The following is a 72,089-nucleotide window of genomic DNA, read 5'->3' as shown; positions in this document are numbered from 1 at the left end:
GAAAGGTAACCTTGTAACACAATTTCAAATACACAGCCATTTTTTGGAACAGCTGTAATCAGAATACAATATTAAGTTTAAAAAATGTATAAACAATTATTGCATATTGTACTAACTATTTAGTGTGTTATCAGGTCCTACAATTTGGAATGTATTTTTAGTTTCGAGTATAATTAAACCCTGTAGCCAATATATGAACAACATCTGGAACTTATCACTTTAACGTGAGCACCGTGGTAATCACATTTATACAAACTTGTCATAAGACCTGACCAGTATCTATCTGTTTTGTGTAATGTGTGTTAACATAATAATATACACATTATTCTGTTCATAGAAAACAAATAAACTAATTATTTATAAATTATAAACTGTACTTACTATTACCCTCAGTTCTGTCTAAACGGCGAATATTTTGATTGCAAATTTTCAACACTGCAGTTAATACTGTTTGTCGGTAGATTTAGTTCCATGTATGGAGACTATAAGTATATACTGAGAATTGCAGTTTTCGAGTATTAATCAATGAGTCATACATGCATGAAAGTATGGACAGAGCCGATTGTAGGTAATTTTAATATATGAAATATTCTTGTTTAGTATTTATAGTTTTTATTTTACTGTTTTGAAAATTTAAAAGCCATGAACAATTGGCGATACATACGCCAATGGGAGTGGCTTTCCGGTTGAGGGAGTTTAGATACTCCAAATCCCCTTTAACCTAATATGCGCCAATGATCACGTGTATTAAACTTATCCTTGACAAGATCCCATAGAAACTCGAGAAGAAATAGAAATGTTGTACGCACATCTTTGCATCGAAAGTAGAAAAATATTTTGTGTCCTTGCAACGACGGATTAGGTACACGGGGGATATGGAGAGGCGAATACGACGCGTTTCGCTTTTCTCATTTCCATGGCTGGGAAAGTATGTTTTTTGTGATCAGTGGTCGTTGTCTGGTCCAGTTTATTCAGCAATAATGGACAAGAAATTACATGGACCTGATGCGGACAGATGGGGCCTGTTGTTCAACACATTACGGGGTGTTTTTGGGTATCATGCCGAAACATGTATACGAACCCAAGTGTTCTTTAGCTAATACTTTAAAAAAACAGAGACATAGTAGTGAACCTAATTCTTTAATTGAAACAATTGAACACGGTGAGATTATTCGTGAAGAACTCATTCAACCACTTTCACATTATATAACACCTTCAGTTTGTCTACTAGCTTTGTTGACTCTAACTGTCCCACTGACTTTAATGTATTAACTAAAGTACTTTGATAAAGCTAAGTTTTCATGCTATTTAAGCAATAGCGAAACAAATTTTTCCATTAATGATCCAGTTATTTTCCAAAATGATCTAGCCTCTTTTATCGACTTCCAAGTCGTTAGGTTAGGGTTTCACGTCGTGACACCCGGTGAGCTTTATGTAAGGATTTACTACCAAGGCCCGACTGCGCTAGATGACATCATGAAGACCCTACAAACGGCTTACGAAGACACAGGTACAAATCGTATGATGTTCACTCCAAAAGTTGGTATGGCGGTAGCCGCCCAACATTCCTCGGACCAAGCGTGGTACAGGGTCGAGATTCTGGAAGTACCCCGATCCGGCACGGTCACCGTCCTCTACGTTGACTTTGGCAATAAAGAAATGCTGTCTTGGCATCGGCTGAGGACATTGGACTTGAGCTTCGAAGAAATTCCGCCACAAGCACAAGGAATTAATCACTTTCATACGCTTTAATAAAAATTTGTTTTTTTTTTAGTTTTTTACGTCCGTTATTCCCACCTATCGGCACATTTGGGCACGGTTTATTGATTTGAAATTGTTGGCACCTAACGGCACCAAACAAGTGGCCCCAGAGAGAGGGCCATTTTGGTGGCTATATGGATTATCGGATGTATAAATTATAATTCGATGTTTAGTTACTAAATTGTCGTCATGGATATGTTGAAATGTTGAAAATATATATATATATATACATATACATGTGCGTATTATTATCTGATATAAATTGAGTTTTTAAACTTTTTGTTTTGCTGTAAATAAAAAAAAAATGTCACTCGAGGTTAAAAACGTATTTGAATACAAACCCGTCGAGACGGCCGACGAAGTGGTTTCTTGCCAAGACGTGGTCGAATGTCGTCAATTGAAAAACTGGAAGAGATGGCTTAAAATGAGAAAACAACAACACGAGCATCTCGGTTTAATGGTGAGACATAAAAAAGGCAAGCTGTTGTTCTCGACAACCGAGCACTAAAGTTGTTGTACTGTAGTATTTATATATTAATTAGGTATGTCGCAGCGCTACATCGTTGTTGATGAATCGTATTCCCGACGAGTATAGATCGAAAATTGAAGTTAAGTGGATGATCGACCAAGCGCAAAAGTTAAAAAAGACATGTATGTACAACAATAACAACGATTCGGATTCGCTGATCAAAGAGACCGAAGGATACACAAATATTTATGTACCGGACGTGGTACGTTTTGAACAAGGAATGCAACAGATCGGGAGAGACGCACGAGCTGACCTCGACGCTCGGTTCTTTCAAGCTGGCCTCTGCGAAGAATTACGCATGCTAAAGGCAATGAGGCCAATGCCGCTGAAAGATCCGCAGTCTTTGGCGATAGTCGGAAAGAAAATCACAAATGCATTACCAAAAGGTAATGCCAAAGTTATACCGTCGATTCGTATCTGTGATGTACCGCCGAATTCCAGTGGAAAACTCGTCGCCGAACGTCCGCGTATTTTGGTTAAAATAAACGAAGACGAATTTACAATAGGTGACAACAATCGTTGTGGCCGGAAAGATGTGCTTAAGTCGATTTTTAATTCTGTGCAAACCACTAGAGTCGGCGAGGACATCATGTTAAACGATATACTTATTGAAAACCGTGGCGAAACCTCTGTGCATTACAAATGGACGAAAGAAGAAATGCCCTCCTCTACAGTACTACAGTGCAATAGTAGTTTATCGAACACGCCGTTATTCGGATCGTTTTACTTTGATAATAGACCTGGCGTCATAGGTCCCGGGCAAACGAAACGAGTGCCCGTTTTGTTCAGACCGAAAAAATCCGGACCTCATAGTGAATATTGGATTTTTCACGTGCACCTTTTGAACGGGATCGATTCTGTACTGCGAGTAAGAATTCCTCTGCAAGGTTGCGCAACCAGTGCTGTAGATTATAAAACCCTGACAAATAAAGTAAGACTATACCTACAAGACGTATGATGGTTTGTAACGGAGTTTTAATGTTTCGAGCAAGCACTTCGAATAAACTCCATTTTTCATATGATTTTCAGTTGGAAAAGTCAATAATTTTGTCTCAGGCCAATTCCACGTGTAAACAATTGACAAACGACATTGTTCGTAACGCTTTTTACGAAGAAATAACTCCTCTGGTGGACAGATGCCAATACAGTGCCTGCAAAATGAACTATCTGTACCGCGCGTTACAGACCACCGAGTCTTTGTGTATCTCGCAGCTCATGTCCAAGTGCATGGGTCTCGACGACAGTTCCCGGGATAAATACATGGATTTGATCGGTGGTACATGCGTGGTGCTGCTCAAGCAAAAAGTCATCCCGGGATATCTCATAATGACCCACCGTGAACTCGATGCGCACAAAACCATGTATTTCGCTTTAAACTGTATCGACTTGATATTGAACACTTACGAATCTGACTACGACGAAGCGTGTCGTCAGGTGGAAAATTCCACACACCCGATGTTTAAAACAACCGGGTCCAGCTATAAGGTAATTACACTATAGCTATACTATAATTTCTACATTTTCACTATTCTACTTATCAATTTTTTGTCGATATACAGCATTCGAGTCTGACGTCAGAGTCTACCGAAAATTCGGACAGCGAAATATTTCCATACGATTCTTCGATTAAACACTATAATACGGACAACCACAGACTTACTGTAAGACAAGAATGGTTGAATGCAGTCGAAAATATTATCTACAAACGGTTAGAATGGGCCATAGACAATATTATTACTGACGACAAAAGATTGGTTCGATGCAATCATCATAACTTCTTGGAAAATCATCCGAAAACCGAGGAGATTAATAATAATTGTCGTAAAATGTCTCTTGTCGATCATTTTTTTGTTAACCGATATATTTAGGTAGGCACTTAATTTAGATACCTAGCGTGAAGTTAATATTTGCACACAGGCACATCAAATATATTTGTATTATATATAAAATAATAACAGCCTACTACAATGACTATACATATGTTGATAGTTCAGGTGGGACACACTATTCACACGCCACGAGGGATTCTTCTTTACGAAGTGACGAATCTTTTCGCAATAAGTACAATAATTAGTGCTATAAAGTTAATTATCTATTACTTGCTTAACCAATAAACATACCAAATATAGTTTGTTTGGACTATATGCATAATGTCTGTTTGGGTGTAGTAAATAAGTTAATTCTGTTATGGGTCAGAGGGAATAAATGCGTTAGATTGTCAGACGATAAGATTAGTGAAATTAGTTGTGAATTAAAGACATTAAGATCGTTTAACTAGATCACTTTATGATATTGAATACCGGAAAGCCTCAGAGCTTCGAACATTTTTTTTTAGTCTGGACCAGTGGTTTTAAAAGGTTTAATCAGCAAGATTACTCTAATAATTTGATGTTATTAGTATATGGTATTCGAATATTAATTTGTCAACATACATTACATGCCTTAAACAATAAGGCATTACTATATCTAAGAAAATTCGTTCGTAACTATTCAGAATTGTATGGTGCTCATTTGGTTAAGTACAATGTACATAGTTTGATACATTTACTAATGTTTTTATTAAGTGGGGTACCTACGTGATAACTACAGTGCTTTTAGATGAAGTATATTAGCACACCGGAGAAAAAAAAGAAAAATCTGTTGTTTGCATTGTAATATGGTGGAATTATGGACAAGCTGCCATAGGTTCCCAAGCCATCTTATAGTATATTTTTTCTTATCAATATTGTATTATCATGTTGTATAGTGAGTAATCATAATAACTATAATTTAATGATAAAAAGTATTAAAATGTTATAGAAATTATATCAAATATGAACTCATGGGTCCCTACATAAACCATTTCTGGCATATTATAGGAAATTCGGATGAACCGGGTAGTTGTTATCATCAATTACTTCACACCACACCCTATGCAATATGCGCTACCATACACATAAAATATGCATTGCACCTAACAGGCAATTTCGTTTATGCTACTGGCGCATCAAATTATGTAAATGAATCCGATAAATTCCTATTAATTGCCCATATCGTGATAGAGCAGCTATCTTGGGAGTCAATATTTATGCTGGTACAGTAAGAGGACATGGTGAAGAAGGTTGTTCGATTATATTTAGTACCCCTGAAGCCAGAAGGTAAAAACCATCATTTTAGAAATTACCTGTGTATTGTATATTAAGATGTACAGTAAAACCGGGTTACTTGGGCCATATTTAAGAAATTTTGAATTATGTCGTCTGGCAGCACTGAATTATCTTTTTGTTATCATTATCAATTTATTTACGCGGGAAACACACTAATGCAAACTACTGGAGTACTTACTGCCGAATAAACCAAGGTAATTATTGTTTAATTGTATAATTAAGTAGCATATTTTAAAAGCTATAAAATATATATGAATTAGGTTTAAGTCCTGAGCGCATCTTAGTTGAATGATGAAATATATTTATATGTTATTTAAGAGGTGAATATATTGTAAATCAAATTTAAATGTGGTTATCACCATAATGTAATTAGTACATGATAAGGTCTAGACGTAATCAAATTTAATCAACTTTGGGGTAACTTGGGACACCTGTCCCATGTTACACTACTGTCCCATGTTAAACCTACTGTCACTTTAAAATTAAAAAAAACTTTAATTGTATTAATATTTTCATTATTAATACCAATTAAATAATATATTTTTAGTTTCAAAATGGTTTTTGAATATAAGAAAAAAATAGGAAGTAGACCTTATAAAAATTTTAGCTGTGAAACTTTAACCCAGGCAGTACAAGATTGTAAGAATGGACTATCTTATCGGAAGGCATCTGAAAAATATGGAATACCCAAATCCACTTTACAAAAAAAAAATTGTTTACCAGTAGGAAGACTGGCAGTACTTAGTATAGATGATGAATGTAAACTCCGAGAAGGAATTATAGTGGCTTGTAAATGGGGTTTCCCATTAGGAGGGTATGATATAAGACTTATTGTCAAGTCATTTTTAGACAAAAAAGGTGTTTGAAAAGAGATTTCAAAATAATATGCCAGGAGTTGACTGGTTTAAAGGGTTTATGTCTCGTAATCGAGAGTATCTTAGTGAACGCATGGCTGAAAATATAAAACGATCACGTGCTGCCATATCTGTTTCAACTATTACTACTTACTTTGATGAATTAAAAGTATCTTTAGAAGGTATAACTCCCGAGTGCATAGTCAACTATGATGAGACTTACATAACAGATGATCCAGGTCGTAAAAAAATTATTGCTAGACGTGGTTACCGTCATCCTGAAAGGCTTATGGACTCATCAAAGTCAAATGCATCGGTAATGTTTGCTGGGACAGCCTCCGGCTGTTTATTACCACCATACATCGTATATAAGGCTGAAAATATGTATAACGCTTGGACGGAAATTGGGCCAAAAGGAGCCAGATATAATCGTTCAAAATCAGGATGGTTTGATGGAAGAATTTTTGAAGATTGGTTTTTGTATATTGTACTTCCATACTTCAAAAAACAAGGTGATAAACCTAAAGCTCTCATTGGTAACAACTTGGCCAGTCACGTGTCTCTCCAAATTATAAAAGAATGTGAGCAGAATAATATAAAATTCATGCTACTTCCACCAAACTCTACTCATTTGTGCCACCCTTTAGATGTCGCCTTTTTCAGGCCACTGAAAATGGCTTGGAGAGATTCATTAACACAATGGAAAGCTAAAAATCGTGGATGCATTCTCAAGACTGAATTTCCAAGAGTTCTTAAGAGAGTCTTGGATAAACTGAATGTAAACCAAACTTCAGCACAAAATTTAAAATCTGGGTTCAAAGCTTCTGGAATTTTTCCTTTAGACCCTAGTAAAGTACTCCAGAAATTGACAGATATTCAATTAACAACTACTGATACTTCTACAAACCCAGAGACAAGTTAGGTGCAAACTTTCGAAGAATACCTTTCTGAAAGTAGAGCAAAAGAAACCACATCAGATAGAAAAAGTAGAAAAAAGAAAATGGATGTTGTTCCTGGCAGGAGTGTTAAAAGTGTTGATGAAGATACATTTGAAGAACCCGAAACATTTATAAATAAACCAAGTACTAGTCGTGTTACTACTGAATATTCAGTTCATGATTCTAGTTCTGACGAAGAACAAGAGATATTTTCTAGTTCCTCAAGTGAAGATGAAGAAAATGTTGAACAAAGTGTAATTGTTATGAACAAAAAAAATGACCAGGCAAATCGGGATTTGAAGAAAACGACTTCGTTAAAGTTTAGTATAACAAACGTTTTAAACAAATAGCTAATATTAGTTTATTTACATATTTTACTCATGAAAATATTAAGATTGCTCAGAGAAAGTCCTAATATTTATATTGACGGTACTTTTGATGCGGCTCCATTATTTGGACAACAGTGTCAGCAAATGCTAGTCATCATGGCAAAATCTTTTTGCTATGTAAGTATAATAATTAATTATTTACTAACATACTGTAATATTACAACTTATACTTTAACTATGAATTATAGTTATGATTATGAAGGGATTTCCAATAGTTTTTGCTCTAATGTCCAGAAAGACAAAATGCAGTTTCTACTACAGTAGAAAAAAGAAAAAAATTACTTATACATTAAAAAAATACTGTTTTTGAACCAGTTAAGTTAAAATTTTTTAATTTATTGTTAAAGGCATCATCGAATGATGCTTTTTGATCAATTGAAGATACACTTGTTAACTCCATCAAAATTACTTGAATTATAATTATCGTACAAATTTATAAGAGCTAATAAAATAAACAAGACTTCAGAGGCACACCAATGTAGTACTTTCATATAAGTCGGCAATAGTTTTCAGTTGTCATCAATATCTGTAAACAAGAATCATTAATTTAAAAAGCTTTATGGAGTGCAACCTTTAATTTTCTTCTAAGCAGCACTTCTACATAAGTACGACGTCTACAACTAGGTATAAATATTTAATGAATACAAATAATACATTTTTGGGTGTTGTTGAAAATTAAGGTGCTAAGCTTCCATATATGTACCAATGATTATATTTATAATGTATTAAATCAAAATATTTAACACGTTGGCTATTACAAGAAGGTGAGGATAATTATGCTCAAATATTATTTTATTATGTTTTTTTTTATGAAATAAAAGAGTTTAGTATATTTAATAAAAATATAAAAATGAGAAATATTTACTAAAAAAAATTAAGTTTTATTTTGTGATGATAACCGTGTGATAACAGTGTGGTAACTTGGGAGCTGCTGACTATCTGGGAACCTATGACTGAATGCCGAATTATGTGATAATACACAATACTGTAGTTTTGGCGCAATTTGTTATCAATAATAATGAAGTTAGAGACATGATGATTTTATTGTCAGCTGATAAAATAAGCAAAAAAATAAAAACCCGTACAATATTTATCTATAGTTAAATGTAATAATAATATAATTTAAAAAAGATTTTATACAAGTTTAAAACCAATGGAAATAGTACGTTATGTATTTAATTCAATTTAATCCCCTATCTTCGTACTACGGGAAATAGTACACTATGGTGTACTTTGGAAATAGTACGTTTTGTAAAAATTTGAAGAATTAGTACGTTTTGCTTCATTTTTTCAAATGGATCAACTATTTAATATGGGAAATAGTACGTTTTGACATAATTTGGAAATAGTAACTTTTGATTAACTTTTGCCTTTGGAAATAGTGCGTTTTGACGTCATTCATGAAATTTAAATTGATTTTAACAAAGGAAATAGTACGTTTAGGTAAAATCTGATGGCAGCATTCGATTTCCCGCATTTTTCCCAGTAAGAATTAATATGAAACTAAATTTTGTTAATTTTGGAAATAGTAGGTTCTGGAATGTCGCCTCACAATTATATTAAGTACAAATGTATATACATTCCATTCCTGTGTCTAATAATTAGGAAAACAATTTATTTGAAGCAGACCTTTAATAAAGTTTTTATATTTAATAATTATTATTAAAAATATTAGAAGTAAACTTAAAAAATGCATATAAATACGCAGCTATTTTTTCCAAATTTCTCATCGGTCTCTCAACTCAGATAGGTAGGAAAGTAGGCGTAGGGAACGATAGGTTACGGGATTAAATCTCGGGTCAGCTATAATAAATACGGAATTATTTTTTTGTCCTATTTTAAGTTACAGATGCACGAAATTAGCAACCTCGGCAACATTACAGGGGAGTTTTGTGAAATATCGTGTAGACGCTTTTATGATGTTATAGTAATGTTACATATACTATTGCGTTGTATTATGTTTTTAATTAGGACATTAACGATCCCTATAAAATCGATTCATCGCAAAAATAATAATTAAAACAATGTTTCATGTTGACATAGGTATAACTTCCTATAAACGTTTATATAACACATTGCACAGTGGGTACCATTACAAAATTTAGCTGTTGTATTACGTATATTTTATAATTCGTATAAACTGTTATTTTAAGTCGGAAAGCAGAACAAATCATTTGCTATGCATTTCTACGTTTGACTGGACACATACCTAAAACAAATTTGTATTAGTACATTAGTAAGCTTTATATAATGACCGTCGTATAATTTCATGCATACTTTTAGGGCTAAAGGGTGATATACTCTTATGTCCCGCACGTGAAGTGAGTATAATTTTGTCAAAGGATTTCATTTTATGGGATTGTTTTTGTTTGATTAATGGTTTTTTATGGTTTCGAATTTTCCAGTTGTTATACGATTTTAGAAGTTTTATTGGCTAGGTTTTACTAGACATTTTATGGATAGTTCATACTAAAGTTTGTATACATTTGTTTTAGGCCGCGAGTATTTGGCTTATGCTGGCGGGCACAGTTATTGGCCTTGACTGTGGAATGGGGTACCCGTAATCATACGGGACAGCGTTTAGCCTACGACGCCTGACTAGAATGTACGGAACTAAAGACGATCAGCCGTACGTTCGATTGACAGTGACCGGCTTGATCTCGCCAACAGATGTCCACAGGAATTTCGCAAAGCCGAATTGCTATCTGTTGGAAATACTTTTCTGTCTGTTCAGTAGACGGACAGATTTCAAAACGGTTTTTAACATTTTAGCGGAACTTATTGGAGATTTCGTTGAGGTCATAACCCGCACTTTTTATCCAGGCCGCCTCACATAAACCATTGTATGTATTTCGGCTTTTTTTGCTATATGTGTATTGTCGGTCGTTTTTATATGTCTTTTTTTAATTTTTGGCTTTTTAGGTCGGATTGGTTCCACGTTGGGGTGTTGCCAGCACGTTGCGAGGCCAGAGTGAATCTGCTGGCGAAAAAGACAAACCTAACCGACAACCTAACCTACCAGTATTAGAACGGGAATAACATTTTTAAAAAAAAAAATTGTTTTCCTTGTTTTAAAATCCTTATTTGGGTTAGGTGGAATAGGCCAAGGTACTAGGTACCATTAGTAGATAAGTAGTCATATTATATTGTAAAAATATTTTTCAGATAATTTCATAAAAATGAAAAATCATATATGTAATTATATATATTGAACCAAATATAAAGTAAAGAAAGAGTTTGAAATTTAAATAGCTTAAAAGTAAAGAATGAATTTTATAACAAAAATTGGTATTATTAAAAAGTGACTTTGATGGGTTTTTCCCTGTACCCTTCAATTTCACATATAATTTTTTTTTAGTAAGTACCGTTTTTTGTTGTTTTCTGAAGTCCATGCACAAACATATTCTTTTCATTATATTTGGTCCGTGTTTTCATCATTGGATAAATTTCCAACACATCTACTACAATTAAAAAAAAATTATATCAAAATAATAATTATAATATACAAATTGAAAGAAATCAAATTTTACCACATTAGGTGAACAACAGGTTCTTTATTAGTTCCGAGAATGAAGTAACTGAAGATGTTTCGAGTTGATGATGCATGCAAACTTACACCAACTCCGAGGCCGTGAAATTCTAAAAAAAAAAAAAATTTATAGATTTTTAGATTTATGAAAATTTGTTTGATACTTGATACAAACGACTTAATTAAAAAATTATCATTTTTGACTTAATACTTTGATCTTGTTACATTTTTTTTTATATAATAGTAAGTTGTATTGATAACGGTTATCTACTAAAATAATCTGATAAAGTAGCAGAATGTTTTAATAGTTGATTAGTGGTTTGGTACAACACGCGAATGTTCACTTATGATAATCTACTGTTTCTGACTTAATATGTCGTTTGTACCAAGCATCAAAGAATTTTTATATTTAAAAAAAAACTTACTTTGTGTCACTGTGGACTTCAATTTTTATTTGCTTATACTGATAATCTAACAGAGTAGCACACATTAGGTTAAGAGTCGAACAAATACTAATTTCATTAAAAAATATAGACAACATCGCGGAGGGAAAAAGAATAATTTGTAATCCATTTCACATACACACTAAAATTTTTAGAACTAACAATAATCTTCGATTATAATACAATATAACATGCATACGTATACATTATACTGTCAAGGCTAACATAAAAAAAATATATATATGTATACAAACAAAATCCGACAACACACAAGGGCTGACGCCGAGACGTAGCGGTCTAATCATTCTGTTGTCGCCTGTGATTATTTTTTGATCAACAGCGCATAAGTTTAATAATAATGATAACATAAAATTGAATACAACCATATTATGATATACGTGAATTTCATTCTTATCGCCACACTCAGTTGATTCAGTTCACTCTTTTGATTAAAACACACATGCGCGCGCGCACGGTTTCAGTGCATGTTATTATGTATATATACTATTCTTGTGAAACAAGTTCTAAATTAAATATACAATGTATAAAACAAAATTTAATATTACTTACATTCTGTCAATGGCCCAATATTATTATTATTATTTGTAATACAAATATGTGATGAATACATACTATACTTCTCACTGATAACTGATTCGGATATCACACATAACGCTTAACACACACACACACACACGGTTCACTTTTTCATCAGTTTTAATCAACTATATATATATATATATATTATTATATACATATGAATACTAGAATTATATTTTTCAATACTATATTATATCTCTTAAATTAAATAAGTAAGCAACCCAATATTTTTTTTTTGCTTTACGCGCCATTTAGGCGCTTCGCAGCTTCTACCAAAGTTCTCCAAACTTCTCGATCCTCTGCATCCTCAATACTTGCTCCATTGCGTAATCTCTTCAGGTCGTCCTTAACTCGGTCCAACCACCGTTGTCTTGGCCTTCCTACAGGTCGTTTTTTATTTGGTTTGTTGATGAGTACCTGTCTTATCAGTCCACCTTCTGCACGCCAAACATGGCCAGCCCACTCTAACCTTTTCGACCTTAGAAATCTTTTAAATTGGCTGTATTAAACAGACTGTTTAAGTCAGCGTTTTTTCTTCGCTCGTATACACCAGTATTGGGGTTTAATATAGGCCCATATATTTTTCTAAGTATTTTCCTTTCGAAAGTCAATAGGTTATTCTCGTCACCCTGCGTCGTGGACCATGTCTCACATCCGTACATGACAATGGGGCGCAAGTAGGCAATGCATAGTTTTTTCTTTGTGTCTCTAGAAAGCAGTTTCGATGTGAACATTTTTCTCATTGCATGGTATCCTCGGTTTGCTGCACTTATCCTGGACTTAATCTCGTAATGCATATTATTTTTATGATTTATATTAGCGCCTAAGTACTTAAAATTTTAAAAGCAACCCAATATACATGTTGTATATGTAGTATTTAAATATACTTAAGGCAATTGATAAATAAAAAATAAAACAAATAAAAATAATTATATTACCTTTAATTAAAATAAGTAAGCAACCCAATATACATGTAGTATGTGTAGTATTTAAATATACTTAAGGCCAATGATAAATACAAAATAAAATATAAATTAATAATAATATACTTATCCTTGCATCAGTCATGTCTACTTCTATTTTAGTACACCGATAATAAATTTCATTTTAAATGGATTTAGGTTTTCTTCATCACAATGATAATTATATTACATTTAAAGGACATTGTATAGTTGTTATCTGTTATGGATTTTATTTTTAAGATTCATTCTGTATAATTATATCTATTTGTTATATATAATATGTGTTTTTGTTTTTTGTTTTTAGATCAATGGACAAATTATTACAACAAATTAACAACCAAAAGACTAAGAAAATCTATTTGAAAATGTCAGATTTACAAGTTGAAAAGGTTTAAGTTGTTGAAAGTTTATCTTCTATTGTCACCCGATACGGAAAGGCACTTTTGGCAACACTCAATAATGATTCGGAGCAACTAATTTTACCAAGACTAAAAATGACTGATCAGGAATGCGAACTATACAATCTCAGTGAAGAAAAGTTTAAATTAATATATCATGGGAAAACGGGAAACGCTTATAATTATGATATACAATAATATTATATAACAAATAATTATTGTATCACAATATTTTACAAAATTAAAAATTTGTTATTACAATTATTTGATTGAATAATAGTTTATTATTTTAAATTTAGAATAGATCAAATATCATTGTATTTTACAATTTAACAAAATAATAATAAATAATTATTACTATAAACGTATACACGGAGATTTGTTTATTTATTATATAAATAGATACTTGTGGTTAGGGAGAAAGAATACTACCAAGGTCTTCGCTCATGTCGTAAAAGGCGACTAACGCGACGTAGAGCCCTTTCGACAAGTGGCATTCTGACAGGTCACTTCTTCTTGTGACACACCTTCTCAGGCCCGCAATTAGCACCCAGTGCTACTAGTCGGTCCGCAGTAGTAGGGGATCCCCTTCGGGGCTAACCACAATATTGAATATATTGAATGAGTTTGCAAATTATCTTACTATTGGATACTTATATAAAATCGAAATAAAATAATGGTATTTAAATATTATAACATGTATACATCAGTTATTTATTGTTTGTTACAGTTGATTTGGAAAATGAGTGAAATTACGTTTCTATGTGGGTGTGGCATTTCATTTAGATCTAAAAATGAATTAGATCAACACTGTTTATTCTTGGATAACCACAGACCATCTGTGATTACTACAACCGAAACTGATTCTTTAAAACGGTCTAACGCAGACGATGGATTTATGAATAGAATTAGGAAAAAAATTACTAAGATGGTATGTATGCAAGTCCAAGGTAATGGATTTGTACAATTGCAGTCTGCACTTAATTCTCACGTTCAGACATTCTTTTACAAAAACCAATCAGATATTGAAGGAATAACTGAATTTATTATCGACATTTGTGATGAAATCATTGAACTATTGCAAAATTCTACATAAAACGGTCTTGTAAAATTAAACGTTGTCCTACATGCTACATATTTTCATCAAACGACAGGTCAATCAAAGAATGTTGGATTTAAAACTACTAATAAAAAGATTGATCAAGGAACAGACTACGTGGAGTTATTGGAAAAAATTATACAAAAATTGGAATTCGAACGAGAAACACTTGACATTAAAGGCTCAGGATGGACACTGCTTTTGCTCGATGGCTTATTAATTCGTATTCACAAATATTCACCACTATCAGGAAGCTCTTTTATAGATCTGCCAAAATGTGTAAAAAATAAAAAAGCTATTATTAATGTGAAAAATTCAGATAATATGTGTTTTAAGTGGGCAATCTTAAGTAAATATATGACCGGATGTCGCGAAGAAGTTTGGAATCCTCGTTATATTGAGTTAGACCGAGAAAAAAATATTAACTTTTCGGGTATAGATTTTCACACGCCTATATTTCAAATAAATAAATTTGAACGAAACACCCTACATTATCAGTTAATGTGTTTGCACTGGACGATAAAAACAATGTTTACCCACTGCGAATCACGAAGAAACGGACAAACATGATTGAACATATTGATTTGTTGCTGATAACTTCAGCCGACAGTAACAATCATTACTGTTTTATATCTAATTTTTCTCGTCTTGTCAGTAAACAAAGGACAAACCATCAACATCAAGACTACTATTGTAAAAGATGTTTAAAATCGTTTCATGATGCACCACTCTTAACTCAGCTTTGGGGTGCGATTGGTCTGGATGAACACTTAAAAGAATGTGAAAAGTTCAAAGAAGCCAGGGCTGTACTTCCGGATCCGGGATCAGAAAAGGCTATTTTAAAATTCAATAACATCCGCAGAGAAGTACCAATAACATTAATAGTGTATGCAGATATGGAATGTTTGTTAAAACCGGTCAATAAACAAATAACAAATAGTTCATGTATACAGAACGAACATATCCCTATAAGCTACTGCTTCTACGTTCGTCCAGACCCAAACATACTGCCCGACAACATATGTGACGTCTTACCAAAAGCTCCAGTGTTGTACCGTGGTCCGGATGCGGCAAAACATCTTGTCAACGCTTTAGTAGCTTTGGGCCGACAAGTATTGGACATATTGAAAACAAATATTGATATGTATCAATTGACTGTATCTGAACAAGACAAGTTCGATAAAACATCCCGGTGTGAATCTTGCTCGGTGCCGTTTGGAGATAAATGTGTAAAAGTACGTGATCACAACCACTGGACGGGAAAGTTTGATTTTTGAAAGATGATTGCGCATGTGCATGGATCATCGATTTGATCCCCTCCCGTGGAATTACAAATACAACTAGAATATTTGTCGTCGTTTTCTGCTGCAGAAAATCCAAGTTGTTGCGCCATGTTTTTCATAATTGAATATTTTCTTGACATTTTCGACACCGATTTGAAAAACGTGCTCCGTTCTGGAAACGTTATAAACAATCTTTCGAGTTGATTGTCGATTTTTTGCAACAAGTCCATTGTAAATCACTACTCACACTAAACTAAAATTTAATTATTGAAAACCCGGAGCCGCAGCCGCAGCCGCCGCCGCATGGTAAAAGGTAAGTTAACACGAGCGCGCAGCTATGATGAAATCGTACGACGTGTGTGAGTCATTAAGGTGGCGCAACCAAGGGGGGTCCCCGGGTCCAGACCCCCCCCCCTGAGTATTTCTAAAGTGAAAAATTGGGAAGGTAATTTTAGTTATTGTCTAATTATATTTTACAGTAAACACTATTTATTTATTTCAGCAATATAATAGTTTAGTATTGCCTGCTTTGCAGCAGATAACAAATCATTATCACATATTGAAACCGTGGTATAAGGTCTATGATATCACGTCATAATCATTGATTAATATAATATAATAAATAACCATGATTGTATACATTGACATAAACGTGTTTACGTTTATGGCAATCGCTTATCGCAATAATATTTAACCTACTATTATCAAACAACAATTTAATTTTCATCTTAACTAAACCCTATAGGCAGTCGGTTAATATAAAATTGTGAATTTTGTATTTTGTATATAATTAATAATTATTTATGTTTTTTTAATTATGAAACGTATAAATGCTTATTTTAAAAAATCAGATTCATCAGAATCAAATCCTAAAAATTCTAAACTTACCACTAGTGATGTTCAAACTTCTAATACAGAAACAAAGGCTGTAGTCGATCATAGCATTTTCGATATTAGCATATATGTTGGTAAAAAATTGACCGATGCTGAAAGAATTAATTATCTAGAAAACATATACATTCCAGGTAAGAATTTTTCATTTCCTTCTACTGAGCATGTCAAAAAACTATTAAAATTTCAGTATAGCTGTCTAGAAAAATGGAATTGGCTTGCCTATAGTAAAGTAAAAAATGGCGCTTATTGTAAATATTGTGTGCTTTTTTCTCAATCAAAAGGTGGTAAGGGTAGTCAGCCGCTAGGTCAGCTTTGCACAGAAGCTTTTAACAAATGGAAACACGCTGTAGAAAGGTTTAATAACCATGAAAAAGAGAATTATCATCAAAATAGTGTAATCGATTTTCAATCAATTACTGCAATCATTACAGGAAAATCTGACTCTGTTTATCATCAACTAAATAAAGCTGAAAAAATTCAAAAAGAAAACAATCGAAAAATTATTGTTCCAGTAATTGAATCGGTACTTCTATGTGGACGACAAGGCATCGCACTTAGAGGTCACCGTGACTCTGGAGTCCTTAAACTTGAAGATCCATTAATAAATGAAGGTACTTTTCGGGCATTATTGAGATTATTCCTTAAGGCAACTGTAAAATCTGGTGGTGAAAGTTTTTTATTAGCTAGAGAAAATTGTAGTAAAAATGCACAATACATAAGTTGGAAAATACAAAATGAAATTGTAAGCATCTGTTATGAAATTATTTCATCAAAAATTGTAAAAAGAATTAATTAACATAATTTTTTTTCAATAATAGCCGATGAAACAGCTGATATATCGGGTATTGAACAGTTTGCTCTATGTACTCGTTATTATGATAGTAAAAACAAAAATATTCGTGAAGATTTTTTGAAGTTTGTTCCGGTATATGATGTAAGTGGAAAAAGTTTAGCAAATCATATAATTACTGAGTTAAAAGAATTAAATATCGAAGTAAAAAATCTACGAGGTCAAGGTTACGATGGGGCGGCAAGTATGAGTGGGAAATTTAATGGAGTTGCAGCTTTAATAAAAAAAGGACATCCAAGAGCATTATATGTGCATTGTAGTGCCCATAATCTTAATCTGTCTGTCTCAAATGCATGTAATATTCAAGGAATAAGGAATACTTTGAATACAATAGAAGCATGTTATAATGTTTTTTAACACTCCGAAGAGACAACAGTTTTTTTCAACACATTTAGACGAATTAAAAAAAAATGAATCTTCATCTTCAAAAGAAAAACTGAAAAGACTATGTCCTACTAGGTGGATTGAGCGTTACAACTCAATTGAAACATTTTATGAATTTTTCCCTGCAATTTTAAATTGCTTAGAAGAAATAATTTTGTGGAACGATAGTGATACATCAAGTAAAGCAAATCATCTTCTATTAGCTATACAAGCATCAGAATTCAACGTAGCCCTAACTATTCTGAATTATATTTTTCAATATACTCATTCGCTTTGTAAATATTTACAGACCAAAAATATTGATCTATCGGAAGCTATGGAACACATAAGTTTAGTAAAAAACCAATTAATGTCTATAAGAGAAAACGTTACTCTTGAATTTAACAAACTATAAAATGATCTTAATATAAGATTAAATGATTTTGAAATTACAATTAAAATTCCTAGATTAGCAAAGCGTCAAAAACACCGCATGAATATCCCAGCAAAAGATGCTGAAGAATATTTTAAAATAACTTTATTTATTCCATTTCTTGATTCGTTCATTCAACAACTCAATGATCGTTTTATGAATCATAAAAACATTATAAGTGGATTCCAAATGTTAATAAAGTGTTCAACATTCAATGAAGAAAGTCTTAAAGATCTTGTTGAATTTTACGGCGATGACGTTGATAATTTTGATCTTGTAAAATCGGAAGCTTTATTGTGGACTCGTTATCTAAGTGATAGTAACATTCAATTAAAAAATGCAATCGACGTATTAAATAAATGCAACCCAGATTTTTTCCCAAACATTTTCAAGCTTTTGCAAATACTCGTTACACTCCCTGTAACATCCTGCGAAGCTGAAAGGTCATTTTCCACACTCAAACGCATCAAAACTTTTTTAAGAAACTCTACAGCAGACAAAAGATTAAATGGACTAGCTGCTCTCAATATCCACTACGATATAAATGTACAATCCGAAGAAATAATAAATCGTTTAGCGACTTCAAAGCGTCGTTTGGACTTAATTTTATAAACTAATATATTTTACTTTTTATTATTTATACATTAACACAAAAAAAAAAATTAAATTAATTATTAACGTGATTATTTATGATTACATTTTTTGTATTATAATTTTGGACCCCCCCAGGGTTTTTTTCTGGTTGCGCTACTGTGTGTGACCGTCACATTTACCTCGGCTATTTTTGCGTGGGGCGTATGATAATTATAATATACCGATTTGACGTCATCACGTAGCTTTATGCTAAAAACGAAGAAAGATTTATTAATTTTATTGAACACCCGTGTTTTCGCCGGCAAAGGTAGGACGATTAAATCGGTTAGATCGAAGATCTCCGAAATAAAAAGGGATTTAGGATTAAAAACTTAATTTTTTTTTTTGTTAATTTATAAATCCACTGTGGCAGTGGCTGTGGCTTGAGTGGCCTCAATGGACACAACGCCTTCCCATCGTCTTGCTGGCACTTGAACACGTACGTTCGCATTCGTCGACATAACCTTTTTGTACCTTTATATTATTTTTGTAATACTTTCTCGAACTTGTTTGCTTTGTAATAAAATATCGCAGTTCTTTCGACTGCCCTACTTTGTACGCCTTCGTGTTGATATTTTATTTTGTTAGCGACACGCTTGGCGTGCCGCTACAATATTTATAGTAAAGAATGACTACCGCCTACGCGAGGACGATGACGAGGTTCTCGAATTTATCGGGCAAATGGAAATGGCGCGATTTAGACAGAGTCAAGAAAACATCCAGTATGTTTTAGCAGATGCCAACATCTTAACACCGCGGCATAATAACATTGGCCAACAACACATATGCCTGTGTTTCGTCTGGCTAAAAGTGCTTGTGACAAGATTGTGTTGATGATGTGAGGGGCAGAGGGCGCTGTCCTATTTCCAATTCTATTATTGTAATATACAATTTTATACAATAACTATAGTATATATACTTGTTATAGAACTTGTTGAATTTTACAGCGATGACATTAATAATTTTAATCTTGTGAAATCAGAAGTTTTATTATGTAGTCGTTTTACAGGCGATAGTAACATTCAACTGAAAAATGCAATTCTGATTTATTCTCAAACGTTTTTAAGCTCCTACAAATACTGGCCACACATCCCGTCACATCTTGTGAAGCTGAAAAGTCATCTACGCTCAAATGCATTTAAAGATATTTAAGAAACTCTACATCCGAGTCAAGATTAAATGGACTAGCTGCAGTAGAAGGGGAATGTATGTACTGGAACAATGGGGTGATTGGGGATTGGGGATTGGTGATTAACTTGGGGATTAGCCTTGGAGATTAGTTTTGGGGATTGGGGATTACGCAGGTGGCGATCGGATAATTCACAGCTGTCTTGTACCCCGCCTCACGTAGTCTTGTAGGTGTCTCGGCCGCCGCCCGGAGAATGGCCGTCGGCCGCCGCAGGGATGAATGGATGACGGTGTAACAATGAACTCCGCCTCGTTGACCCTATCCTTACCTAACCTAACCCAATCGGCAAATTTTAATGTATTATATTTAAAGAAAAAAAATCTTTATTATTTTTATCAAATTATATCAATTTTTATATTATTATTTTTAACAGCTAATTTTTTTTAATTTTCAACCTAACCTAACCTTTTTTTTTTTTATCTGCATCCATAGAAAACTGGGGAGGTACTCGCCTGTTGAGGCATTACTTCCCCCCAGTTTTCCGATGCCATTTATTATTAAATACATTTTACAACTTTGTTGTGGGTGCTCCACACACCCACTAACATTTACCTTAAACCTAAACAATTTAGACTTAAGCTAACACACCCTCTCCGGGTGGGGGCCCAATAACAATATGCACATTGGGCCCCGACGGAATTTTATATACATTTTTTACCTTAAAAACTACTTTATACATAGTATTTTATATATTTTAATTCTATGTACAGATAGGTCTTCTCGGGCCGGTGACGCACGCACCCACCGCCCTGGACATCTCGTTCACCCGTTGGGACGCTGTCTGCCCCGTTCTGCCTCTTCCTTTTCGCGAAGGACGAGTTCCGCAAAACGGGCGACAGCGTTCCAGGCTTCGGCGTTGCCCACCATTTTCTGGACCATGGTTCTCGGGTCGATGTCCCCAATCGCTTCGTAGAGCTCCCGCCTCTGGGTTGCCCAGGCGGGACAGTCTACCAGCGTATGGTTGGCACTGTCCAGCATGTTGCAGTGTGCACATGTTGGACTGGGTGCTTTTCCGATCCTGTGGAGGAAATCGTTGAAGCACCCGTGCCCTGACATCAACTGGGTGAGGCGGTAGCACATAAGACCGTGCCTACGGCCCACCCAGCCCTTGAGGTCCGTGATGAGTGTTCGGGTCCACTCACCACTCGTCGCCGTCTGGAGCCACCTCTCCCACCTGTTAAGGGTGTAGACCCGGAGGGGGTTTGGCGGCCTCTCTTCCTCTTCAGCTAGCCGGCGCAGTCGAAACGCCTCTTCACGCTCTATGGCCAGAAGGTCTGCTGGTGGTATCGCCGACAGCAGGTTTCCTGCGTCGTACGATACGGTGCGGTACGCGCAGATGCTTCGAAGAACAGCCCTGCGCTGCACCCTCAATAGCTCATCCGCGTTTGCCCTCCGGTAGGGGAGCCCAATGGCCCACACCGGGGCTCCGTAGAGGAGTATCGAGTGAACGACACTGACGAGCAGCCTTCGTCTAGGCTCACGGGGGCCGCCGATGTTAGGCATAAGCCTTGACAAGGACGTGAGCGCGCCCTGCGCTTTTACCGCCGCAGCCTTGACGTGCTGCTTGAAGCTGAGGTCGCGATCCACGATGACCCCTAGGTACTTCATGGTGTCGGTTACCTCAACTTCTACGTCATTGAGGAAAATACGTGGAACCCGATCCTTGTAATTCCTCCTGAACGTCACCGCTTCTGTCTTCTCGACAGCCAGGTGCAGGCCCAGAGAGCGGAACTTGGTCGCTACCGCGTTCAGAGCTCCGTTTACTCTGTCCTCCACCTCCTCGACCGTCTTGCCAGAGGCGATGACGAGCGTGTCGTCTGCGAAGCCGATTACCGTTGACTGGACCGGTAGTTCGGCTCGCAACACCGTATCGTACGTCAAGTTCCATAGGGTTGGCCCCACCACCGATCCCTGTGGAACACCGCATGAAACCTCAACCCGCAGCTCTCCGTCGTCCGCTGCGGGGCACGCGATCCTTGCCGCCCGCTCCGAGAAGTAGGAGCTGAAAATGCGCTGTAGGTACAGCAGCACTTCCCACTCCTGTAGGGCACTCATTATATGGCGCCAGCCGATGGAGTTGAATGCATTTCTGACATCCAGGCTGACTGCCACACAGGCCTCGTAGCTGTTCACGGCGGTGAGTGCCTTCTCTCGGAGCATGCGCAATGCGTCGTCCGTCGACTTTTCCTTCCGAAAGCCGAACTGCCGGTCTGATAGCCCCCCTATGTCGTCGAGGTGCTTCTCCAACCGGCGGACTAGCAGGAACTCCAGTAGCTTCCCAACGTCGTTCAAGAGGCACAGCGGCCGGTATGACGATGGTTCGTCAACCGGCTTTTGCCCCTTGCGAAGCAGCACTAGTCGTGCTTGCTTCCAACGAGTGGGAAAGCCACCCGCCTTGAGGCAGGCGTTGAGAATGGAGACCACGAAGGCCGGGTCAGCCTTGTATGTCTCCGCAAGGATCGCGTTGTTGATGCAGTCCGGACCAGGGGCTTTCTTCCTGCCCTTTACCCGCGCGACCGCAACCCCGACTTCCTCCCGCGTGAACACGGGATGGTCGTCGGTCCGTGGCCTCGGGACCGGAACCGGAACGAAGGCCCCGTCGTCTGGAAAAAGAGCACTCGTTACTCTTTCCAGAGCGGCGGCCTCCATCTGGTCCGCGGCGGGAGCCCCCTTCAGCTTCTTCATCACTAGCTAATAGGGTTTTCCCCACCGGTCCTGGTCCACGGACTGCACAAGCTCGTCCCAGCACCTCCTCTTGCTGCGGTGAACTGCCACCTTGAGGTTCCGCCTTGCCTCTCTGAGCGCCACCAGGGCTTCTGCAGAGATGTTCTCGGCTTCTCTGCCGCCCCTAGCCGCTTCCCGCGTGGCGGCACGCTTGACGGCCCTCCTTGCCCTCGTGCACGTCCTTCTGAGCTCGGCTATTTCAGCCGTCCACCAGTGGGCCGGGGGTTTTACCCCTGGTGGACCCTTCCTGGTGGGTAGTGCGAAGTTGCAAGTGTCCGTGACACGCCTCTCGAACTCCGCCGCCCACCATTCCACGAGCTCGTTGGGGTCTTCTGGCGGCTCCACGATCTCTCTTCCCCACTTAGCAAGCGCATACCCAGCGGTGAAGAGGTCCCTGCCGATGCCCTTCGTGGTATTCCAGCCTTTGAGATGTTGAGTGGTGCGGTGCGGGCGCCTACCAGTCAACATCTCGAACTGGATGGTGTGGTGGTCGGAGTGGTTATCTTCCTCCGACCGTACTGTCCACCCACTCAGCGCTCCAATAACAGACTCACTTGCCAGGGTGACGTCTACTATTGAGCCTCGGCCCCTCCCAACGAAGGTTGGTTCCGCCCCCTCGTTGACCACCACGAGGCCCAGCCCGTCGACAAGGGATACCAGGCCATCTCCCGGCGCGTCGGACACCCAGTCCCCCCAGGCTGCCGAGCGCGCGTTGAAGTCTCCCGCGATGATGGTTTTAGCGGTTGGCCCTAATACCCTTAGGCTGTCCTCAAGTCGCTGGAGGAACGCCGTGAACTGCCTCGCAGTTTGATTCGGAGATACATAGCAACTGTAGATGTGTACGCCACCTACCCTAGCTGCTACGTACTCGTCATCTCGCTGGATGGCCGCTACCGGGATTCCGTTACCGAAGATCCCGATCGCTGCACGGCTGGTCCCTCCGCTGGTGATCCAGCCACCGACGTCGTTGATAACGCCATGAGGGTCAGATGCTATTACCACATCGACCCTCTCCTCCGAGACCGTCTGGGTTAGGAGGTCCTGCGCAAGTCGGCAGTGGTTGAGGTTAATTTGCAGAAACCTCATGCACTGCCTCCCTACGCTCCTAATGTTGACTGGGAGTTCCGCTGCTCCCGGTCATCCTCGCTAACCCCTACGTCCTCGATTGTGGCTGAGGGGGCTGGACGGCGGCGGCCCTCTTCACTTGAGTCGATACGCTTGCCCCTGGCGGCGGGCCCCTGGCAGTCCTTCGCCTTGTGGCCCGTCTCGTGGCACCGAAAACAGCACCCGGTGCGGTCCTGCCCCTTGCAACCGGTGGCCATATGCCCGCGTTGGAGACACCTGAAGCACCTGGGTCCCTTGTCCTCGGGGATCCTGATGCGGCAGGTGCTCCAGTTGACCCGGATCTTCTTCACTACAGCCAACTGAACAGCCACCTTCATGGGGACTGCCATGCGGCCAAACCCGCCCTTGCCGGTTTCGCTCCGGGTGATCACCGGCAACGGTATTTCGCCCTGGAGCTCTGCCGCCGGCCCTTCGCTCACGACTGACCTAATAGCCGCTTGCAACTCCTCGGCCTCGACCCACTCCTGGACGTCTAGAATCAGGATCGACGCTTTCCTACTCGGTCTGCCGACCCTGATTTCAGATCCTAGCGCTCCCCTCAGCTTCTCCGTTGTCGCGTTGTAGCAGCCGTCGAGAGCACATATGTCTCCGGTCGCTCCGTGTCATTGAGTGTTTTTGTGCGAATTTTTTTCGACCGTTTTTTGCGTTTGACGTGTCGAAAAATCCGTCTTGGCTTTGTCGTTACAACGCGGGGTTCGGCAAAGAAATCGTGTAAATATTAAAGTCGTGGTGCCGATTTTAAGTTCGGTTAAATCGTGTGCTGCTACTATTTTGTTGTCCCGCGCACGGCAGTGTGGTAATCGAAACTTTTTTAAGTCCGATCAGTGCGGGCGGTGGCTTAAAAAATTCGTCTCGCGCTCGTCGTTTCAACGCGGGGTCTACCGTTTAGATCGGTGGATTATTGAACCGGCAGTGACGATTGTAAGTCGCAAGTTTTTACTTGTAAATTATTTTGTGCAGTGAAAAACAACAGTGTGCGTTACGCGGGGAACGCGAGTGGAACTGTTTTTTGATTCTCGGTTGGCTCCCAGGGGTGGTAGAGCTACCATTCAAAGCTTGTTGGATTCAGCGCAGCACCAGCAAGGCAGGCATACGATCCCCAAAGCTGTAAGTTCAAAACTTAATTAGTTATAGATCTTTGAAAATAGTGCCTAATCGACAGCCGCCGGGCGGTGTCGAATTACAACGCCGAGCGCGGCGCACCGCAGACGGCCGGCCGTTCCCGGAATCGGCGGCGGCGCGCAAATTGGTGTCACGCATACAGAGCGTGCGTAGTGTTTATAGTTTTCGTTTTTAAAAAATAATTTTAAATTAAATTAAAGTAAATTTTTATCTTTTAATTTATATTATTTGCACAAACAATAGTAATAGTTATAATAATATTAAGTGTGCGCAAAAAAAAAAAAAAATAAATAAATAAATAATGCCGTTTTTCCTTGGTCCCAGGGATTATAATTTTCGTTTTTAAACCAAAAAAAAAAAAATAATTATTTTAATTGTTTTTTTTGTTTTTTTTTGTCTATCATATTATTTACACTTACAACAGTAACAGTTGTAATATTATTAAAGGCGCGCAAAGGATACAATGCCGTTTTTCCCCGGCTTCAGGGGGATACGGTCTCGCGACGATGCGGGTTTTAGGCTCTTGTCGACGAGTACGCCAAACACATCCACGTCGTCCTTTCCCTCATTCATGGACAGCTCAGAAATGAGCAGCGTCCTGGGGGGAAGGCCGTTCGACAACACCGCCAGCACGAGGAGGCTCAACACGTCGGAGTGTGTGGCCATCCGTAGGTCGAGCCGTCGGAGACGATCCAGGCGATCGACAAAGGCCAAGAGCTCTATCTGGGATACGCCATCCTCCAGTGACAAGAAGGGGGGGGCCTCTTGGGCGACGGCGATGGGTACGGTCGGAGGGGATGCGTTAATAGGCAAGGGCCTAAAAAATACGTCGATAAATTTTAGCGTGTTCGGCCCGGAAAATAATGGGGCCACAATTAAACAGGCCGATCCGATCCCGAGCTGGAAACACCACCAGCTCGGTCTGGCCAACTGGAGGTCAGGGGTTAAAACGTTTGCCCCCAGCGTTCCCACGGCGGCGGTGGCGGCGGCCCCCGTAGCACTCGCCGGCACTAAAGCAGCGGTCAAGTCGCTGCGACCCGACCCAGCGACCAGGCCTCTCCCAACAACACCGGAGGGCACGGAGAAAATGGAAACGGGGGTCCAAACGGACAACGATGGTGTGTACGCCACCATCGGAGGTCACGAGGACCCCCCTGGCACCACACAGACGTCACGGCCTGTCCGCTCCTGCGGACAAGTCGAGGACGTCTACGCGGTGCCAGTGGACAACACGGGACTTAACGGAGCCTTCCACCACCCGAGGATAAACTCCTCGGGGAGCATTGGAGGGCAACCTATTAGCCCAAAAGGAAATTGGACCTCTGCGGAGGGAGGGTCGAACCCTCCGCAGTTGCATGGCATTTACCCTGCGGGAAGGACACCCAAAGAAAAACCAGCCAAAATCAATATGGAAAGACAACGAAATGGAATTGAAGCATCCGCGGGGCCCTCATCGGAGGGATCGGACCTCGTGGAAACGGCAGGTGGGAGTGGCTCGTCCCACCGGTCGACATCAAGCACAGCCAATAAAAGTGCAGGGAATTCGCGTGACCCTGCCGCCAGCGGGGCTGGTAAAGTAAACGTAGGTGGGGCTGGGAAGCAGGGCCTCACCGGTGGTGAAATAGCCACTGAACCGACTGTAAACGGAAAAACTGGAGATCGGAAAGATCCTGGCGTAGAAATGGAGGTGTTCGAGGATGCCTCGGACCACCATATCACCTCACCAATTAGGAGATCGAGTTTGTGCGGACAGGCCGACCTCAACCTTATCCACGCCCTGAACAGATCAATGGATCTTCAGGCAAAATTAAAGGCGCAGGAGGATAAGGTCGATGGGATCATTATAGACCTAAAGGAGCTCGTGCAGCCAGCCGAGCCCAAGAAAAGAACCGACCCTAACCCGGGTCTGAACCGGCTGTTGGAGCTGTCAGATGCCACTGTCAGCCAAAAGCACAAAGCAACCATCAGGAGTGTCATTGAGCACTTGGAACTCCTGGTGGACGCGAGAATGGTGTGCAAGAAGCTGCGGATTGCTCGCGAAAAGTCCGAGAGGAACGCCTTACGCCAAACCGTCCAGACGAATAAGGCAACTACTCCGATCTTCCTCCTCCAACAGGAAGCCCCGCGGAGGAAAAGGCAGGTAGTAATGGTGGACGTAGGCACGCATACGCCGAACTGGGAGCCGTATTCGCCTATGCGGGATTCGCCGCAGCTTCAGTCTCCACTGAAGCCAAAGCGACTGCTGAAGTCACCGACCAAAAGTCAGGCCCACCCCCAACTACAGCCGCAGCCACAACCGCAGCCGCAGCAACCTAACCTAACCTAACCTAACCTTTCACCGATGTTTTAAGCTGTTATAATTTTTAACGGCCATTTCTTAATAATATTATTTATGGATAATACATATAAAATATTATATTACTTTTAAATTTTGTTTTAACACACTGTTTAGCTGATGTCATAGAATACGATATTTTATTTAATACAAACCTTAAAAGTAAAAATGGTAAGGTTCTATTTAGTGCAATATTTTATCCTTATAACGCATAGAAATCATGCACACACACCTTAAGCTCACAGACCTTGACGCGGTCGCATCGCGACTCCGGTGGTGGGCGAGTGCTAACCACACTCGCCACCGCCGGATGGCGCCCGCGCCCGCTTTTCCCTCCAGTCGTCCGACAGGCCGCGCTCGCCGGATGGACGGGTTGGCCGCAGCCGCCGCCGCCGTCTATCAACACTTTCACTTGGACTTCGACTAAAAACGTCTTCGTGACAATTTTGTTTTGTTTTGTTTTGTATGTTTATTGTGTAAGAATAAACTCGGACTTGCTACCTAGATACTTGGCTAACACTCAATTGACCCTATTCCTGACCTCAGTAGCATCATTTGGCGCAGTCGGTATTTTTTTAGACTGAAAGGGACTTAAGGTAAGTGCAAATTTGAATATTATTTTTTTTTAAAAAATTGTTTTTTTTTAATTTGGCACTCCCTTTAAAGTCTAACGAACTTAGCTTAGCTGGACCTTAAGTTTAGTCTAGGCTCCCACAGTAAGAGAGTTTTTTCTCGAAAAAATTACGATTTTGGGGTATTTTAACGCGAAAAAGCGAAAAATTAATAGGGTTTCTGTATAGAGTGTACCCGAGCGTGGTTTGTGCTAAAAATAGATATTAGGCAAAACCACAAACCCGCTGACCAGCCGCTCTAATCTGCCGGTAATATTTCATTCGGCTAATTGGCTTACGTGGTACCTATCAACATGTCAGGTAAGGCATTGTTGGACTTGACAATAGCCGAGTTGAAAGGCGAGTTGGCGGCGCGGGCTTAGGCACCGAGGGGACAAAACCCGATCTGGTGTTGCGTTTGGAGGCATCCCTCAACGAGGAGGAGGGGGTCGACCCGATGACCATGCGGTTCTATATGACGGACCCGTCATCCCCCCCACTCCAACAGTTTAACATCCCTTCGGTGATTAATGGCCAACCGGAGTCTAACCTGGAGGTATAGGCCGAAGAGGAGGTACCGCCCTCCCGGGCCGACCTGGAATCCGAATCGGAGTGGTCGCTTACCCGGGACCTGTACATGCGTCTATGTGAGGTCATAGACGAGTACATGGGCCGGACCGAAGCGTTGGAAGCTTCGGTGTCGGCCGAGCGGGTCCGGACCGAAGAACTGGAGACCACGGTGACACTCCAGCGGGAGTGTATCGTGCGGCTCGAAGGGAAGCTTGACCAGGCCCGGTCACAGCTCAACGCTCTCGAGGAATCCAGCCGGAAACAGGAGGGAGGAATCGGTAGCACAAACCGAGGTACCATCCCGACCTTACCTCCTCCACGGTCAACTACGGAGGTTTGGACCGGACGAGTCCCGACAAGGCCCGGACAAAATGGCCTAGGGAGTGTCCTGGACAATATGGTCCGAAGAGGTCAAACTTCGATACTGGACCCCCCACCTCCACTTCAGACCTCCATAACGATCTCCGGTACCAATTACCGGCCTTCGGTGGAAAACACCCGGACAACAAAATCTTCCGGTCAGAACCAAATTTTGTCCCGTGAAAGCGCCCATTTCACGGGGGCAAAATCGATGGGGTATGATTTCTCCGGAGAATTTTTCAATTCCTTCGGTAGAAATGATGTGCAGACCACTTTCCCCGGACAAAATGACCGTGAAGACGGGTTAAACGAAGGCCAGACCCATCCAAACTTGGAGTCCACGGGTATTTTCGGAGGCCGAACGGAAGAAAGGACCAGGGAATCGAGAAGGGATAGACATGTCACCTTCCAGGAGACATCCCTTATCTCCCACGAGAGCCTGCAGTTGGCGAGATCTTCCTTGCCGGAGTTTTCCGGAAAAAGGCAAGAAGATCCGGTTGCCTTCATCACTGAGGCTGAAGCGGTCCTTGAGGAAGCGGGCATTCCTCACCATCGATGGGTAAGAGTGTTGTCGCCACAGCTTAAGGCGGAAGCCGGAAACTGGTGGGGCACACTACGGGCGTTGAACCCCGGTTGGACGGAATTCCGGCAAGAATTCCTCCGGCGGTTCGACAACGACACGACCCGGACCCAGATAAGGAGCGACTTCCACGGAGCCCAGCAAGGCTCACGGCAATCCCTTGGGGAGTTTGTGATGTGGAAGTACCAGCTCGCTCGACGCCTCGATCTCCGACTGACTGAGCCGGAGTTGATCGAGGTGATCACGAGCCTAATGCGGAGTGACTGCCGCGTTCAGGCTCGCCTACGGCGTCCACGCACACTGAACGAGCTGAGAGAGCTCGCAAGTGCGCTGGACAGTGAGGACCTGACCCGTCCTACTCCTGCCGTAGAAAATCGTTGGTCCACCGAAGGGAAGTATTCTCGGTGGACAAACAACCGACCGCAACCGGAGAAATCCGAAGAAAAACGGGGCAACCCGGAAGGACACCGGACAAACACCGGATAGGACCGGACAAGCCTGGAGTTTTCGGAGAAAAATGCGGGGTCATTGTGCCGGGAGTGTAATCGCCCCGGACACTGGCGAGCGAATTGCCCGGAGCGGTCAAAGGCCAAGTCGGGAAACGGGCAGAGTTCCGGTCGTTTCATGGGAAACCGACCGGACAAACGACAATAGATTCCCCAAAAACCCGAAGGTGCAAACCCGGCTACAGCATGTCCGACCAGGACTCGCACGTTGTACCGGGTAAGCACCGAAAAAACCGATTTGCGGCCTTAACATCCGGAGAAGTGGAGTTTCCACGGAAGAAAGCGACCGAGGAGGGAAGAGTTTCGGACACACAGGGGTGTGGCATCAATCTTGACCAAGGAGAACAAGGTGCCCATCCCGAGAACAGTATGCCGAACAAATTCCCGGAAGACCCGGAACAAGACCGATTAACAAATCAGTTGTTATCAGTCCCGGCGTTTAACTCAGCCACACTTCCGACGGAGTCAACTCTTTCGAGGATAAATCGGACAAGAGCTAAATCCGATACAGACTCACTGTACGACATACGGTTGAGGGCTGCGGATTTAGGGTCTGATGAAACGGATCCCACTGCGAAAAGCTATACTACCGACGTCAAGTCCGACCAGGACGAACAAGTCGTTCGGCAGTTTCCGCTTGACGGAGTGAGTAGAAAAACTTCACCCACTGCCAAAAGTCTTAATCAATGTTGCAAGTCTGACCAAGACACACAGTCTGCATTGATTATGAAGGCTAATGGACGGGTGAAGTTTCCGCAAAACGGAGTAAAGGGCCATAATACGGGTAAACATAAATTCGGGGCCATAATGGACCGAAGTAACCCGAAAAATATCTCCGTACATGAAATACGTAAGTGGCAGGCCGAAGATCGCGTTATATCCGAGTGCATTCGGAAATTGCAAAGCGATAGCCCAGTATTTCGTCGCCTACACGAGTATTATCACATGCAAGATGGTATACTCCTAAAAGGCCCGGAGACGCTCGGAGACTATGTAACCGTAGTACCGTCCGTAATGGCTGATAATCTTTTGAGGAGATATCACGACCATGAAACGTCCGGATTTCCAAGTTGGAAAGAAACGTACAGAGCACTCTGTAGACGTTTCTATTGGCCCAAAATACGGGAGTCGGTCCGTCGATACGTTGCAAGGTGTGACACATGTGCATGTGCCAACCCCTTCAACCGTAAAACGGAAGAACCCCACAAGGGAGTGATGCAAAGTACCCGACATCTAACCCTCACCGGGCAACACCAAATGAGAACTCGATCTCTCACCGAACAACCGGGGAAACCCGAAAGTTTCAACGAAAAACATCCGGTGTCCGGAGATGTCGGCCGAACGTCCGGTGAAAACCTCGTTCTTTCCGGTGGGGGAGGGAACTCTTTCGGTAAATTCGGGGTGTTACCCTGTAAAAAGGGAGTGCTCCCAAAAACCCGAAAGCGCAAACCCGGTTACAACAAGTCCGACCAGGACACAAACGTTGTACCGGAGAGGCGCCAAAGGATGGCAAACCCGAATAAAACATTCATGGACAGAATGCGGGTAATGAGTTTGGCCGGTTCCGAACACAGCTACAGCCATAGCAGACTTAGAAGTCCCAGCCATAGGACCTCTGGCCAGAACCGCAACCAGCCCAGCAGCCAACGACCCCACAGACATGACCACGGATCCGGACGGTCATTGTCCCGTCTAACGCCGGCTCAGACGCCGTCCGCCCCAACCACGCCTGTCCAGCAATCCACGTTGGCCCAGATGTCGCCTGCGCCGATGACTGCCGTCCAGCACCAACCATTGGCCCAGACGTCACCCATGACACCCACTCGCCGCGGCACGGACTCAGTCACGCCAACCACGCCCGACCAGCAGCCACCGTCAGCCCAGCCATCGCCTGCACCGAGGTCATGGAGGTCACGCCGGCCATCAACGGGTTCCTGGGGGCTACCCCGCTAGTTCTTCCGGATTGAAGCCCGACCTGTCGGACTGGGGGGGGGAGTATGACGCGGTCGCATCGCGACTCCGGTGGTGGGCGAGTGCTAATCACACTCGCCACCGCCGGATGGCGCCCGCGCCCGCTTTTCCCTCCAGTCGTCCGACAGGCCGCGCTCGCCGGATGGACGGGTTGGCCGCAGCCGCCGCCGCCGTCTATCAACACTTTCACTTGGACTTCGACTAAAAACGTCTTCGTGACAATTTTGTTTTGTTTTGTATGTTTATTGTGTAAGAATAAACTCGGACTTGCTACCTAGATACTTGGCTAACACTCAATTGACCCTATTCCTGACCTCAGCAGCATCAACCTGTGAAATTATGTAAATATTATGGTCAGATTTTTTTTTTTTTACAATTCTTACTAACCATAGTGTTATAGAAACGATTAATCCAGACCACACACCCAAGGTTACCGACAAAGTATCTTATATACAACGACAAAAAAATACATGAACACGTAAATCACATATGCATCTTCAGTTTACCGTCATGTGGGTCTACATGTCTCGACATGATATGATATGTTTAAGGTCAAAGAAGGTGGTTTTTAAACTATCCAATTCTAATATAATATTATATCAATAATGCACCCTTTCAAGAGGGTGAAAACTGTGTACACGCAAAAACATATGGCATCTACACTGTACCGTCAGTTGTTCCTAGATGTATCGATAGGATACGCCATGTTTAAAATCAATGCATTGGTTATATTATATATGGACAATGTAATTTTATAAGAGGGTAAAAGTCGTAAATACACAAAAACATATAGCATCTACAGTACACCGTCAGTTGTGTCTACATGCCTCAACAGGAAACGACAGGTTTAAGATCAGAGTAGGCATTTTTAACAGTATTTTAAAGAAATCTCCCTTCCAATAACTAAATGCTACAATTTTAATGTTTCTAACTCCCCACATGGTATATTTAACAATTCGTTTGCACTAGGGATGTTCTATGGTGCTAAAACATTCATCGTTTAGTGTTCGAGCTCTACAGTACAACGTTTAAAAGTGAATCGAAGTTTCCAGTGTCTAGTTTTTTTTTTTTACACTTAAACAAATTACTTTAATTCATACATCATGGCTGGATCGATCGCACCAGTCTACAAGAAGCAGAAGTACATCTACATTCCACCGACTCCGCCAAATGACCTGATTGGATGCAGCTGTTATACATTGGATTTCAACGATCGGAAATTTATACAAATTGGGCTTGATCCGAAAAAATCATTTAGTGTAATGATTCATATCATTACACCGTCGTGGTATGTGAGCATAACAAGTCACTATATGAAAACTATATATACACTAATGGGTGATATACTATCAAGCGTCATGGAGAAGCCTGAAAATACACAGACTACATTTCTCTCAGACACCAATCTTTCATTAACTAAAATGGTTTATAAGGATGAAAATGTGCTGGTTATTGAATCTCAAACTATAAATGGATGTCGCATTCTACTTAACCGTAGAGATTTGGTGAAACTGGCTGAACTAGAATATATTGTTCATGAATGTGTTGAAAAACACTTGGCAATTACAACGGAAAACGTGTATCAACAAATCGAAATGATTATAAAATATTACATGGGCTGTTTCTTCCCAACCAAGGAAACAAGCAGAACAGAGTTGTTAAGATGTATAATGGAGGTATCATGCATTACTATAACTTCAGCAATAGAGCCGATGAACGATGCTAATTATATTAGTGAAATTCAAATATTTGCTGCTGAAGAATTGGCTGACGTCTGGATGAAGAAAATAATTGACCGAAATGACATGCCCAAGGTATTGTACACATTTTTTTTATTTTAAAAATTTTCATATTATTTAATTAATTAATTTAAAATAATTTTTTTTAAAGGCAATCGATGTAAATGATGGTCCAACTCGATACGATTGGCGTGGTGAAGAAGAATCACAATGCTTCTCCTTTTCAACACAAGCATACGACAACTATAAACACACGGAGAAGTCAACATGGGCACCTCGAAAACTTGAATTCTAAGTGTATACTATACTGTTTAAATATGATTTTATTGTAATTTACGTTTCAAATAAAAAGTAAAAAAAAATTTATTTTAAAATACAAATGTTTTTTATTTTTTTTATTTAAAATAATCTCTTAACATATAAGGTATATTACACTACATATAGTTACATGAAATAAGCTCATACAATATAAGGTTAAAAACAATTAAATTAATACAAATTATTAAATATAGTTAAAAAAAACGTTACAATTTTCAAACATCACCTGAAAAAGGGTTATAAGTAATAATTTGATCGTGTAGAATCATACAGTACGCTGAGGTATTTGCAGGAAAAGCTTCTAAAGCTTCAAATTCAATTCTCAAATCTGTTGTGCTAACTTTAAGTTCATCATCCTGGTGTGTAAGATCAATGACTGCCACAGGCATAAACTTTAAAAAATTATTTTTATTAAGAAGTGGAGCAACGCTATCTCGGTCATAGTAAGATTTTTGAAAATCGGTATATGCTTTATAGAAAAGTGAAAATAATCCTTTAGAATAGTCAGCACGAAAATCTTCATATGGATACACTTGTGTATTTAAATACACTTTTAAATTAAACAGATTGCAGTGATCAAAAACGGACATGGATGAATGTCCATTTTTACGGTTAGTTTGAAATCCTACAACAATATATCTTGGTTTTTCTAATTTGTTACATGTACGTACAGACCATGAGTGACGTGCATTTATTGGGAGTGTAGGATATTCAGATAGCTCCCAAGTCCTAAATGGAACCTCAATCGATTTTCGACTATCTAATATTTTCATTAGACCGAGTTTTTCTTTATTGTTAACTTTAATTAACGGCATTTTCCATACAATTTTAGAAAGAATTATTTTTGTTCCAACAAGAGCTGTTTTTTTAGCAGCTTCCTCTTCGAATATCTGTAAAGCGTTCGAATCTGTCGATGCTCTATTCAATATTAATTGATGTGAACAATTCATAATTTTTTTTATAATCTTCACAAAAACCAAATAAATGACTCAGTGGGATAATTTCGGAAAAATAGTCTTCTTGTGCAAATTTTTCATTATCAAATTTCACGCCGTCGAATGCGCTATCTGTTAAAGTATACACGTTTGATTGAGTATACGAACACATCCCTTTAAGAGTAGACGTTATACCTGGATTGCGTACTTTTTGAATTTCAACACCGTTAATTTCATAACGTGCTTCGGAGAACAGGTATGCCAACCCATTGTTTATAAAACGAACCGATCCTGTAGCGTTAGAAGGCTTTTGTAATTTACCTTCAATATAAATATAACTCTCACTTGGAAGAGTATAACTATCTGAATTTTGAACTGCTATACGAATTTCATCGTTGTTTGATAGAGCAGAAGTAGAGAATGGTAAAAACGAGTGAAATTCTTTATCAATAATTTTACATTCATCTACACATCCTGATGACACGTCAAGATAAATATCATCCATAATTAGAGTGCGTTTAACGACCGTAAAAATTTCAAATTAGATTTGCTAAGTTTTTTTTCTGTTAATATTTCTAGATTTCTTAAGGTGTTTACGTTTTGTAGTTGTCTTGGTGCGATTCTGTTGTTTAATAGAATCGTTTAGAGATTGTCGTCCTATTTATATTAGAAAACTTCAAACCCATTTTTTTTATTTTTTTTTATATAAACTGTTTAATGTGTAGTCGAACTGTGATTGGTTCACCTCTAAAATCGATCAAGTCACCGTTCTGATCAGTTAACAATATACGCAAATTTGATATAGATGTGGTAATAAGAGGATAGTAAATGAGATGTCGAGGTACTTCTATTATCTTATAACCTGCAGCAACTGTGGGATAGAATTGATGAATAATATGGCTTTAAGTTCCATTATCGAATGAAGATGCTATTAGGGTACACTGTACATTTATACAGTTTACTTTTGTAATGTTAACAATACACTGAGACTCATGTTTCTCATCGGGCTTATATATTATCCCAGTATCAAAACCTAATAAGCTACCTATGCTATCGACCATAGAAAAATCAATTTCAAAGTAACAGTGTTAGCTTTTAATTCAAAATATGTAACTATATCGGATAATAGTGGTTTAATGGTTGCTTCTAGACTCACTATTTCATAAGAACCTGTAGGTATGGTTATTAACTGTATGTTAGTAACTGTATCAAGGGCGTTATCACGTACTACACCAATACGGTTACATCCAGGTTTGATGTTTGGTATAGAGTTGTTTGTTTGAAGGCTTAAAAGACCTAATTCTAAACTATTAACAACTACTATAGGAGGAAAAAATTCACATGTTAATTCAGAAGAATTACTGTTAAGTGTTAAAGTTGTCATGCTTCCGATAAAAATTTTAAACACAAGTGTCCACAGTTATATGTATTATATCGTTGGTGTTTTTCACAATAATAAATAATTTTACAACTTTTTAAATATTTCTGAACTTCAAGCGGGAGTTCTAAGCCAAAGCTATCGTAGTAATAAGCGTGGTTAAAGTTCTTCTTAAGAGCCACCCAGTGGGTACCTGCGTCAACCGAGAGAGATAAATTAATAACAAAAGCTTCTTGGCTTCTTGTATGAACAGGCAACGTGTCTCTACAACAGGTTCCCCTGTAATGGGGTATTTTTAAAAGACGTGCACATTTATTAATTTCAAAATCAAATAATGCACGTTTGGGTAGCTCTGATATTAGTTTTTTGAATTACTTCCTCGTCTAGTACTTTTAGGTTTTTTTATTCCTGCCCCTGATGATTTAGGTGCTAGAAATAATCCTTTTCCTAACTTATATTTTCCTTGTCCATAAGGTGTTAAAAACAATCCTTTTCCCAACTTTACAGTTGTATTTTTAGAAGCCCTTAAATCATTAATAGTTTTAACAATATTATTAGCCCCGGAAGCTAAAGATCCAACTGCAGTTAAACCAGCTATCAGAGGTAAAATGGGTAAAAACCCTCCAGATTTAGGAATAGCTATTATTCTAGGTACTGATTTATTTTTTTTATTTTTACCCATAACCTTTTTAGCTGCTACTATAGCGATTTTAGCCAATTTAACCATGTTTTTCTCTGTACTCTTTTTAACAGCTTTTTTTGCTGCGGATACAGCTTTTTTATAATAAATCCCCATGCCTAACTTCCGTTTAGCTTTTATAGCAGTAGTTACTAACCAAGAAGCGGCTTTTTCTTTAAGTCCAACGTCTTTAGATTTAACTAACTCCCAAGCATTATCTTCTAATAATCTATCAGCCTTGTGCCTATCATTCAGAGAGTTACTATTATTGTATGCAATATCATGTTCTCGACAGAGTTCATCTAATTTATTCACACCTCTATCACCCCGTGCAAGCCTTTCTTTTAATTTAGTCCCAGGACCTGCGAATCTAATAAAAAAAAATATATATTTATTAGTTTTAATCATTATTTTTATGGTTAATTTTTTTTCAATTACTTTTATCCGGGCAAATGTAATTCAAATGGAAGATTATTTATAGCAGTGTTTAGTATACCACCACCTTTGTTGTTGTTCTTTCGACGTATAGACATCATATGAGCCATTACGTTTTTAACCAGATATATTTATACCGTTATGATTTTTTTACCGCAAACTATTAAACTTTCAGTTTTAAACGCAGATCCTCCGGAGATGTATCAGACTAAGTCTAAAAATGGATATTTATTACCAAATTCCGTACGCGCTTTAATTTTAGCCCCTTTTGGAGGGGGTAAAACCAACTGCGTATACTCTTTACTTACTAACATTAATGGGATTAAGTTTCAAAACATTTATTTATACTCGAAAACTGTAGATCAGCCAAAATATAAAATGTTAAAGGATATTATATCCGGTATTGATGGCATGAATATGTTTACTTTTAAGGAAAGCGATACTGTAATTCCACCTGAGAAAGCTTTACCTGAAAGCACATTTATTTTTGATGACGTTTTAACAGAAAGTCAAGGTGTTATACGTGCTTATTTTGCTCGCGGTAGACATAATAAGTTGGATTTATTATATTGTGCACAAAGTTATTCATATTTAGATAAAAGAATTCTTCGTGATAATGCAAATTTTCTTGTGGTATTCAAAATGGATCAGACCAACTTAAAACATATTTACAATGATCATGTAGCTACCGATATGTCATATAATCAATTTAACGAGTTTTGTACAACTTGTTGGAATCGTGAAAAATATAATTTTATAGTTATTAGCAAAGACGATGAGAGAGATAACGGACGGTATAGGCTCAATTTCGATACGTTTGTTACTATATAGAGTACAACTCGTATAACTATTTATTAATTTATCGATCAAACATGGCAGAGGAAAGTTACACTTTATTAAAAGAGTTAATACAGGCTAGAGAAAATATTAAACAAAAATTTAAAGATCTTAAACAAAATAATGCTAGAACCGATCATGTTATAAGGCAAAACCTAAATCCTATAATTGAACCTCTGCAAAAACTAACGGATATAAAATTAACTAAAATTAAATCAAAAGAAAACATAGTAAATGAATCTATGCAAGCAGGTACAGAAGTGACCTCATCGACACAAGATCAAAACCCTGATGCGATAGACATGGAAGACTTTATTAACGAACGCATAAGAACATGGTTAGAATCTAGTAACTCGGATAAACTTTATGGGCCTGTACAACATAAAAATGGTAAAACTACTCTCGGAGTCTGTGCGTTAGTGTTTGAGGCTAAAGAAGAATCAGTTTATTTAGATAAAATATCATACCCCTTAACCACAGGTGTTTTGGAGTTATTTTTTTCAAAAAACCCTATGAACTATACTGAGACAGATTTAGGGAACTATAAAAGTATGTTAATAAAATCAAGTGTTTATCTGAATAAAAACCAAACACAAATTCGCAAAGGAGGAAAAAAATATAATCTCATTGTTGGTTTATTCGCCAAAGGTGAATATCTTACTTTAACGCTAAGAAAAAACGTTAAGAAAGAACTAATTTTTTGGAAAAATCCAAACGATTTGTGTGAACGTTTAAAATTACTATTAGCTTCACAAACAGCAGGTAATACAGGTGTTTCGAATGAAATCACATTAATTTGGCAAGAGCTACTCCAGTCTATACTAATTAAACGAATTCCCGATGTCTAAACGGGAAATTGCTAACGAACTACACAGGCCTGCAAGAAGAAATTATTTTAGAAGGAAGGTTGTATTATATGGAAAAAATTATTTGTTTTAAGCAGATTTATGTGAAATGGTACACTATGCGAACGTTAATAAGGGGTATAAATATTTACTCACAGTATTAGATTGTTATACTAAATACACATACACAGCACCTTTAAAATCTAAAACCAGTAAAAAAGTTACATTAGCAATGACTAAAATATTTAATATTCAATGTCCTAAACTCCTTCAGGTGGACAGAGGCTCAGAATTTTACTCAAAATCATTTGATAAATTAATTGAAAAATATAAAGTAAAACGATATTCTACCTTTTCAGCTTTGAAAGCCAGCATCGTCGAAAGATTTAATAGAACGCTCAAAAATCTTATGTATAGAGAGTTCACAGCTAGGGGTTCATATAACTGGTTAGATATTCTACCATTAATAACCGAAAAATATAATCATACTATACACAGATCTATAGGATTAACACCTGCACAAGCTAATGCAAACCCTTCACTAGTTAAATTACGCGAACGTGTGATTCCATATAAAAAAAATCAGATTTAAAATTGGTGATAACGTCAGAATATCAATTTATAAAAGTTTCTTCCATAAAAAATACCTTCCGAATTGGTCTACTGAGGTGTTTTGTATTACTAAAGTCAACAAAACAGATCCCCCCACTTATTTACTTAAAGATTATAAAAATAATCCTATATCGGGTTGTTTCTACACCGAAGAATTGTCCAAAACCAACTATCCACATGACTACTTAGTGGAAAAAGTTGTTCGAACTAGAGGATCTAAATTGTATGTTAAATGGTTAGGATTTCCATTGACCGAAAATAGTTGGATAAATAGGGCTGATATAAAGCAACCATAGCCAGTCATACGTTGACTATGAACGTGTTTGGAGAGACTGCTAATACATTTATAAACAATGTAATTTCATCGCTTGACGGTAATAGCAAACTTATAAAAATAACGATAATAAAATTTCAAGTATTACAAAACAGTTGTATGACATACAGAAAACAACATCAGATAACCTTGAAAAAATTAAATCTATAGAAACTACTATAGAAAAAATCAATGATAATAATGAAATTTTTAAGTATACAACTGATAAAACAATCGTAGAAATTCTTAATAGTATTCAAGACCAAAACGATGTTCGAAAATTAGATGAACATATATTAAGCCGTTTAAGTTCTTTAGAAGTGTTTCTCGCAGATAAATCAGGATTTAAGAAGCCGGCAAATTAGTTGTTTTATTTTTTCATAATGACTTCTGCTATTTTGGATATGGAATGTATTATGTCACCAGACTCTAATTATTTAATAAAAGAATTATCTGTAATTGCAACTGACACATGGAATACACAACATTGGATATTTAAGTACAACTTTACACAAACTTCAAACAAAAACACTCGAAACGTTAACAAGTGGCTAGCTAGAAACCATCACTCAATGACACCTCAATACGGAGACGTTGAAGCAGAAGATATATCGAGAATTTTAAATTCTTTAACATTTACAATCATCTATGTCAAAGGGCTCCAGAAAAAAGTTATTTTACATCAGTTTATACCACATATCCAAATAATTAACCTTGAAGACATCGGATGCCCTCGCTTATCGGAACTAACCACTGAAGAATCATATCCTTCATGTTTATTTCATATGAATTTAAACCCTAAACACTGTACTTTTTATAAAATGTTTGCATTACGAAATTGGTTTGTAAACATCTCATAACCTAGTATATTATAATGTATTTTAATTTAACTTTATTTTTAATAAAAAAAAATTTATTTATTATAATTTAGTAGTTTATTTTTTTATTTATATTACGAATATAACATACATGTAAAGATATTATTTATATATATATATTTATTATCATAAATTTGAACATTGTTATTGTTATAAAGTGGAAAAAAAAAGGGGAAGGGAATATTAATAAATTTTATTTACATATTCTCACTACAACAATCAGAAGTGGGAGAGATCATTTGCACAAAACTGAAGTGTATAGAGAATATATATAACAAAACAAAAAATAAATAAAAGGGTGAAAAAAAAAAAAAATAACAAAATCTATAAACGTAATAATAAATTGGAAATTATAGTTCTTCTTCTTCTTCTTCTTCTTCAGCCATCTCCCTATGTTTAAATAAATTGCTTATATTAGTAAATTTTGTTATAACAAACTAATGATTTTATAACTTACATTAGTTTATAATGTCCATAAGGTAAAGTATGTATACGGTCAGGTAATACAACTCTCTTGTTGTCATGTCGATTTAACACTAGCTTGAGGGTTGAAATGGTTTTAATATTATGTTTATAAGAACGGAATGAGTTCATCGTACGGTATGGATTGAATGCAGCAGGATCTTTTCCATTGATACCTTGGAATAAACAATCCATATGATCCTCAAATGTCATGTGGTTCTTTATTACATGGTAAGCAACGCCCTTAGCTTTAATATGCTCATGTCCAACCTGTATATAACCATACGATTTTGGTTTTAGAGCCACTTGTTCTGAGATTATTTCACCTCCAGTCTCATCTAAAACATATTAGAATTATTATCTATATACAATTAAAAAAAGAAACTATTATATTGTATAACTAACCTGTGAAAGTTCCGGGAACTTTTTTTCTCTCAATTCTATAACACGGATGAGATGGCGGGAAATTAGATGTATCCAATTTTTCCAGAAAACCTGGTTTGGTTAGCATATCATGGTGAAAGTCATCTGTCTTAATTAAATACATTAGAGAATCTGAAAATATTAATAATAAATTTATATAATAGTTCTTCAATAAAAAAAAAATAATAATAATAGTATTACCTGTATCCATGTATAACAGTTCTATGTCACATCCATAGTATTTTTTCATTACATTGTAATGAAAATTATACATTAAAGTCTTGGAGATTTCCAAGACAGTAAATCCTACATAAATAGGTTTATCAAAAGTTAAAACTGCCTTGTGGAGGTGTACCGCATACAAGTTTTCATTGTATTGCGTTATACCCTTAAATGTAGGCTTGTTTATCAGTTTTTGAAAAGCTACAGGATTGCAAACAAGAGACATCTTCATGCGATTGCGCACATTCTCCATGGTTTTACCTATTAAAATAATTAAGATGATATTATTTTTTAAAAAAATTATTTTTTTTAAATATATTTATATATACACATATACCAAAAACTGCGTTGTTCATAAGTTTAAAGAAGTCCTTTTGGAAATCATCGGTTGCTTTTTTCCTCATTTCCGTATTGAGTGAAATATAGCTAGCTAACCAAGGGCTTTGGTCAAATTGAAGTACCCTATGCACCTTTTTTAAAACAAGACCCTCCTCCTTTTTAATTTATTTTATTATTATTATTATTTTTTTTTTATGTAATATAATTATTATAATTCACCTGTAAAACTGTTCTATAGGCGGTAGACACTGTTCTTCCAATTTTTCCCATGAGTCAGTATAATCGTAACAGTAAACACCTTTACGAGTAACCATATCCAAATCATCTTCACCATATGCATTTATCACAGAACGGAACTTTGTCTTATCGGATCGAGCAAGTTTATTGGCTAATTTTTCCAAACTACTAGCCATAAAACGATAACTATCCAGAAAACGTATGGAAAACCTATTCGAAATATATTTTGAAAAAGATATAAATTTTTCTTCACTATTCGGAATAACGTTTATTGTATGCGGATCGTGCCCTAATTCGTTTATTAATATATGACTATCATAACTTGGGAGATTATGCATTATGCAACTTACGAACTTTGAAGTTTGATCTTTAAGTTACACCTATTATAGACAGTCTGTCTATATCTACCGCTTAAATGGTGATCACGTACCGGATTATTTGTTAATGAAAATTTACATTTACAAAGAGGACATTTACCACCGTTCACGATAGACTTATGGTTACTTTCGTTCTGTGATGTCATACATATAGGAGTGTTGATTTATAAAAGCTGTTCAATTTTACGTGCCACATCAGTAATGCTCTGTATAAAATGCTTTGGTACATCGTTAGCCTCAGAATTTGCATTACCTCTGAATACAACCGGGGATTGTGGTATGCCGAATTGATCCAATAGCTCTGTTGGTACATCCTCGCTAGCTTTAACTAAATAACAATAACTCATGGGAACATGTTCTTGAGTGACAGTTGTTTTCCCAAAATGGTTATCCCCTACAGGTTTCTTCAACAAACACTCGAAATCTGCGTAAATAACAAAATCGAGTTTTTGTGTGTTACCCCAGTTCTCAAACTGCATGTACGTATTTGGCGGTGGTAGAATTGGAGTTACTGACTCGTTCTTGACGCATATTCGTTTATGATCTTCAAGTCTAGCTTCTTTATCAATTTTACCCGGTTCATCGATGTACACCTTAAAACAGCGTCTGCAGATGGCTTTTTCCTTGGTGTTTTTAGACAATTGACATCCAATCAATCTTGCAAGATTCTTGATGTAACAGTAGTGATATACTCCCTCTCCGTTGCTGAAATATAATAAATCGTAATGATCGGGTAGTTCACGGTCACACACCTTGTACGGGATAATAATGAATTCGTTTTTTTCTGCTTTTTGAGACGTCTGGCCGTTGTTATTCTTAGATTTATTTTTATACGTTAAACTCCCCTTCTTGAAGCCGTACACGTAAATCGATACCCCTGGATTATTTTTTTCAAAATGTTTCACCTCAGATAATGGCATGGGGATTGTAATTCCCGAAAATTGTGTCTGCTTGGTACATTCTGATAATGTGTGATACGGCTGGGGTTTGGTGCAGTAACGTCCTTAGCCATAATGCTGTATTTGAAGCACATATTGTCATTATTTTGTACGTTTATTGTTGCCTTACGATTTTCAATTGTTTCCGGAAGCGGTATAAAAGCTGAACCTCCAAGGGGTGTATATTTAAATATATCGAGTAGCACACCGTCAATTTTCTCTAAAGAAAACCCGAAATTAACTTAGCAAAATCCTCGTCTATTGCTGATTCAATGTTTGTGTCTTGGAATAGAGTTCTTGCTGATGTCTTGAATGCTCTATTTTCCAAAACTTCTGTAGAAGGAATTTTATACGTCGATTCTAGTTTTAATGTATACTTCACCGCATTTTCGGCTACAAGTGTTCTTAATAATTCGAATAGTTGCGGTTTGGTATCAGCCAGGAAAGAGTCATAATCAGCTAACTGATTAAAATTTCTTCTGTAGAAAGTTTTACAAAGCCCGTTGAATCCACTGTTAGTTAAAACAAATCCATCTACTTGAGTAGCAGCTAGTCGATGACGTTTCAATCGGGTGTTAGATTGGTTGATGTTGTCTCTTTGTCGTTTACCTACACCTAATAATAAAATAATATTCCCTACTTAATATAATACGTTTACTATAATTTTTTAATCAACTTAAATAAAAACTAAAAAAATATCAGGCGTGGAAGATAGGCAATTTTTATGTAAATATTTTATCGTTTAAAAATAATTTCAGTTAAAATAAAAAACGATCGTAGGCGGTGATCGATTTTTATATAAATAGTTTATCGTTTAAAATTTGTAAATCACTTTGCAGAGTTCTATTTAATTAATATGAGAAATATTTATACATTTAATCGTAAAACAAATTAAAATAATGGTTTTACTAATAATTTAACCAAGTTGTAATAATATCTATTTAAACGATTAGATTTATATTTCTAATATATTATTAACTAAATTTTAATCTAACCATATCCTATCGTTTCACTTGTAAAAAACTATATTATTGACTAACCTGATCCACTTGCCGAGTTTGATTGTATATGTTCGGGAGTCTGTATGCAGTCCAGTAAATTTGCTGATGTTGTTGGAATATTATCATACGCTTGAATACATAATTCATCACCTTCACTATCGAAGAAGCTTTCATGTGATGTGTCCCTTTGTCCTAAAAAAAAAAAAATTTACTTAATAATATTTACTATTTTACAAAAAAAAAATGTTTATACTAACCTAATTTCTGGATGTTGGATGTGTGTTGTATAACGCTAGTACGTTGCTGTAAACACTCGTGTCTTCCATCCTGACCAGCTTCGGCTGTATGAAAATATATATTTATTTAATTAAATCACTAAATTTTTTTAAATTAAAAAAAATGCATCTTATTTTAAATAATTCACATACCATGCTTCCTTTTGCAGTGTCGAGTAAGATTGATTTTAGTTTCGCAATCATATTCACATTCACCGCAGTAAAATCGAACACCATCATGAGTTTTAAGATGACGGTTTAAATTATGCTTTAAAGAGTACACCTTTTTACAAATATTACATTGATACATGATTAAAAATTGAATATGATCAATATAATATTAATAATATAATAATAATTGATTAATAATAATATATTATGTTAAATGCGTAAAAAAAAATGAATTGCGTTATACAGTTAGTAAGCAATATCTTATATAAGCGTTAATATATTGTATGCGTTAGTATGTTAAATTTATGCGAAAGCGAAAATATATTTAAAATTAGCAATAATAATAATATTAATATGATAATTTGTTTTTAAAAAAACACAAAACCGATAATATTAAAATTAAACACTGAAAAATAAATGTAATATTTTAACGGAGTGAAAACTAAGATGCACTTGTTAACGTTTTCGCTGTAGAACCAAATCTAACGTTGTTAGAAATATTGGTTCACTAGCATGGTCTAAGATTAAATCATAACCTCCCTCCAACAAGCAAAGTAATCATCCCTCCCAACTCGTTGGAAGGGATGATATTTCGTTTCAGATTGCATCTACTAGCAACTGGTCTGAACCTGATTTTGTTTGAGTGCGTTATAAGATTCTATGGAAAGACCTTTCGTTGACCGAAACGAAATTTATGTATATATTTTTACACGTAAATACTATTTTAAAATGACCATACGCATCGCCACATGGGGAGGTTTTTATAAGCAAACAACCCAAATTCTTCGGTAACATGGTTACACGGTAAATTTACGATTTATATTTATAAAGAAAATAACGGGGTTGACCTTTTCTGACGATATATTACACACCCTGACTTGACCGAAACGAATTTTATGTATATATTTTTTTACATAGTATACATTATTTTAAAATGGCCTTACACGTCGCCACATGGGGGGAGGGTGTTCTTTACGTGACCAAACCAAATTCTTCAGTTTTACATCATGTATAACCTAACCTAACGGTAAATTTACTATCTACATTTATAAAGAAAACTTCTCGGGTACATACACAATATTTTTTTTTAATCTATATATCCTGGAAAATAATTAGATACGTAAATCAACATTTACTGTTAACCATTTCAGTGAACAACCCGTGTATTCTTTTTAACTTAAAATATTAGCAAATTAACTATGTCAAGTCTATCAGAAATTTATAAAAGAAACGATATGTTTACCTCACGTTATGTTTTTGAACGTATATCTCAATATCTTCTAAAATACGGGGTTGATCATATACGACGATATTCAAGTGCGTTTACCGAATGGAATGCCGCGTATTGTTGTAAACGTTTCAACAGTTGCGATTATATATGCAATGAACGCCCGTGTTGGAGTACTTTTGTAGGCATAGAAAGACAACCTGAATTTGGGGTAAGATCATATGCCATCAACGATATTAATGGATTTTTCGCATTTATGCGTTTAATGCATTGTAAATAATGCAGACGTCCACTGTACCGATGGCTCACACTCGATAGATCAATCGCCAGGAATTGGAGCCTGCTTACATTAGACAAGTTCGTAAATTACGTTGATCTACCTATTGAATATGTTAACTTGTAATTTTTTTTTACTAAAATTAGATTTAAGAAACCAGAGTTATTTAATGTAATTTTTTTTATTAATATTAGATTTTAAGGGGTATGATTGTGACTTAAATAGTTTACCTAAAAGAAATTTTTTTTTAAAAAAACAATAAATCCTCATTTTTTTTTTTTAGTTAACTATGTATTTAATTTAATTGAATTTATTAAATTTATTTAAACTAAATTACCATGACTCGTCTATGAACTAAATATCTATCCTTATTATTTTAAAAAAAATATCGTTATGCTTATGAATAGTTTAGGTTAGGTTAGGTTAGGTTAGGTTGAATATTAAAAAAAATTAGCTGTTAAAAATAATAATACAAAAATTGATAAAAATAATTTTCTTTGAATATAATGCATTAAATTTGCAGTTTAGGTTAGGTTAGGTTAGGCTAAATATTATAAAAATAATTAGCTGTTAAAAATAATAATATAAAAATTGATATAATTTGATAAAAATAATAAAGATTTTTTTTCTTTAAATATAATACATTAAAATTTGCCGATTGGGTTAGGTTAGGTAAGGATAGGGTCAACGAGGCGGAGTTAATTGTTACACCGTCATCCATTCATCCCCGCGGCGGCCGACGGCCATTCTCCGGGCGGCGGCCGAGACACCTACAAGAAGACGTGAGGCGAGGTACAAGACAGCTGTGAATTATCCGATCGCAACCTGCGTAATCCCCAATTACCCCATTGTTCCAGTACATACATTCCCCTTCTACTAGCTGCTGCTCTCGTCTGTTCGAAAAATGCTATTGATTTACTATCACTCAACGATTAATGTTTTTTTTAAAAATTTAAAAAGTGACCTACTAAAACGAAAAATACAATTACGAAAATATCATACGATGGACTATGTAGTGATCAGGGCTAAGTGCGACAATACTAATAAGTTAAACGGTAGAACATTTGTTTGACATCGAATTTATTTTGTGTTTTCCCGTTGAATTTTAATTATAATTTATTTATATTTTCAATCGAACTATTATTTTTAAGTGTTTTGTTCTACTCGAAAATATATTCTCCAGTCCGCGTGATTTTCTATTTGTCAATTATTTTATTGTAAACCTTGTGTCCATTCAACAAAGTTTGTGTAATGGATTCGCTGATCGCCGTCCCATACCTATACTTTGTCGGGGTCCAAACTTTGATCACTCCCGGTTGTTGCTGGGGTTCAGGTGGCTTTTCTTCGATTTTCTTAGGCCTTCGTCGTATTTTGCATTCGACGATACACCTTTTTGAATCCACCCCTTTCGATGTACTAGCATTCGTTTCCTGATTCGATATCCACCGTTCGGGTAATTGTTCTTTAGAAGGTGACACTAAATTCTTGAAGGCCGCGAAAAAATGTTTAAATAAATCGGAATCTTTTTCTGGATTTACCAACTGCGGTTTGGGCTGCACACTACTTGCTACAGCCTGTGAATATCGGGAAAAACTATTTGAATATTTACTTAAAACTATTACGCCATAGCACTAAAAAACTTACACTTCGATCCAGAGATTTACATGATAAATGCCGTGTAACTTGGAGATTTTTCGTTCCCAATAACCTTTTAACACAAAACATGATTTAAGAGTGTTCAAACATTCAGAGTGAATTTAATGATAATTTGTTTGTTTAAATGTAAGGCGAAAACACTTTAAAACCCAAACTATGGCAACTCAATGAGGCAGCAGTACGTTGTAAAACATCAAAATAGATTGTGATATTTTATATGTGTTGCAATCTCTAAAAATCATTACACTCGTTCTCATATTAAGAGTCATGACTATTGATTAACGCGTCCTAGAAAACCTAGCTGAATGAAATACTTTTTCTTCTTTACACAATAAAACTGTAATAAATATATGTATCGGTATTAACCATATTAATCGAGTTAAATGGATTTAACTATAACAGATAAATTTAACTACGAATATGAACCGTTTTTTAATTCCGTAAAACAGTTTATAATTTTTTTATTTCTGTAAATAATTTTAAACAGCATGACCGTATGAGTATTATGAGTACAACGATCTGGCGCCAAAACGTTATAATATATTTTAATACAGCGCATAAAGGTAGGTAAATGTAACATTCCAAAAAATATTAAAAGGGTCAAAATGTCCATGATTCAGAAATCATTAAAAATATAATTAATGTGACGATATTATAGTAATGTGTTACGAAGCAATAACAAAATATTTAAACCATCTTCCGCGACGTCAAAATCAATTATTTTTAATTTTGTAAAATCTAAAATACCGAACTGGGACACATTAGATAAATACGATGACATTTTGGAAAACAAAATATCTGGTTACTATAGCACTTTAAATAAAAAATGGATATCTACAAATCGAACGTTAAACGTTTACAAATAATATAATGAAAATTGTATAGGTTTAAATTTTAATATTAGTTTACCACTAAATGAACACTATTGTAACTCGTCAACTTCAACAATTTCTGTATCTATTTTTACCTCATTAGGCAACATATTTAAAGTAAAAAATGTTTGTCCACTTAAATTCGTAATTTGTCCCACTGTACGCCGATACCGGCGTATCCCACTTTAAATCATTTAAGTTCATTTTGTAAGTAAGTTTGGATTTTGAATAAGGAATACTGCCAAATAAATTTAAGTCATTTTCTCTACTTGTAATGCCCTTTAAGCAGTAGGTGTTGGCACAGGATTACCACAGAGTCCACCAAACTTCATAGAACAAAATAGCAATTGCGTTAAATATACAACGTAAAATCATTTACAATTTTTTTTTTTTAGATTGTACAACTTTCGTTATTGGTTTGATTACAACGAGGGAGAGAAGGCAGTGTTGCACGCGGCTCCAACACGTCAGATACGGGGAGCGAGAGGCGGTAGTAATGGGAATAGGGCGTTTGGAAATCAGTCGATTGAGGACCAAATCAAGAACACTGAGGATTCAGGATCAGAACGCGATGAAGAAGAGAATTCACAAGATGAGGATGATAACCAGACGTCCCAATCTGATGAAGATGAAGGGGCGTGTGGAGGAAATGAAGAAGGAAATGAGAGAGAAGAAGAAAGGAGGAGAAGGGAAGAGGAAGAGAAAAGAGATGCGGAGGAGAATGATCTTAACGACCTGGTGGGACTGATAACGAAGCAGAAAGAGCAGTCGTATGAATTTAAATTCTCGAAGAAATACAAGGACCATCTGAGACCTAATGTGATGGAAAAGAAGCTAGCATATCTGGTAGCTTTTGAGCACGGATATGTGAAGAGTGAAAGCAAATCATCAATAATTTTTAAGAAAACGAAAGGATCAGTACTCACCTCATCATATTTCGAGATCGTCACGGCTGATGGGACCTCGCTGTTGCTAGCTACGGGTAAGGCGTTATGAGGGCCTGGCATGCAGATTGTCCTGAATTGCAGACAGCATTCGTCAGCATGGTGGGCACGATAATGGATGCGAAAACAAAAGACGGAAGAGAACGGGAGCGACTCCTTAGAGGAAGAGTGACATAATAGCGTAATAATTGTAAATAATTGTATAAAACCGGTCATGTAAATGTAAATGTGAGCCTCCCCCCGCCCGCAGGGGTAAAGGGGATTTTCTTGCGAAAACAGTATTTATATATGTACATATGTGAATAAACGACGGCTAATGAGGGGAAGTCATGTGGAAAACAGTTCCCCCTTGACGCGGTCGCATCGCGACTCCGGTGGTGGCCGAGTGTTAATGACACTCGCCACTGCCGGATGGCGCCCGTGCCGCTTTCCTTCTAGTCGTCCGACAGGCCGCGCTCGCCGCACGGACGGGTTGGCTGCCGCCGCGACCGCCGCCGCCGCAGCTGAACCGGACACTTCCATTGGATCACCGGACGGAGCTTTTATTTTATATATCACTGTATTTATATTTCACGAATAATATAATCATCCGTGATACTTTACTCTCGTGTTACTCATATATAATTTAACTACCCCAAATCGCTCATCACGAATAACAACACCCTCATTGGTTCTATATTTAAAAAAAAAAAACGCCTCAGTGTCATGAAGATCACGATCCAGAAGTCCACTTATACGAGACAATTCCAGTTACTATTTATGTAAAGATAAAGTAACAAAATGGTATAAAGAAAGTTGTACTCCTAGTAATAGTCGTACATGTCGACGTAATATAGTGTTACATTTACCCGGCGTAAAAAGAGTGGCACGAGACGCAAAATCTATTATTGATTGTTGGAAGCTATTTTTTCCGGAAATGGTCATTGATGAAATAGTGAAATGCATTAATATATATTTGACTAAGGGAGGAAGTCCTATGGGAGGATGACATTGCAAAAAGTGCAGCGTAGAGCGCTGTTAGGCATTACCACTGCCTATAGAACAGTGTCCAATCCGGCTCTACAGGTTGTAGCAGGAACCTTACCGCTAGACCTGATGGCAAATTATATGACTGTGGTTGCAACGGGCAGGCATTTGGATGTTGATGAAAGAAAAAGGCTGACTAAGCTTGCCTGGGACGAACAGGTAGTCGAGTGACAAAGGAGGTGGAACGCGACGGATAAGGGACTGTTGACGAACTGAGGTGATGCTTATCAATCTGTTTCAATACATATTATTATGTAGTTTTAAAAATGTTAATTATAGTTGAAAATTGCTTATATTTGTTGAGACACCCTCACGTATCTCGAGCTTTGATTACTATTCATTTTGTATTGTAATTTAAATATTTCAGAAAATCAATACTAGATTTCACTGAGGAAACGTTTAAGTAAGTGATTTTAGAAATTAATTGCGCAATAACAATTTTAACAACTTTGGTAGTATCTAATGCATAGGTTCCCAACGGGGGCGGTATCGCCCCCTTGTGGGCGTTGGAGCTCTTTGTGGGGGCGCTAGCAGACCCAAAGAAAAATGGGGGGTATTATGACAGTCAAGGGGGCGGTCGCGGTGTACCTACTTGATTTGAAGTTCAATATATAATAAAATACTTTCAAAATATACCTATCCATTTTTATGAAAAATATTTTACCTAGGGTTAAAGTTAAATCAAAAACATTCGGATAAGCATGGTGATGGAGTAGTAAACGAAGGAGAAGAGTGGATTATTTTTTTAAGTTAAACTACTAATAATATTAATTATAACAAGTTTATTAATGTGGTCGGAAAAACGGCTACAAAAATGAATATAGTTCGTCGTGACCGTGAAAACGAAAAGTGTCCCGGCGGCGGCGGCGGTGGTCGTTGCCCGCGGCGGCCGTGGCCCAGTTCACGCCACCCGCGGTGGCGCCAACGGGGCGCGACCTAACGGACAGTTGGGCAAGCAGGGGACGCGGTCGCCATCCGGCGGTGACGGGTGTAGTTAGCACCCGTCATCCGTCTGAGTCGCGGTGTGGCCGCGTCAATGGTATATAGACTAGATAACTTATTGATTCGTTTTAAAGCTGTCGGTAACAAGTCTATGCAAACGCTAAGCAAAGACGTGATTACGCAATCAAATAAATTCTGAAGTTAAAAGCACCGGCACCGCAAACAAACAAACGCATACAAGTTGCTGCGTGTTCGAAATCTATTTATTAAAATGCAGGGAGAGCTTTTCTAGTCTTCTACTATCAACTATCTTATTGTTTTTGTGCGCTTCGACAGTGACCTACTCTTACGCGGACTGATAAAGTAAAGAAGCCGTTATAATATTTAGTTTTATATTTTTTTATAATTCACAAAATGTCTGAAACTAAAAAAAAATGTCGTCAGTACAATATTGAATATTTAAAATATGGATTTACGAAATCTCCCACAAACCAATTATTACCAATGTGTTTAATTTGCCAGAAAGTATTCTCAAATGAAGCCATGAAGCCTTCTAGACTCCAAGAACACTTGAATAAAATTCATGCTGATAAGAAGGATAAAGATTTATCCTATTTTCAAGGACTTGAAAAGAAATATTTAAAACAGCCAACTATATCGAACCTTTTTGCATCGTGTTCTAAACAAGAAAATGATGGATTACGAGCTTCATATAATATTTCATTATTAATTGCAAAATCGCGAAAACCACACACAATTGGTGAAGAATTAATAATCCCGGCAGTCAAGGAGGTAATTGAAACTGTCCTTCATCATAAGACTCCATCAGATATCATCAAAAAAATTCCTTTGAGTAATAATACAGTACAAAGAAGAATCGATGAAATGGCTAAAGACGTTGAACTATCATTATGTGAGTACTTACAGACTTCCAAGTTTTCCATTCAACTCGATGAATCAACATTACCAAATAATAAAGCACTACTTTTGGCTTACGTCCGATTCATAAAAGAAGAAAAAATTTGCCAAGAGTTATTATTTGCAAAAAATTTGGAAACCGATACAAAGGGAGAATCCATATTCAATACCATGCATGTTTTTTTTCAAGAAAAAGGAATTCCCATTAGAAATATTTTGTCAGTTGCTACAGATGGTGCTCCAGCAATGACGGGACGTCATAAGGGTTTCATTGCGCATTTAAAACAAGCAGTACCAAATGTACTCACTGTACATTGTGTTATACATCGTCAGCACTTGGTTGCAAAAAATCTTAATGAACGCCTGCATACGTCGCTCCATTACGTTATTAGATCTGTTAATAAGATAAGGAGCAATTCATTAAATGACAGATTATTTGGGCAACTTTGTAGTGAAAATGATGAAGACTATAACCGCTTGTTGCTGCACACAGAAGTACGATGACTATCGAAAGGTGTTTGTCTCAATCGATTTTTCAATCTATTCCACTCAGTGTTGGACTTCCTTGAAAATAGAGACGATGAACTGCGTGGAAATTTGATTGCGTCCAAAAATGACATAGCTTATATGACAGACCTTTTTAAAATATTTAATGAAGTTAATTTACAATTGCAAGGTGATGAGTTGAATTTGATAAAGACCAAAAATGTCATAGCTGCTTTTGTGGGAAAACTTCTTTTATTCAAACGAAATCTAGGAAGAGGTGAATTCCTCAATTTTCCGACATTATCAGCATTATCGGTAGGAAAAGAAGATTTAATGACTTACTGCCAACACCTGGGCGCTCTTCATGTGGATTTTACAGAGCGCTTCCAGGATATTTTAAATATGAGTATACCAAGCTGGATTTTAGACCCTTTCGAAAATGCGGGTACAGCAAAATCATCAAATTTAGAAGAAGAACTCATAGAACTCACAACAAATGAAGAATTAAAAGTGAAATTCAGAAACGGATACCAAGAGTTCTGGCTCCAAAAATCAATATCAACTCTTCACCCTGGGTTGTGGGAAATAGTACAGAAATTTTTGATTGCATTTCCTTCATCATATTTGGTTGAGCGTGGTTTTAGTGCAGTAGCTAATTTGCTATCTAAGAAAAGAAATAGACTGCAAATCACTGAGCGAGGAGATTTGCGACTGGTGTTAACTAAAATGAAACCCGACGTTAACAGATTGTTAAATCTGCATCAACCTCAACCGTCTCATTAATATTTTTATTTCTTATTGACTTTTTTTCATTATATTTCTCTATTATCTAATAATTTCGATTAATTGTCTTGTTTTTGCTTCTACGAAGTGCTCCACATCTGAATTAAATGTTTTTTTTATCATAACATGTATTATGTATTTGTATAAACAGACCTATGAAATTACTATAATAAATAACTTTTTTGAAAAGGGGGCGTTGGAATTTCTTTTTCTTGAAAAGGGGGCAGTAGTCCATAAAAGGTTGGGAACCTATGATCTAATGTTAAGAAAAATCTGAACTGATTCAACTACTTTTGGCTAATTTTTACCTGTTTCAGGATAGAATTTAATCCAGCAATCCATTTTTTATGGGTTTTACCTAATTATGAGAAGGCAAAAGAGACTTTCAAGTCTTTACCGGCGTTGAGAAGAAATAAATTATAAATTATCATCGTGCGGTGTGACAGTGATTATTATAATTTTTTTTTTTAATAAACTGGCGATCTTTATTTTCTTGTTTCCCAGTGATTATTAGACATTGAATTTTATACAACGTTTAAAATTGTTTTTTAATATACTCGAACATGTATATCCGTTTGTCGTTAATGTTATCGCGAAGTTCGTTTTTCTTCTTCTTTCTTGCAGTCTTCTTTATCATGGTCGAATAAATTCCGTCTAATGGATTCGTAAGCCGCCGGTCCGTACCTATACTTGATCGGCAAGCTACACTTGATTACTCCCGGTTGTTGCGGTTCGGGTGGGTTTTGTTCGTCTTCGATTTGTTTCGGTTTTTGCCGTACTTTGATTTCAACAATACGCTGTTTTGGGGGCCCTTCGTCGTCCTTCTTGTCCGCTTTCGAAGCTGCACTACCGGTGACCTTGACTTTTGGCTGTGACGTCCACCGTTCGGGTAGTGTGTCGTTGGGAGGCGCCACCCATTTTATGACTCTGTTCAAAAACTCAAACTTAAACTTAAAATATTCGTCATCGGATTTATTCGGCCACTGCGGTCTAAGCGGGGTGTACTCCTGTTAACTCGAGAACGTTACATTAAATTTCAAAACAAATAGCGTGTACACCATTTTATTTTTAACATTTACCTTTCGGTCCATACGTTGAAACAACTGTAAACGGCTTGCCGTCAGGACGTTTTTTAAAAATAAATTATTCACGCGAAACATAGTTTTACAGTATTTCGACCGAACGTTCAAAATATATTAGTATATTTAAAATGACAAAGTTTTCGCTAAACCATAGCAACGTGACAAGGTCGTATGTTTTATAATACAAACACCGCGTCTCGTTGATATTGTAGCGAACCACTATTACTCACCTCCGCAAACAGACAGCACTGCGGCAGTTGGTCACGCCATAGTATATTTTATACTTTTGCACTTTCGTATTCTTAAATAATTTTTTTGTTAACTTGTTTTAATATCGTGTTTAATAAACCTATAGTCATCGCGACTTATACTCTGTTTACCGTAAGTTGACCCACTCGCTCTACGAAAACCGGTCGCAGCCGCGCATGACAGCCGCACAACCGGACCGGTAGTGGGGATCGTCGTGGCTGCACGTGTTGTATACGTCGTGATTCGATTACTCGATACTCAATACTCGAACTATACACACGCGCTCGCTACGGCTACGATTATTTTTTAGTATTTTTACGATATTTTGTTTTATCCATTTTCATTATTTTGTTCATCAATATATTCTAATGGATAGTAGTGACGATCAAGAAATTGAAGGCGTAGCAGAACTTATATCACCATTAAAAAAGAATAAACGTGGAAAAGTGAGTATAATGAAATACAATATAATAGTTATTACGTTAATTTTAATATTACATAAATACTATAATATTAAATATTATAATATAATAATAATAGATATAATATAATATAATTATATTAATATTATAATATTACATTCATATTAGTTATTTACCTACGCGATAAAAAAACATAGTAAAAAAAGAAATCAATATTAATACATTTTTTATTTTAGATTGTTGGTTCACGTGAGAGAGAAATAATTGTCAATATGTACAAGACAAGTATTGAAAAAGATCCTAGTATGTCAATGAGGAAAATAGGGAACATCATTTCAAAATCAATAGGCATTGGTGAATCAACAGTACATAGAACCATCAATCAGTACAAGGCAATTGATACGGTGGTATCTCCAAAACGAAAGAGAGTAAGAACAAAACTTTTTGACTGCTTCGATGACTTCGAGAAGAATGCAATCCGAAGGCACGTGCACACCATTTGGTTTAGACGTGAAATTCCTACCCTCGACAAAATACACAAAGCTGTGTCCGATGACGATGATTTGCCAACCATAACACGTTCTAGTCTATATAAGTTGTTGAAGGAATTACAATTCCGTTACGTTAAGCGAAGTCGTAACAGCGCTCTAACGGAAAAAAGCGAAATAATACTCTGGAGAAGAAGGTACCTAAGAACAATACGGAAATATCGAGAAGAAGGTCGCCATGTGTATTACCTAGACGAAACCTGGGTCAATGCTGGCGACTGTACAAATCACGTATGGAGTGATACAACAATAACGTCCCACCGGGACGCATTCCTAAAGGGAATGTCAACCGGTTCTGTGAACCCAACCGGCAAAGGTAAACGCCCAATTGTGTTACATATAGGGTCTGAAGATGGTTTTGTTGACAATGGATTATTGTGTTTTGAATCAAATAAAAACTCCCGTGATTACCATGATGAGATGAACGGGCAAACATTTTTTGAGTGTATAGAAAAAATTCTACATCGACTAAAGGACAATTAAGTTATTGTTATGGACAACGCGTCCTACCATTCTGTGAAGTTGGCCAAAGCCCCGACGACAGGTACCAAGAAGGCCGATATTATACAATGGTTGGGGGATAAAGGAGAAGTGGTGGATAGGACTATGGTAGTACGAGAACTTTTAGACATCGTAAAAAAAATTAAACCACTACATGAAAAATGTATTATTGATGAAATCGCCAAAGCACAAAATAAAACAATTTTACGACTACCTCCATATCATTGTGAGCTCAATCCAATTGAGTTGACTTGGTCATCAATTAAAAACTATGTAAGGATGAATAACACTACTTTCAAACTACCCAATGTCAAACAACTTTTAATAGAGGGCATACAACGAGTAGATGCAGTTATGTGGAAGAATTTCATAAGACACAAGAAGACAGAAGAAAATACATTTTGGGACATAGATGACATTATAGATGAAGTATTTGAAGCGGAGAGACAAAATTTAACTTTAACTATTACTGGAAATACAACATGTGATTCCGAGACAGACACGGATTGAACTTTTTTTATAACATGTAATATTATAATAAATATATATTTTTTAATACCTGTTTTTTAAGATTATTTTTACTATAAGTATATAATGATTTAAAAAAATAAAACATTTTTAATTTTAAATTTAAATATGTCATTTGAATTATAATAGCATTTGAAAAAATAACTCGGGATAAAAAAATGATTTTGTAACCTTCTGTATGCACGGCGGTAGCAGCTGCCTACTACGTCGGGCAACGTCGATTGCCGAACACCGCCGACCAATCACAGGCTGAGGGGGTCTGACCGTTTCGGCGGTTCAGTATACATGCGCGAGAGTGGGTCAACTTACGGCAAACAGAGTATAGTTATTAACTCTCCTTTACGTCGCTTACAGTTGTCTATTGCTCTCTTGTAAGGTCTCTTTTGGAATATGGTTGTGTCCTTTGGGACGCCTTTATGGCGGCTGACTCCTCTCATTTAGACCGAGTTCAGGGGCCTAGTACTGACGATTCGGTACGAAATTCGGTTAGGTAAAAGAAATTACCGAATTTTGCTAGTAATGACAAAAATTACCGAAAAAAATAGTTCGGTTACTCTTACCGAATCCGGTAAAGTATAAGTTATTTAACCGACAGTAATTAGGTGTCGGGAAGTTATTCGGGAAATTGTTATCAAAGTTTCATCAGTGTTCAATAACATTTTTTCTGTTTGTAAATTGTGTTTTGTGTTAAGTAAAAACAATTGCGCGTTATAAACATGGCAAATCTTTTATTAACTGGATGAATTCAACGCCGACCTCCACCAAGGCATATACAAATGGTTTTGGTACAGCCCAATAGTTTTGAAGAAATGACGGACCAGGAGTTTGTAAGAACTTTTAGGCTTACTAAACTCTTAGCCAAAGATCTTATTTGTAAACTAACGCCATATCTTCCAGAAATAAAAAGAAAATCTGCGCTAACGGCAGAGACTAGAGTAAGTTAATTTCATATACCACATATTTTGTTTAATTAGGTAGGATACTATATCACATATTATCACAATTATTATACTTAATATTATTAAATAGGTATTAGTAGCACTGAGATATTTTGCCCAAAGATCTTACCAACAATCCGTTGGCAATGATGTTAACCTCAATGTTTGCCAAAAATCGGTCAGTAATTGTTTACATTCTGTGATTAATGCAATTGTGGCGCATTTGGCCCCTATTTGGATAGCGTTTCCAAACAACAACGACTTAAATAAATCCAGAGTACAATTTCATCAAAAATATTAATTACCTGTTATTGTTGGATGTATTGACTGCACCCATGTTGCTGTTATATCACCCGACCAATTAAACCAAGTTCCTAACCCTCAAAGTTGTCGTGTAGATGGTCGGCGCCAAGTCACCATTAAAATCAAACATCAGAGTATAGACGTTGTCTAATGTCACAATTACGTTACCCATCTAGACTAAAAAACCTTAGCATTGAAATTTGCTAAGCGTTTTAATTTTTATCTGTCTGTTCGTTTGCTATGACTTAGTAAGGATATGAATTAAAAATCAATAATTGTTCGGTTTTTACAACAGTAGCGCTTCTATTTGCCATTAAATGATAATAATATTGGTCTCCCATCGATGTTATTGTCACCTATCATTAAAAATCAATAACACTCGCTTCAATTGTTTTTTTTTTTAATATAATCGATTCTTACAGACACCTTGTACAACCGTTATAGCTATAAATATATTTTATAATGGCCGGGTCTTTGTAATATGGGACGTATCGGTAAAATGTAATTTAACTCTGTAATTTAACCGCCGATAGTGGTATAGACATGAAACCTGTACAGTTAAAATTCTAATTAAGTGTACTTTACCCATATTTTAAGAAAATGTATGTTTTAACACGAAAAGTTTGGTGATGGAGAAATTATTCTAACATCAGCGGTAAGGTTCAAAACGTAAATGTAAATTGTGTATATTTCCAATAAGTCTAAATCGTAAAATTTAAACGCTTACCACTGATGTTAGAATAATTTCTCCATCATCAAATTTTTACCAGATGTTCTATTCACTTATAAGTAAGTATTGCATGAATTTGGAAAATTTTCGTAATAGCAAAAAATAAACTTAATTGGTTCAAAGATGATAAGGATCATAAGAACATAACTTAAATTTTATATCAACAAAATATTTGTTTTTAATTTTAACTTTATGACCTCAAAAAAAGTTTTTGAAAAATTAAAAAAAAAAAATTGTCTATAGTTAAAAAAAAAAATATTTTCTTAAAATATGGTTAAAGTACACTTAATTAGAATTTTAACTGTGCAGGTTTCAAGTATACCACATCGGCGGCTAAATTCCAGAGTCGGGAACATGAGGTGTTTTTGGATTATTTTTTTAAAAAAATTACCTACTTAGGTCTAAAATAAAATTTAAAACATTTTTTTTTAATTGTTTTGTAATTAAGTGTTATAACCTGGATCTTTAGGGTTATACATGAATAATAACAAGATGATTTATACTTTGATCATACAAATACATTTATTAATACTTCATTTATTCGTATAGCGTATTTGACCGGGAGGGCTATAGCTAACTTTATGCCAATTCGGTCGCCGGAGGGTGCATGGCATTTCTGCCATGCATATCGGGGGTTGATGGTGTGGGTCGCCGCTAAAAATCCGGGTGGTCACCCATCCGGGTTCAAGCAGAAACGGCCACAGCTTAACCTCGAGTTCCATGCAGCAGCTGAGGTGTCCACTGCGCCACACCACCCCACTAAGTTAATAAGGTTTTTACTTTGCATAACGTACAATACACACACATATCTTACTGAGAACAGTGTATATCAAATCGATACATGTAGTCAATACTCGTTCATTAATAATTCTCTTTATAAAAAACACTTCAAAAATATTAAACTACTTACGAATGACATTTCAAGCAGTTAGCAAATTACCATTAAATTTTAAGCACAACAACATTGAAGGTCAATTAGTATTAAATGTCGTTGAAAACGGCGGACCACCCTTAATTGGCAGAAAAGACTTTCAAAATTTAAATGTTGTAATTAAACATTCCATACATTATTCTTGTAACTTTAAACAATCGAATGATATCCAACTAATATGTGCTAAATATCCCAATGTTTCTGAAAGTGGCATCGGTACCTACAACAAAGGGAAAATAAGTTTATATGTTAGTAAGGACTGCGTCCCCAAATTCTTTAAATCCCGTTTTGTTCCTTTTGCACTAAAAAACAAAGTAGAGTTGGAAATCAATCGTTTGGTTAAAGAAGGTGTTTTAATATCTGTTGAACATTCTGAATGGCCTACCCCTATCGTTCCTGTTTTAAAACCAGGACACTCCAATCGCATCTGTGGTGACTTCAGTGTCACAATTAATCCGGTCTTGGAAGGTACTCCTTTACCAAAAATAGATCATTTGTTTGCAAAACACAGTGGTGCACAGGTGTTTAGTAAAATAGATTTAAAATATGCATATTCACAACTCCAATTAGATGATAATTCTAGAAAATTAGTAGTCATTAACACACATTTGGGTATTACTTTTTCTTCTTGTTACAGATTGTGTTAAAGATATGTTCCCATTAGCATCGTTATCAGAAGTCAAGAACTTTATAAGTGAATGGCTGAATGAAGCTCTCTGTAGAAAGATGTGAAGGTAGTAAATTTATTCAAAACTCAAATAAAAGGTTTTTTGTATAAAGGATTTTTTTAAAAAAAAATGTCAGTTACCGTCTATCAGTTTTATTTTATTCCGACTCAAAAATTGTACTTATTCATTGTTGAGTTGTCACTTTGCCGATTTTGGTTTCAACCACTGGGCTGAAGCAAGCTCCCCAGAGAAAGATATGAACTTTATACAATTGGCTGACATATTAGGAAATGCTTCATCTGCAGGAAATTTGCCACAACTCAAGTTTAAAAAAAATTGAAATACAAGATTAATATCTTAATATCTTTTGAGACTCTAAAACGACAAGTGTGATCCATTGGACTTACCGTCACATTTTTGATAACGGATGGTACATTAATATATAAACTATTATATATATATATATATATATATATATATATATATATACACTCTAATACAGTAATCAATATGTAGTTATTAATAAAAATAAATAAAATCATAATTATTTATGGATTTATCAATACCTAAACTAAACTTAAAACGTGTACATAATTCGATAACTATTTAAATTCATAATTCAGTGGTGTACTAATGCCTAATTTAACTATTTTCGTGTATACCTATTTAGAGCGATACTACAATACTATACAAATACATGCTACTACTAATACTATTATATATTTTTATTGTTTTTATAGTTTGTTTTGTTAGGTAGCTACTGGTCTTTACCTAACCACCGTTCGTTGGTCGTTTATCGAAGTAGTGATTGTGTGACATCGATTATTTGTAATACAATTTTTTTTCTCGTTATTATCTATATTATAAGAATGCGTTGACCTCTATTTCCCTTTTGACACAGACAAGCGCAAGTCGGCAACATCAAGTAACATACACCACCTAGTGGTATTCATTTTGTTTTATTTTTATTTTTTCCTGTGTCAACAGAACTGCATGTTTTCTTTCTTTTAACGCGTAGTTAACCCTGGGTCTAACCTTTTACGAACCACTGAGATTGAGCTATGGTCAGCATATTAGGCACACTAGTTATTATTATTATTTATCATTAAGATTTTTTTTTTTTTTGTATATCATATTATAACACATAGAAATCTCCCGCATTTCATATGGCTTGCATAATACATTAAAGTAAACTACATATGTGAATGTCATTGGTTTTTGGCAACTTTTTCCCCAATGACATTAGGTTAACGTAATATTTATTTTGTTCATACTATAAGAATTCCATTTTATCTCTATTTTCTAATTCATTCTTATGCATAGCCAAGTAAACAACATTAAACAGCCAATAAGTAGGCCCGCCACTCTTATCATATTCCGAGACCTTGAGAAGTCAGATGGCCAATTCAAAGCTCCGAGCTTGATCAAGAAAGCGACGACAGAGCTGATCATTCCTTAGTCCGTCACGGCGCTGATAGGAATGATCACTGTATAGAGGGATGTTTCCTCAAGGATTCAAAAATCCGGGAAATTAGGAAATGGATGTCAACGAAATTAGCCAAAGGTCGAGGTTTTTTAGGAGTGGCCATCAATAAGCAATAACGAGCACCTTTGTTTTCAGGAACCCTTGTAATGTTTTTTTTTTGTTGTTTTTGTTTCCTCTTTTTCCCCACTCCCCGCATAACAATCACTTTTACTTCTGTTTAACTTAGGTCTGAGGTCAGACCTCGATAGGGGAAGGGCAGCTGTAACGGGGACACTTGACACCCCGTTACCACTCGTCCTAAAATACGCTTACTGGACATCTATCAATAAGACAATAGGTAGGGGAGACAGCGAACACACAGGACAATAGCCTCCGCGCGGACCCCAACGAGCAGTTGAGACTTGACCATCCTCGAACCGCGATTAACGACCATTTTAGCCCTCATCCGATTTACGCACTTTACCACGCTTTAACGCCGCCTATTACCATCCCGCATCGTGTGTGTTCGCTCGACTCCACTTCTACAGGACCAGCTGACAATCTCAGGGACCCAGGTAGAAGTGTATTGTATATATGTATATTGTATAGTTAGTTTTACCTGATAAATAAATAGTTATAGTTGCATACTTCAGAGTTACGTCATTCAAAGGCACGACCGCCCGTTTAGCCCCTCGTGCGGTGCATATAAATATATAAAGGGGACTTTGGGTTTTACTTAAGTGTAGACACGGGGTAGCTTCCCGTTCTCAAGCCGAGATCCACTTACTCGATCCCATCGGCGACCGTTCAGTCTAGGATTGGCATGGCTCTCCACTTAAGAACCGAAGGAAAAAATTAATAAATTCCTTCGACTTTGATCACAGGTCCACCAACACCGTGATACTAACTCGTGTCCCAGTCTCAGTTGGGGGTTTGAGCGCCTCCGCGAACCAGTAGAGACTTTAAATGGTTCGTGATAACAACTCCTCAACAAACTCGACGTTGGACGCCACGTCTGCGTCGAGAAACAAATAAATTTTAATATGGCAGACATTCTTGAAGCTAAGACTTCCTCCATGGGCCTTGGCCCAAAAGGTGGATCGGACCCGGAGGCCACCAAAGAAAAACTGCATTCCACTATCCTCGATGCTAGTAGAGGGAGTGTTGATTCCAAGTCCCCGATTTTGACAGAATCCGGTGTAAAAATGCTCTTTGAGCTTTTTTCCACTGACGTATCCAAAGTGGCATCCATCAGCCTGAGTACTGCACCTACTATGACCGAACACACAAAAGGGACTCAAAACCCAGGACGCGCCAGGACGCCAATAACATACTTGAGCAACTTGCGGTTGTGGAGGTTTCAACTACCTGCCAGAGATGGCCCACCTCCAATAGCCGCAGTGAACTGGCACATGGTCTGGACATCCACCAAACTGGTGATGATCGACGCGGTTGGTGAACGAAGCTACCCACTACCAACATTATCACCGTTTGGTATGCAAATGGCCACGACCCTAAATTCGGACTTGTCTATAACCTTGTCAACACGTGCGTTGCTACCGGCTACCAAAATCGTCGACCAAAATTCCATCATTACGCTGCTCAACCTGGCTGAAAAACGACCACCCGGGTTTTACGACGAGGCACCGCTATTAGGGTACTGCTCCTCTGGCACACCATGGCACTCGGGCCAACTTACACCGCACTACACGACAAATGCGTGTCAGACGTGGCCGCCAATATGAGAGCTGGACCGTGGGAAACAACGTGGGGTGAAACAGCAGCAAACGCAGCCACCAGAAACATAACACCTGGGAACGCACAGGACATCTCAAAAATAATGGTGTGTACCCTGACCATGTACACAGAATACACTGCTGGGATATCACTGCCTCCAGAAGGGATGCGCAATCCAGACGTGGTTATCCCGGTGATGCGCGAATGGTCCGGAGCCCGGTGGCTAATGGCATACATATTGTCATTCACGACCACAGGTTGGTGGAACCACGCTATGATTGCGCGAACGCGGCCTATATACATCACGACAGGTCAGCCAGAAGATAATTGGCACTTTGATTTTATGCCAGAGGCATGTACAGCAGTGTTGGAGGGTGGCTTCAAAAGGATATGGCTGGTACTGGTCAACGCAAGTAGTGCCAACAACGCGATCTTAACACCGTTCCGAATCCAGGTTGACAACGCCGTCGACGAGATATTACCTGGTGCCTTCAACGTCAACTTTGCACAGCGTGTCTACACATACCTCGGGAGAGATGTGGCACATCGGGCTGTCCCTGACCGCACCAGAGATTTCGTTGAAGCTTGGCGTCGATTACTTATGACAGTGACCGTTCCGGGTGTAGCGACGAAGGCGTTGAGTGCGGCCTCAGAACTCTGCCAGATGCGACCAATTGGGTATCTCCGCAAAACAACTTTGAACGTAGAAAACAATGAACACCACGGGTTCCTACTAAACACTTACACGTTCGCAGTACCTGCCAACGCACGTTGGAACATCGATGATGAGGTTGTTAGGGACTGGAGTGATCTGGACGGGGACTGGGAGACCATCAGACCGCACATGAGTACAAAAGCCAACTGGAGAGTAACCCCATTGCACAGAATACCATCAAGCGCAAACTTCCTGGGATACGGCGGTGGCCATCAGGAAGACGAGCCGACCTTAGGTGATTGGAAAGACTGCAACCCAGAATACCAGGTGTGCGAGAGCTACCACGTGAACCGAATCTTAATAGCCTGCGACGTCTTCATCCACTCTGAAGAGATACAAAAATACATGTTCGCAAATACCATCGGAATGGCTGTGTTCACACGCGAACTCGGTACCCTGATGTCGGCAATATCGGAATGGATGATGTGTTACTACGGTATGGGCATCATGGACGTGAACGGGTTCCTGAACACCCGCGCGACTGCGCCGGACTCTTTGGGTACCATATTCCCGATAGCAACCAACAACTTCCTGGTCAATCGCTGGCGCGAGGACAATTACAGATGGAGAGACGTGGATTTGATTGCCGATCTCAGAACCGTATACCAACTCAATGTGCTGAACTTCGGTTACTTAAACGGTCTGGTGTTGCCCTTCTGGCTTGTGAAGGGGGTTTGTGAGAAGTACGGTTTGAGGTTTAAACTCCCGAACTTGCTGGAAGACGTTTACATCGGTGACATCGATGACGGAACACTCGACGGGTATCCTATTGACATGACAAGCCCTTGGGCTGCGCTACCACTGTTGTGCGGAACAGATCGATACAACAGACATCCTTTCGTCATATACAAAAACAGCATGGGAACATACAACTTAAACTCATGGACACTGGCGTATGACGACTTGTACTTTGACGCGACAACGAACGTTCAGGGGGTGGCTATAGGGGTAACCTGTTCGGTGAATGACAGCGACCGTCTAGCCGGCAACATTCAAACTGTACCATTCATACACGATAACAGCAAACGCGACAAAAAGGGAGCTATTACATTTGTCGGTGTACAAACTCCATTCCGCGACAACACAGACAAAGGCTTCCTAAGCATCGAAGGCGAAGGGCTAAGACATCCAGACCCGCTTCTGTCCCACCTCGTAAAGGCCGGTGTTGCTGCACTACCCGGAATATTGACTTTGAATTATCCAGATGCCGTGAAATCCGCACTACTATCACTTGCGGACCCAGCGATCGAGTGGGCAACCGGAAAGATCGGTGACACCTTCAATGAGGCGTTCTTTCGATCTGGTGCTGCGTCCACAAATGCCTAGATATCTAGTCTATGGTCTGCTGTATAACCCGACGAACTTGTCGCAGCAGACCAGATCGCTCTTCAACCCGTTCGGGGCACCCTTCACCAACCTGGGGTGGGAGAGAAACCTGTTTACATCTTTGATCACTAGACTTAAAATCGTGGGCGCAGCCAGTCTAAGCCGCTTAGACGGCTTGAAGCAGGTAATGGTTGACATTAGGGATTTGCATAACGTTTGCACAACCGATTCGCCAGCAGGTCTACTACGCATGGACTTTCCGCTCAAAACACTGTTGAAACTACGTCGATGCCGAAATAGTATATCATACGGCTTACTGGACAAACAAACTGTTGCAGACGAGAAGGACGATTTCGATCCATTCAACAAGCCACTTAACATGTATTTCCATCTGCTTGGGATGATCGCCGACAAAGTAGTCGCCAAAACCTCACAACTGGTACTATCGTCAGTAGTGGCATACACCTACGCGTTACGTGCAACTATACCGCATGGGTACCGTATCGATTTTGTACGACAAGCGCTCTCTACCTTGGACCGATGTACATTTGTATGGTCGAATCGAACCGACACAGCAACACTGGGTAGCCTGCTCCATGGACTGAGCAACATCGGAGGTCCAAGAGGATGGGACAAAGACGAGATATATGCTAAATGCGAGGAATGGACGCAAGGCGAGGCAACATGGGGGTCAGCCAACAAGGGCACAACACACTTCATAACAAGGCAAACTGACACATGGTTGGCTAGCTGGGTTCGGCAGATCAAGGGCAACGCTCTAAAGTTCAAGGAATTCGTGACAGATCCAATGAAATGGGGTACCTCAGGAGGGGCACCCGCCGTAAACCTCAACCCTGACACTAAGAGCAAGATCAGGTCAAAGTGGGCATGGGCATTGAATGCCTTGCAACAAACCAGCGACGTTTACGGAATGGCCTTGTCTGAATCCGATAAGTGTACCGTTGCATTGAAGGAGGAGGTAAAGACGAGGCTAGTCATCACAACCCCGATGTGTTCGTACCTACGGCAATCATACATATGGTACTCACTGGGGAAACCCAATTATTCCACCCTTTGCTCCAAGAGTTCAGTAGGATTCACTCGGAAATCTAGGCATCGGTAGGTACATCCCGGGACCGTCGCTGCAACTATATATAATTAAAAACATATATTAATGATTTTTTTTTTTTTAAAAAAAAGCCAAACATGATAAATATAAAAAAAAACGGACTAACACTAGAGCCACATCTAACGATAACAAATAGGTAGGTTACTGTTAGGTAGGCTGGATAGGTCACATGAAACTGGTAACACGGCTAAATCGAACCAAGGCACAACCAACTCACGGATGGGTTGATAACACTCCTGATCAAAGTGTTATCATTGGCAACTCCGCTTAACCAGAAACTGACGGTTGTGCTGGTGTTGAAAATTAATACGAGTTACCAGAGGACTGTGAAACTTCTTCTGTCTGCAAAAAAAAAAAAAAAATTTTTACTTCGAAACTCTTTAGTACAACTTTAATTTTGCTAACTAATCGCATTATTATACTTGCCAAAATTGCCATTTGCGCCATATACGTTATACCGCCACATTACGCCACATTACGCCACTTATTGCCAATCAATGCCACATACTACAGATAGTACGCCACTGGATACCGCAAAAATGCCGTATTCCGCCACGGAAGCCACACCCATGCTATACAACAGACACAAGTTAGGATTCGGAATTGATGTTAAACGGTCTCTTAGAATGAGAAGTAGCTAATCTTTATTCTTTTAGAACGATTGATTCTCGAATAAAATAGTAGTACTACGCATAAGCTATCGAATGATCATTATATTTGTGTCTTAATTAGGAATGTATATTGATTTCATTATCAATATATATTAATTGTGGCTCATTGATTACGTTATCTTGCAGAGGCAGATAGACTTTATTTATACATTATTCGTGGCAAATTTATTATATTACCCTGCACAGGCAGTGACATTTTCTTTAAGATATTATTCGTGGCAATTTATTATACTATACCGCACAGACGGACAAAACTTTTAACATACAATTATTGTGGCTCAATTATTATTATACCACGTTGGCGGAGACTATTATTTATATACTTATTAATGGCACAATTATTATATTGTTAGCGTAGGAGACGCTTATACAATTTTTATTTTAACGGCGATTCATTACATTTTCCCGTATGAGACGGAGACAAAACTTTATTTATTTATTTTTTCGTTCACGCAACGGCGTTTTATTACATTTCCCCGTGTGACACGGACATTTCACATGGCATGGCATATTTCAGATTTAGCGATTTTAAACCTTTCTTTGTTTTTGAGTACTATAGGAATTAATCCACAACCAACATTTTTTTTTTTTAAGTCAAGAATGACACTACTATAATATTTAATTTAATATTTATGAAACTTCATTTTAGCAAAAACACGATTTTATGCGATTGAGATTAAAACCACGAGGTTCGATTTTCCTCTTGTCCGAAAGACATAATGTTATTATATAACTTAAATGGCCTATTGCTAAATTACTATTTAAACCAAAATATGTTGAAATATTTTAAACCATTCGATACTCTAGAGTAATATATAAAATAAAATAAAATACTTACAGATATGTGCCAGCACGACGGTCCGTCCACAACCAATGATAAATATGAAATAAATAAAGGCACAATTCTATACAACATTCATTGCTAAACATAGTACCCAATCGCCCACATAAATAGTCCATACAAAGGACTCCCATACATAAACCCCGCGATAGGCAATTCCCACCTGGTCCCGCATAACCCTGGACAGCGACTCGAGACGTTAGGACTATATAGAAAATAACACGTAGCTCACAATATTACACAACAAGGTTTCTTTACTTTGGTTTTGTTATTATTATCCATCCTTTTGTAGCACATAATATTATTATATGGTAGTTTTATTAAATCAACATACACTGGTATATTACATTCTAGGGACTTACAAACCAATGCAATTAGTATTAAGGGTATAAATAAATATATATATATATACATGTTTGATCTTGAGCGCACAAGTAAACGATTATTTAGTTTCAGCCGATTGCCCAAAGGATGGAGGCCCAACATATTTTACGCCAATATTATTATTATAACTTTTGAAAATGCCGTTTTAACGGCAACATGTATACTAATGTAAATCTTCATTTTTTTTTTGTATGGGCGCTAATCGCAATAATTCATCGGATGTTAAAATATAAGCAATAGGTGATAAAATATTACACATTACTATAACACATTGTTAAGATCCCCTGTTGACACAGACAAGCGCAAGTCGGCAACATCAAGTAACATACACCACCTAGTGGTATTCATTTTGTTTTATTTTTATTTTTTCCTGTGTCAACAGAACTGCATGTTTTCTTTCTTTTAACGCGTAGTTAACCCTGGGTCTAACCTTTTACGAACCACTGAGATTGAGCTATGGTCAGCATATTAGGCACACTAGTTATTATTATTATTTATCATTAAGATTTTTTTTTTTTTTGTATATCATATTATAACACATAGAAATCTCCCGCATTTCATATGGCTTGCATAATACATTAAAGTAAACTACATATGTGAATGTCATTGGTTTTTGGCAACTTTTTCCCCAATGACATTAGGTTAACGTAATATTTATTTTGTTCATACTATAAGAATTCCATTTTATCTCTATTTTCTAATTCATTCTTATGCATAGCCAAGTAAACAACATTAAACAGCCAATAAGTAGGCCCGCCACTCTTATCATATTCCGAGACCTTGAGAAGTCAGATGGCCAATTCAAAGCTCCGAGCTTGATCAAGAAAGCGACGACAGAGCTGATCATTCCTTAGTCCGTCACGGCGCTGATAGGAATGATCACTGTATAGAGGGATGTTTCCTCAAGGATTCAAAAATCCGGGAAATTAGGAAATGGATGTCAACGAAATTAGCCAAAGGTCGAGGTTTTTTAGGAGTGGCCATCAATAAGCAATAACGAGCACCTTTGTTTTCAGGAACCCTTGTAATGTTTTTTTTTTGTTGTTTTTGTTTCCTCTTTTTCCCCACTCCCCGCATAACAATCACTTTTACTTCTGTTTAACTTAGGTCTGAGGTCAGACCTCGATAGGGGAAGGGCAGCTGTAACGGGGACACTTGACACCCCGTTACCACTCGTCCTAAAATACGCTTACTGGACATCTATCAATAAGACAATAGGTAGGGGAGACAGCGAACACACAGGACAATAGCCTCCGCGCGGACCCCAACGAGCAGTTGAGACTTGACCATCCTCGAACCGCGATTAACGACCATTTTAGCCCTCATCCGATTTACGCACTTTACCACGCTTTAACGCCGCCTATTACCATCCCGCATCGTGTGTGTTCGCTCGACTCCACTTCTACAGGACCAGCTGACAATCTCAGGGACCCAGGTAGAAGTGTATTGTATATATGTATATTGTATAGTTAGTTTTACCTGATAAATAAATAGTTATAGTTGCATACTTCAGAGTTACGTCATTCAAAGGCACGACCGCCCGTTTAGCCCCTCGTGCGGTGCATATAAATATATAAAGGGGACTTTGGGTTTTACTTAAGTGTAGACACGGGGTAGCTTCCCGTTCTCAAGCCGAGATCCACTTACTCGATCCCATCGGCGACCGTTCAGTCTAGGATTGGCATGGCTCTCCACTTAAGAACCGAAGGAAAAAATTAATAAATTCCTTCGACTTTGATCACAGGTCCACCAACACCGTGATACTAACTCGTGTCCCAGTCTCAGTTGGGGGTTTGAGCGCCTCCGCGAACCAGTAGAGACTTTAAATGGTTCGTGATAACAACTCCTCAACAAACTCGACGTTGGACGCCACGTCTGCGTCGAGAAACAAATAAATTTTAATATGGCAGACATTCTTGAAGCTAAGACTTCCTCCATGGGCCTTGGCCCAAAAGGTGGATCGGACCCGGAGGCCACCAAAGAAAAACTGCATTCCACTATCCTCGATGCTAGTAGAGGGAGTGTTGATTCCAAGTCCCCGATTTTGACAGAATCCGGTGTAAAAATGCTCTTTGAGCTTTTTTCCACTGACGTATCCAAAGTGGCATCCATCAGCCTGAGTACTGCACCTACTATGACCGAACACACAAAAGGGACTCAAAACCCAGGACGCGCCAG

The 72,089-nt window shown here is 38.0% G+C and overlaps 1 protein-coding gene, 1 long non-coding RNA gene and 2 pseudogenes across 2 annotated transcripts; 1 reads left to right on the top strand and 3 right to left on the bottom strand.

Annotated features, from left to right (window-relative positions):
• Positions 1 to 9,697: 9,697 nt before the first annotated feature.
• On the bottom strand, positions 9,698 to 11,685 carry LOC126845210 (uncharacterized). Its single transcript, XR_007686734.1, has 4 exons — positions 11,572 to 11,685; positions 11,148 to 11,256; positions 10,983 to 11,078; positions 9,698 to 9,826 (listed from the first exon to the last, which is right to left on the bottom strand). It is a non-coding gene; the product is annotated as an uncharacterized LOC126845210 (long non-coding RNA).
• Positions 11,686 to 12,429: 744 nt separating this feature from the next.
• Positions 12,430 to 12,932, bottom strand: LOC126845213 (uncharacterized; annotated as a pseudogene).
• Positions 12,933 to 41,468: 28,536 nt separating this feature from the next.
• On the bottom strand, positions 41,469 to 42,626 carry LOC126845209 (uncharacterized). Its single transcript, XM_050583809.1, has 5 exons — positions 42,611 to 42,626; positions 42,253 to 42,534; positions 42,034 to 42,183; positions 41,624 to 41,966; positions 41,469 to 41,556 (listed from the first exon to the last, which is right to left on the bottom strand). The coding sequence occupies exons 2-5, from the start codon at positions 42,524 to 42,526 to the stop codon at positions 41,517 to 41,519; spliced, it is 807 nt and encodes a 268-aa protein (XP_050439766.1). The 5' UTR covers positions 42,527 to 42,534; positions 42,611 to 42,626; the 3' UTR covers positions 41,469 to 41,516.
• A 10,473-nt stretch (positions 42,627 to 53,099) lies between these two features.
• Positions 53,100 to 54,755, top strand: LOC126845212 (SCAN domain-containing protein 3-like; annotated as a pseudogene).
• The last annotated feature ends 17,334 nt before the right edge of the window (positions 54,756 to 72,089 follow it).

The sequence above is a fragment of the Adelges cooleyi genome, unplaced genomic scaffold, assembly GCF_023614345.1.
Source record: "Adelges cooleyi isolate 19-005CV unplaced genomic scaffold, UGA_ACOO_1.1 ACOO_flye_CR_arks_rails_tigmint_CR_PRNA_713, whole genome shotgun sequence".
Taxonomy (NCBI): Eukaryota; Metazoa; Arthropoda; class Insecta; order Hemiptera; family Adelgidae; genus Adelges; species Adelges cooleyi.
This window is presented reverse-complemented; position numbering and strand designations above follow the sequence as displayed.

What these genes read in the sequence shown, in the direction of transcription:
- LOC126845209 (XM_050583809.1), bottom strand. Translation starts at nt 42,526, where the DNA reads ATGGAGAATGTGCGCAATCGCATGAAGATGTCTCTTGTTTGCAATCCT. An exon ending in AGTTCCCGGAACTTTCACAG is followed by an intron (nt 41,967 to 42,033) that starts GTTAGTTATACA and finishes AATATGTTTTAG; the next exon opens with ATGAGACTGGAGGTGAAATA. An exon ending in TATGGACATTATAAACTAAT is followed by an intron (nt 41,557 to 41,623) that starts GTAAGTTATAAA and finishes ATTTAAACATAG; the next exon opens with GGAGATGGCTGAAGAAGAAG.